The following is a 72,089-nucleotide window of genomic DNA, read 5'->3' as shown; positions in this document are numbered from 1 at the left end:
ACCATGACATCAAACTGTTGTCAGACCAGCAGACATGCCACTGCAGCTCAACTAACATTCAAGAGTCATTCTGTTCTTTATTAGACCACATATTTACTCAACAAGATGCCAAAGCCCTTTTTGGGGTCTTGTTCTTGTTCATGTCATAAACAAATAATCAGAATTCTCTGGCACGTCCATGAGTGATGATTTCATGGAAAAAATGAGGTGTTTCTTTCCATCTGCACGATCTGATTTTCATTCCTTAGGCAGAACAGAGGTTGTTCGTATAATCCCTTAAGGTCTGGTTAAAAGGTAAGATGTGCTCTGTTGTGTGTGTGAACAGGATTGTCTGTGTTAATAAGTCTATTCTCAGTCTTTATTTTTTTTTTTTGACATAAGTAGACCCAGATGGAATCTGACTTTTTTTCCCCTCTGTGATGATTTTATAGGGAAATTCAGTGTAATAAATTTCAACATAGTAAATTGTGTTAAATGGACCTAGAATAAATGGTTGTGATTAGACCCAAATTATATATATATATATATATATATATATATATATATATTACTTTTAATTTTACCTATAATATCTGAAAGGTTAAAGTCTACTGTAGACAAGCTCATGTTTAAATGTGAGATTCTACACCTCTTAATTGTTGAATTGCTTTTGGCCTCTTTTATTCAGTTTTTTGATGAAAGAAAAAATTCTAGATTTTTAAAAATCTAGTTTCATTTGAAGGAATTATAAAACACATTTTAAAATTTTTCTATCCAAATATACTGTAATGTAAATCTAAAGTATATTTCTTTCATATTACTCATAAATGAATGGCTCTATATGTAGTACACATGATTCATTTAGACCCATGCTAAACCATTAATCTTTTATTTTGAATTCTTGTTTGTTTTTAGTCACTTGCAACTCTGCGTTTTCCTTTTATTTTACCTGCAGGGGGAGCCACAAGCCCAGATTTGTGCAGAAGAGCTGTGTGTGTACAGTAAATGTCCTCAAAAATCCAATCGACTTCAGCTGCTTCTTCCAGCTTCTACTGCAATCATGATGTCACGCTGCTCGCAAAGAGGTCGGGTCATCAGGTGTTCTGGTTCGTGGAGGGCAAAGGTCAGAGCCGCAGGTGGGAGGTCAGCCTGCTGCCCGGCACTGTGCCCACCCTCTGCTCCGTAAACTGAAAACATCTGCAGGAATCAACAGAGAAGTGTTACAGGGAGGAGAGGGGGAAAAAGCGATATAAATCTTTAAAGATAAGCAAAACGAGAAGAGAGGCTCCAGTCATCACCATGCTTCTCCACTCGTTTTGTAAGTGGATGGTTAGTGACCTCATTTACTTTGGCTGCAACCGGATCCATTGTGTTTTTAGAGGAAAGGTGCTTGTCTTGAACTGAGGTATCTGTGATTTAGGATACACAGCTGTCAATAAGAGTGATTTGGAGGATTAAATGTGGTGATTGCGGGTTAAAAATTTTGATTACCAGCTATTTATTCATTCTGATCTTGACAAACTATGCCAATAAATTAACCTTGTTCTGTAGGTAGATTCTGCACTGAAAACTGAATCATAATCTCAAGATAATCAAGGTTTGATGCAGTTGAGATTTAGTCAGCCTTTAATTGATGTGGATTTCTGTGTCTGGTCATGTTTTTTTTATCACTTTGTTTGTGTAAAATGATTCAGTGAATCAAGGATTTTGCAAGCTAGGAGTGTTTAAGAGTAAAGTTGGCCTTTTACACCCTGTAGCCGAGGGTTTATTAGCCATTTGTTTATGTTTCCACAGTGAAACCACAGTGTGCGACTCTCAGACTTAGCCATATATCGTTGTATATGGACCATGAGTAACAAACACATTTCAGCTCAGTTTGGCGAGACTGAAATCGTTGAGGTTTGAAGGTCTCCTGAAAAACTCAGTGAAAACCTTTTTAACCTTTTCAAACCCCAGTAAGTGCAGCAATTTATGATTTTTTTTTTTCTGTAATTTATAATAAATCGTGCCACATTTTCAGAACATTCTCTTTGGCTAAAATTCTCACAAGGTTCCCTTAAAGTTATGAACAAACGTTTTTCAAGTAAAATTGATATCTGGTCTTTAATAACATTCTCAAACTTTTTTCTAAAAAAACGTTTTAGTTACCAACTTTTAGTGACTACTTGATTCCGAACATTCCGGGAACATTCAAATTTTCGTTTGTCTTCGGAACACAAATGAAGATATTTTTGATGAAATCTGAGAGATTTCTGCCCCTCCTTAGACAGCTACACTTCAAAAAGTTCAAAAAAGAGACTTGATTGCTTTGATGAACAGATATGATTTAGGCTTGTATTCACGTAAACATTGATCAGCGAATATAAACAGAAGCTCAACTGAACATGATTGATCCGCGAGAACAAACCTCTTCCAAATAAATTTGGAATAAACTTCTCAATTAATATGGATTAGTTTTATGATCTCTTTATAAACTTTTTGAAGTGTCAAAGTGTCAGTTGTGTAGCTGTCAATTGAGGGACAGAAAGCGCTCAGATTTCATCAAAAAGATCTTAATTTGTGTTCCGAAGATGAACGAAAGTCTTACGGGTTTGGAACGACATGAGAGTGAGTAATTAATGACAGAAGTTTCATTTTTTGGTGAACTATCCCTTTAAATACAATTTTTATAACTGGTTCCACTTTATTTTACAGTACGTGCACTTACATATACTTACAGTGTACTTACCTAAGAAAGTACTGTTAATATAAGGTAACTACATGGGTTAGGGTTAGTTTTAGGGGTAGGTTCAGGGTTAGTACCTAGTTACTACCCAGTTATTGCAATTACAATAAAAAGTACACAGTATGTACATAGGGAACAGGACTGTAAAATAAAGTGCTACCTCATAACTTAATGGGAATGTTATCAAAATATTTTTAAATTGTTATTTAGGCTACAGTAAGTAAGTGAAGCGGTCTACACTGAAAGCATCAGTGAAAGTTCTGATTGCATTTGTAGCCTATTGTTGTAAGTAGCAGATGTGGTGCACGTCAGAAACAGAACGGGCATCAATTTACTGTCTTTTTTTTTTTTTGCACGCCACATTATCTTGTCGCGCCATACACGTTGTGATGCTCTCAGTCAAAATTTTGAGCTTTTTTTAATAATGTAGGGCAGTGGTTCCCGAACCTGTCCTGGAGTCCCCTCACTGCACATTTTGTATGTCTCCTTTACCGGACACACCCATCAGGTCTTGTGGCAGAGATTGTCTTATTATGGGGAGATGAGAGGGTCTGTATCTCTTACCATTGGAGAAAGCGTAACAGCTAACTTGGATCATATGCGGCACCTCTCAGCCTATCGTGTAATGGCAGTGACGACAACGCCCGCCATTCAAAGTTTTATGACATTCAGTTATAATTTACTTTAATCAGTTTCTTGCGGATTAGCACACTGGTTTTGAGAATAAATGTTCTATATTTGGTGTTATATATTAGTAAACACAGTAGGACTGCATTGTTTGTGGGATATGCGAATAAAGAGTGTGAATACTTCTATTCGCTGCAAAGTTCACTGCAGGGCGCATTAAACCACATTTAAGAGTAGGCGTAAACGCGTAAACGATTGGCCCTCTGGCTTGTCAATCACTGCCGTGACGTTACTTATGAGAGACGTGCGCGGATTGGCCCTCTGGCTTGTCAATCAGTGCCATGATGTTCCTTGTGAGAGACAAGCGTGGCTGCACGCTCCAGTAACTTTCCACACTCTACAGGCGCCACATGCAATGTTTTTGTCAGGAGACAGGAGTAACAACTGCAGATTATGAGTTACCTGCGGTGAGTCCGACATAATTAATCCAAAAAACACGACACAGTGAATGCCGGTGGTAAACACTCGTGTTCCAGTACTCGTGCACGTGTTTTGGGAGGCGTTCCCTCGAAAGGAGGGGGGTTGTTCTTATGCATGCGCTCATTTCAAAAACTCAGTAACAGTCTTTGGTTTCTCAGTCGACGAAAAGATCCTCTTTAGCACCTTTAACTGTAAATTAATACATATTTAAGTCATTAATTATATATTGTTTTACACAGCAGAGTCATAAATGATTACAACACACAACTAACCTGGCAGCCGTAGAAAGAATACTTGTTTTATTTTCATTAAACAGCATACAATATAACACAATAACTTATTTTCTCTTTATTCATTAAAATGCATAATATCAGTGTCATGTGCATACATGCAGTTATAATTGTCATTACCATTCAAGTCTTATCATAACTGGTAAAACCTGAAAGCCAAAAAAAGAAAACATCTGTATTTTCTACTTTCTTTAGACAATACACAATATCACTCATTACTATTAAATACTACGGTAATGCCGTAAATGAATCCCACCTGTCGCGACATTCCCTACTCTGCCTTCTCTTATAAAATAACATTTTTTCATAGTAAAAATGAATATATTGTTCCCAACAAACATATTTTTTTAGTGTAAAACATGTTGAAGATTGGCAGACAGGCAGTCGATTCATTACATAAGCTATTTCCTTGCAAAAGTGGTTTATTCAGTGTAGTGAAAATACAGCCTCTGGTCTCCTTTCCTGCATACTGGCAGCCACAGCGTTATCATTAGCCGTTACGCTTTTTTGGCTAATGGTTGCAGACTTGTCATCTAGTGGCTTTGCTTGTGGTCTCTACTAATGAACTAATGAGTTGAATCAGGTGTGTTTGATGAGGAAGAAATACAGAATGTGTAGTTTTGGGTGTCCTCCAGGACATGTTTGGGAAACATTCGTGTAGGTTCTTCAACAGGCGGCCTAATCTAATGTAGTGACATTCAGACATTTTAAAGGGATTGTGCACCCAAAAATCTACTCACCTTCATTTTGTTACAAACCTGCATGGCTTCTGCTAAACACAAAAGAAGATATTCTGAAGATTGTTGGTACCCAAAAAGTTTTAAATTTCATGGCATGGACAAAAAAAAAAAAAAACATTTCTCAAAATATCATCTTTTATGTTTCACAGAAGAAAGATATTCATACAGGTTTGAAAGGCATGATTACAAGATGAGATGGGTAAATGATGACAGAATTTTCATTTTTGGATGAATTATGCTTTTATAGGGTTAGTTCACCCAAAAATGAAAATGATGTCATTAATGACTCTCCCTCATGTCGTTCCAAACCCGTAACACCTCCGTTCATCTTCAGAACACAGTTTAAGATATTTTAGATTTAGTCCGAGAGCTTTCTGTCCCTCCATTGAAAGTGTTTGTACGGTAGACTGTCCATGTCCAGAAAGGTAATAAAAACATCATCAAAGTAGTCCATGTGACATCAGTGAGTTAGTTAGAAGTTTTTGAAGCATCGAAAATACATTTTGGTCCAAAAATAACAAAAAATACGACTTTATTCAGCATTGTCTTCTCTTCCGGGTCTGTGTATATCCACAGTGACGCTACTTCTTCTACTTCTACGGCGGTTGGCATCCAGCTTATTGGTGCATTACCGCCCCCTTCTGCTCTGGACAGTGTCGCTGCTGACGTGTTATCCGGTGCGCCCGAGCTTCGTTTACAGTCTGAGGGAGACGCATGCTGTATTCAAGCTATTCTACATTGTTTGTATTTTGGTATTGCTATATTTTTTATAATGGTGCGTAAGTGTGCATGTCACGGATATCCTAATCGCGTCACTGTCTGGAGCAGAAGGGGGCGGTAATGCACCAATAAGCTGGATGCCAACCACCGTAAAACAGGAAAGAAGAAGAAGCAGCAGCGTCACTGTGGAGTGAAAGCAGATATATACAACATACCCGGAAGAGAAGACAATGCTGAATAAAGTCGTAGTTTTAGTTATTTTTGGACCAAAATGTATTTTCTGCTTCAAAAACTTCTAACTAACCCACTGATGTCACATGGACTACTTTGATGATGTTTTTATTACCTTTCTGGACATGGACAGTCTACCGTACAAACACTTTCAATGGAGGGACAGAAAGCTCTCGGACTAAATCTAAAATATTTTAAACTGTGTTCTGAAGATGAACGGAGGTCTTACAGGTTTGGAATGACATGAGGGTGAGTCATTAATGACATCATTTTCATTTTTGGGTGAACTAACCCTTTAAGTGTGACTTAAGTGTCCAAATACATTTGGGGCTACAATACTGCGTATTTAGAAATCTGGGCGTTTAAAAGTCAAATGTAAACCAAAAGTACGAAGAAAGCACCAACAGATGTTAGTTAAACATTTAAAGGGAGCACTCCTCCCTCCTCGCTCATCTGTCTTCTGTGATGTATGGAGCTCTGGCTCTTCTGTGCATTGTTCTGGGGACAGAGATACTAAACAGACTGCTGTGGTTTAGTGAAGTCAGGCCCCCTGACAGACTGAATCTAACTGTGACTAATAATAAATACAGTTCAGTGATGCTCAGTGTGACAGAGAGGATGAAGTCTGAGTGTTATTAATAAATAAGCAGTGAGTGCGGCTCAGTTTGATACAGTGAGACCTGCAGCTAACAGCTGTGTCCTGCTCCCTAAGGGGCAAAACAACCAGTTTATCCTGTGGATTTAGTGTACAAAGACACTGACAGACTCATACTGCAGTGTTCCACTGCTTGAAGCTGCTGATGTCAGGGATCAAAGTCTCCCTCGTCCCTCTTCAAACACACACACATTCTCCCATACTGCTGTTCTCAGATCCCATCATAAGTGACTCTGATGGCATCTGGTCTGTTGTTCTGTTCCCAGAGGCTCTCTGCATTTTCTGCTTTCTGTTTCCTCGTGCTGATTAATTCCAGTGATCTGCGAATGAGACTTGGTCTTTCCTCTGTTCTTCTTTTGAACATTAGCCCTGCTTCAGTGTATCAGGATGGTGAGGAGACCTTTCAGCAGACAGACGAAGATTAATGCGTGTGTGTTTCTGGAGAGTGCAAAAAAGAGAGCATAATAAATGTGTAAGTGTGTTTCAGGATAAATGCAAGGAGTGAAAGTAAAAAGGTGAGATGGAATAGAAAATGGAATAGATAAGGAAAACCGATTTTCATATTCTATATTATCATTATTATTTTTTAAATTAGAACATAAAACACTTGTGTTAATGTTAAGTGATTTTAGGCATCACATTCACAACATACAGTATGAAAAATGTTATTAAATTATTAGTGTTTTTAAAGATTAACTTTAAAGGGGACATCGTGAAAATCTGACTTTTTCCATGTTTAAAGGTGCAATATGTAAATTTTGCAGTAAAATTTCCAAAAACCACTAGACCAGTGTTATATATATTCACTTGAGTACTTACAATATCCCAAATGTTTACAACTATTTGTAAATCATGAGAAAAGTGCAATTTTAACCAAGGCTCCGGGACGTGTGAGTCGCCGCCTGTCAATTGCGTCATACCTGATACCATACCGTCATACCAAAGATGCTTTAATATAATACACGTTTTAATAGAAAAGGGAAACAACTGTTTTTATTTGTAGACAGAAAACAAACTTGTTATATAGCTCAACATGTTTAGTCTTATTGTTTAAATCTAATTTTCTTAATTTTTTTAGAGAGTACCATGCTTTACCATGATTCAGAGAAAAACACTATTTTGTCAAGTAGCTAACATAACATAATAGCTTTATTTTTAGTAACAGTAATAAGTAGAATTTTCTCCATCATACAGTATGTTTTTAAATTAATTGCATGCCATTTATCAACACAAGCCATCCAGCATTTAATATGATATTCTAAAATCTAAAAATTTCTATCTTACTGCAGTGTGCAACATACGGAAGAGGATTAGGGCCAAGCAATAATAAAAAATCTCGAGATTAAAGTTGTTACATTTCGAGAAAAATGTCGAAATAAAATGTTGAGAATAAAGTCATTAAATTACGAGAAAAAAGTTGTTAGATTATGAGAACAAATTAGTTAAATTATGAGAAAAAAAGTCGTTAAATTTCGAGAAAAAAAGTTGAGATAAAATGTTGAGAATAGAGTCATTAAATTACGAGAAAAAAAGTCATTAAATTATGAGAACAAATTCATAATTTAACAAATTTGTTCTCATAATTTAACGACTTTTTTCTCATAATTTAATTAATTTATTCTCAAGAGATAAAATGTTGAGAATAAAGTCATTAAATTACGAGAAAAAAGTCGTTAAATTATAAGAACAAATTTATAATTTAATCTATTTGTTCTCGTAATTTAATAACTTTTTTCCTCATAATTTAATGAGTTTATTCTCAACATTTTATCTTGACTTTTTTCTCGAAATTTAATGACATTTTTCTCATAATTGAACGAATTTGTTCTCGTAATTTAACGACTTTTTTTTTGTAATTTAATGACTTTATTCTCAACATTTTATCTCGACTTTATTCTTGAAATTTAATGTTTTTTCTTGTAATTTAACGAATTTATTCTCAACATTTTATTTCAACTTTTTTCTCAAAATTTAACAACTTTAATCTCGCGATGGTTTTATTTTTTTACTATTGCTTGGCCCTAATCCTCTTCTGTAGCAACAAGTGTCTCACAGCAGCCACCTAGCGAATGCGCAGAGTAACGTTATAACATAATTTTAGACACACTCAAATGTAAATTAACCGGAAAAAATGGAAGCAGCGCCGGCGACTGTGTCATAATAAAAGTTCCGCTGCTTGTGGCGTGTGTTGTGCAATCGCTCCAGCGGCCTCGTTCAGCTCCAACAACACTCGCTCCTGCTCTGCTTCATACTACAGTAACATTAATAATTGCATCCATGAACATGATTTCTGCCAGAGTCCTATCCCAATTGTTTTCCACCGCCTGTGAGGTGAAGACCACATGTCCCAAGATTCGGCGCTTAAACTTGGCGTCATCAAGCTACACCTTTGTTTCGAATAGGCCTCTAGCGACCTCTAGCTGACAGAAAATATACATATTGCACCTTTAAGTGCTATAATCGGGTCCTTGGTGCATCTACCAACCCAGAAAATGTGAAAAAGGATAACCCAGTAACTTTGTGTTAGCAAGCATGTGAAAAAACAAGCCGTTCCCCTATAGTGACATAAGAAGGGATCTTATTATAATATTACTTCCCCTTAAATCTGCACGTTTCCACCATTGGCGCCATTACTGTGCTTTCGTAAGCGAAAACGAGTGAAGCATGCTAACTGTTCTGTCCTTGGCTGCACAGATGAGCACAGAACCCTATTTAGAGTCTTGTTAGCTTGGATAGCCTGCAAGTTGACCCTGGCAAGCTCTATTGCTAAAAAAGGAGCGTTTCTGTCCAAGCAATATTTTGGAAAAAATATTAGATGATTCACAGCATTTGATAGCAATCATAAACGTTAGCCTGGTGTGTATAGCTCTGTTTGCATCCATAAAAAGATTAACATGCACATGCTAGTTGATTAGTTGAATCAACTCCACAGCAATTACATAAATTTATCCACTAAGCATTCAGAAAAGTCCAGTTACATTCTAAAAGTTGTAACTTCTTCCTGAGTCTCTCCATCAGTGTCCGACTCTGGCTTGTCATTTTGGCAGCCTGAGATTCTCCAGCTTTGTTGTTGTTGAACAACAGAAACAGGAGCTGTTAAAACTCCGCCCTCTTTTGGAAAGAAGGCAGGAAGCAGCAGCTCATTTGCATTTAAAGGGACCCACAAAAATTGAATGTTTTTGCTCACACCCATATAGGAGCACATTTGACAAGCTATAATAAATAATCTGTGGGGTATTATTTTTTAGCTGAAACTTCACAGAGACATTCTGGGGACACCAGAGATTTATATTACATCTTGTAAGAGAGGCATTATAGGTCCCCTTTAACAGAGTTGGGAATAGGATGACAGAAAAGGTTGTCGAAAGAGAGAACATGAGAATGAACAATTAAATAATTGATATATATTTGTCAATAATCAATATATAATGCTGATATATTCTGCATAGCTAATTTTAATATGTGATTGTTTTGCATCTTATAATGTCCTGTCGCAAATGGAACCCTAAGCCCTCACAAACTTCCTCTGAGCCCACATTTTCATAGACGTATTGCCGCTTTGAAGTCTGCTATGGGTTTGCGGGCTCGGCAGAAGTGTGCAAAGCTACAAAGTTGGCGCTTGCGAGCACCCTTCTGAAACCCAAAGTGACAAATGGTTCACCCAATGGTTTTGTGGACTTAACGGACACGTGCACGCAGCGTCTATTTCTGCATGCTGTGCCATTTGGAACAGGGCCTAATTACCTCCCCAGTCAGCCAGAACTTAAACCCACATTGAATTCTGGTCAGGAACTGTTTGACTGACATGTTAAGTGACCAATCACAGTCTGTTTTTGTTTTTAAATACAGTAAAATTCTAATAATGTTAGAAACTAGTCAATGGGGGATGAGATCTGTTTGGTTACTGACATTCTTCCAAAAATCTTCCTTTGTGTTCAGCAGAACAAAGACATTTATACAGGTTTGTAACAACCTGAGGGTGAGTAAACGATGACAGAATTTTCATTTTTGGGTGAACTCTCCCTTTAAGCCTTGTCTGTGAAACTGGGGGATAACAATTCAGTAAAAACATGCAAAAATAAATGAACAAATACGCATTCTTATTTCAGTATTTTGTAGAAGTGTGTTTTTTGTTGAAAGAGATGAACTAAGTGAGTTGATCGTGTTAATTAGGACTTCCCAGATCATGAATATGAACTTTTAAAGTAAAAAAAAAACAAAAACTAAGACTTCTTTCAAAGCTTTCAATCGTTTAATCATTCGGTTCAGTCAAGTGTGTCAAATATAGTTGATTGAAAAAAAAAAATCAAGCACTTTAACATGCAGTTCACTTTTCTGTGGCATGCGTTTGATTTCTCTGGGATGTTTGTGGTTATGTGCATCTTATCTGTGTGAATGAGGATTGGGGAGTTTGTGTGCATTTATGCTTGTGTCCGCGTTCATCTGTAGGATGTGGAGTACTCCTCAGAGCTGATCTGAGCTTTAGCGCTCCTATCACTCAGCGAGAGGCCCACTTTAACCCTCCCCTTTATTAATGGCCACCCAACACCGAGCTGCAGTAAGGACATGAGAAACGGCAGAGAGGGGTAATTTGTCGTGAACACGGCCAAAGGTCGAGAAGTTCAGACGAGAGAATCTTCTGGGCGCTCCAGAGAGAGATGGTGGACAAGAGGACGACATGGGGCCAAACTAAACATACTCGGCTGTCTCTCTTTCTCTTGCGCTTCTCGAGGTGGATCTGGCTTAAGGCCAGGACACATTAAGAGAGATGATGACAGACAGAGATAAATAACCAGAACATTAATCATAGAAAGAGAGTGAGGCCAAATGAGTCAGTAGAGAAATGAAAGTAAGAAAAGGTGTGAATGAGGCAGATGACAGATTCTTCCACAGAATAATGGAAATCGGCTCCAACCAAGACAACAGAAGCCGGAAACAACAACAAAATAGTTTTTTTTAAAGGCAATATCTGACAGATTTGAACAATAAACAATTCACAATGCAATGCAAGGAATTTGAGGTAGCGCAGTGAAACTCAACAGAGAAACATAAGACCACCCACAGCTGGTGTTTGGGAGCATTTCCTTAAACCTGCTACCAATTTTGCTTCTAATCTACAGCCCTGACCACCTCTGGCTTTTCTGCTGATGGTGTAATTCATGATTTCAGTGGAACGTGGATTCTGTCTGGCAGAACGCAGTGGCTCACAGTGTGATAACCGCACGGCACGCATTGAGCTGCTTTCAGATATTGCTTCTTTTTTAGAGACACTGTGGTTTTCAGAGGAGCCTGTTGGTCTATGAGTCTATTTCATGAGTTATTTTGAGATACTGAACTGCTATATTGTGGTTCTAAACTCTTGTTCCACAAAAGGGGGAATCCTGGCCACAGTGGTGACTGTGAATCCACAAATCCTGCACAATAAGAAATAATTTGTAATTCAATTGCTGGGTTGGCTGCACCTTCTGCATTGTGTTGATGCAATTTAGAAGTAAAATACTAGGTATTATATGTACCGCCACCACATCGGAAATGATGTATATGTTTTGGTGGAAATTCAATTTTTTACATTTTACTTTTTTTTTCCTGTGCAGGGTACGTGGGACTCCTCTCAGGCCTGCTTTCATGTGGTGTGCTTTAAATCTTGCAATAAGCAGCATTCTTTTCATCACCATCTGTAATTATCCCATGTCAGACCTCATTCCCACAGCAGCTGCGGCCATGTCCAGGATCCCGCTTGGGTTTGAAGTGTCTCTGTTTTGTGTCCTATTGATAGACAGTTTGCATCGGCATGTTCAGGATGAGTAAAGTTTGCTGCAGTCAGACCACATGCCTGCAGACGCATGTCATCTGCCACTTTGACCCAAAATGTCACAGCCACTCAGTGATGAGGTAGGGGCCTTCTTTTGTTTCAGTACCCTAAAGGGATGATGGGAGAACTACAGGCAATTTATGTGAGCCAGTTATAATTGTGGTCGGCCTTATAGCCCAATCACATCTGTGATATTTGAAAAAACAGCATGCTTGTGGGAGTGACACTGCATTTATGAAACAATTCAGTAAACAATACTAAATATCTTACATTTTAGACACAGTGTTGCCAGTATTTTTTGCTGTGCCAATGGAAATAGTAGGCTACCCTTGTTTATAAGCTACACATAGTGGTGTTTTGTTCCTGAATTAATCGGCATTTCCAAATTAATTAGTCTAGTGATTCACTCATAAATAGGCCTACAGTAATCACACGTTTTCTTCCCGAATGAATCAGCGTTTTCAAACAAATCAGATGAATTAACGATTCAATGACTCACTTTTTCATTCCTCAATCAGCAATTTTTAATTAATCAATTGGATCAATGATTAAATGACTCACTCATCTATATCCTGAATGAATCTGGGATTTTTGATCAAATCGGCTGAACAAATGAATCACTGACTATTTTTGCCACCTATGGTGTAGCGATGCAACCTGCACAAAGAGTCACTGAAAAATACCCACCGCTGCTTATACAAATTTTAGAACTGAAACTATTTACAAAGTAAACATGCAACTAAATTGTAAGATGACTTTAATTGCATTCGTTTGATTATACTGACTTGATTAACTTGACCTGTATGAATCCTGTATGGGCCACGCTATAGTGAATGTTGCCTATGTTGTTGTCTCTTTCAAGACTCACCACTGCACAACCTTTTTCTCCCTTTAAATTTTTTTGTGTATTTGCATTACATAAATTTGGTTTCGGCAGCATTCCAATACGATGACCGGGCCACCCTGAAAAGTCCTGGGGCTCCCTAGAATATGACTCTTCTCTTATCTGTACTATCATCATCCTGGTCATTCAATCAACCAAAACCACACAGAGAACCGAGAATTTCATTCTCATGGACTGTTTGAGCCATTCTCAGACTGAGATTTAAAACTTAAAGCGTGCTTGTTTTGGAGGCTTCGTATGTTTTTACTCTCACAAGCACTTGGACAGAAAACACCCCTCCTGCCTTCCACATTTCTATCTGCAGCAATATTCAGAATTTGTAAATCATGACAGAATGGAGCCCCAGAGTTCCCATTAATGGCTGGGGTCTGACTTTAGAGCACTTGATTGAGTGATATTAAGAGTTTCCTGTGAAATGATGTTTGGATCCTTGACTGTTTTTACCCACACGCTCGCAGCTCAGAGGTCTGCATCCATGATAGTTTATCTCTACCATACTGGATTATAATGATCTCCCATCTGTTCTGATGAGAGGTTTGGATGACGACAATCATTCATTTAGAATGTAAGAAAGGTGACAGGTCTCTCAGAGGACATATATAATCTATGATTATTCATGATTTGCTACATTTTTTATTAGGTTGAGTTCAGACATCATTGACTCACATCACGTACACTGTCAGTGGTGACTTCCTTTTTATTTAATCAAGGATGTAGCAATTCTAAGGTTGGGTTTTATCAATCATATGCATGAAGAAGCAAAGTCAGAATCAGAACCCATAATTTAGTTCCTGATTTTCATTGTGACCTGTCAAGACAACAAATAATATATTAGCATGAATGACATCTCAATATATTATGCTGATGTCAAATGGATGACATTATTCAGGAGCTGCATTTTATATAATAATTTCAGCTGCCCCCCTAAGGGAGCTTTTGAACATTGCATTGCTCTTTTGTCAAGAATCTTTTGGATTAAACCAATCTGGTCAGCATGTAGATAAATCCACACTCAGGCCCCAGGAAACCATCCAAAATGCACTGCTAGTGCAATCTGTGAAATGTCTTGAGTTATCAGTTTAAGTTTGGCTTCAGGAAATCTACACATTTCCCATGAAAAGATTTACACCTCAGGAATCATTTCCATGTGTGAATAATGTGATCGAATAATGCTGAAAAATGCTGAAATGTTTTCCTTATCCTGCTACATACCAAAATATTTCTTCAAACCCAGGGAAAAACTCTTTTTGTTTTGAAGAGTGTGTCAAAACACAGGGCTCCACCTCAGGGGAAAGACTTTACCATACGTCTGTACACACAGAACCCATTGGCCAGGTCACTGCTCCAGAAGACCAAGCAATCAATCAAATTACCTGGTAAAATAAAGAATAATAAATAATTTGAAAAGATGTTTTCGTTCACTGCTCACTCGGCTTCTGTGCCAGCAGATCTGTATTTGTTCCGTTGAAAGTGTTTTCTCTCAAACTTTGAAAGCTCAAGTGCAGTCAGCCGGAGGAACGGTTCAGGCTGGGCTGAAAACACAAAGGTCGCAGGTTTGATCTGAGGTAGGGGTGACCGTGAAAGTGGGGAATTACCAGAATCACAGGCTCTCAGGCAGGCAGGTTGTCATTTTGCTATTGTGTATCATTTAGCAAGGCACTTATTCTCATGGTCCCAAGCAACCTAAGTCTGCTGTTTTACTTGTGTCCACATTTTTTAGGACACCCATTTACTGTAATGCATGGAACTTTTAGGAGCCAAATGAGTTTACTTGACAAAAGGTTTTTTTTTATTTTTTTATTTAGTATATATATATATTTTATAATGTGTTTAGCTCCAGCATGTCACCTAAACATAGTTTCCCTTACAGTCGATTGTCTTAAAGTGGGCCTTATATTTTATGGATGTTACCAGTTGTATTGTTGTTGTTGTTATTTATTTTTTTTTTTTATTACAATTTATTACAGTATTAATTTATACAACTCTGTTGTAAATATGTAAGTTATATTTAATTAAGCCTACAAAGTGACAAAAAGTTTTAAAAAGATCTTTTTAGGATGGTCTGTCTGTCTGATACATCGGTCTAACAGAGCTTGTAAAAACGACTGGCCAATCAAATAAAAGAAGGCGTGGCCTGTAGCGTAACCGTCGTTTAGTGCTAGATCTTTTGTGAACAGTGAACACTGAACATTGATAGGTAAGTATCTAAACATTTCATATTTTAGAAATGTTTTACGATAAATATGTAATATCTGACAGTAATATTGAGTGATGCAAACTGCTCGACTTTCTTTGTCAAATTTCCCCGTTTTGAAATGAAAAGGCCTTTTAGTGGTTCGTGTAATTCATAATTGAATGTGACGAGACAAGAAACATCAACGCAGCCGTTTTCGACATGATATTAGCCATATAATGTGGGCGTTTTTTTTAAATAAAATTATTTTCAAATTAATTATTTAAGGTTTGTTCTTTTGCTCTTTCCTTTTCTTTTTCGTTATTGCCTTAAATCCCTTTTAAAAAAAAAAAACTTTAATTATTTATTTCCTTTAAGGTTCCCAGTAAAGTTCCATCAGTAACGACTCTGAGTGGTGACTAACCTTAAAGGGGCTCTATGTAATAATGACACCCAGTGTTCAAAATAGGTACTGCAGTCCAAATTCAAAATATTGTTTGGCCCGCCCCCTCGTTCAAAGACGCGGGTTGCCAGCTTTTACAGCATATGGTTGCCAGCAACAATAGGGAGCGCAATTGACAATGAAAGCTGAGGAGGCTTAAACACTGTAAGCTTAAACACTGTAAGACTTAAACACTGTAATTTATCCGTTTTGATATGCTGTTGTTCATAGAGCTATTTAGATGGATTCAGAGGCTTTTTAGTAGAGATGCACAGATTGCAATTTTCTTGGCCGATTCCGATTTTTTGTTAGTGTGATCGGCCGATCCCTATTTTTTGCTGATTCCGATATTCTTTCTAAGCACTATAAATGACAACATATACAAACAAAAATCTACTTTTCTTCAATGCAGAGTTTTATTTTCATAAAAAAAACAAGTAAAAGTCAGTAATAAAATATAAACAGCTCAAATAAATGCAGTAGAATAAAGAAAGCTATGAAACTAAGTTTTTTGGGTAACTGGGTTTTTATTGGTTACCTTAATTTCTGTAGTCTTTATTGCAAATAATTCTTACCATTAAAGTTATAAAACGTATTCAGTCGAGAGCAGAAAGTGATTTTCTTTGTCTTTTGTTTTTTGATTAACATGACGGACAGCAGCAGGAATATTGGACTGCTGTCCCTTTAAGAGTTTATGAACGGTGTTCAACGGACCCAATACTGTTACACACGACATGGGTTCACTTTCTTAGCTATTTAATGATTCAAAACAGACTGTGTTTATCTGTGTACTCGCCAAGATTGCCTGTGCTGCTGGTTTTGACATATTTTGTATGTATTTGACAGTTTAAGCTCAGTAAGCCACTCATTTTGGTACTTGTGACCCTGTTTTGACTTCTGTCTCTGTTCGTGGCTTGTCCGCTCCACCGCTCAGTGGTGTGCGCGCTTTTGTTGTGACCGCAAAACCTGCGGGGAATCGGGGATGACTAAAATTATGCGCAATACAAGCACTACTTACCGGAGCAAATGAGACGAGAGAGAGAGAGGAGGCGCCTGCGCAGGTGTGTGTCACTTCACCGTGACAGAGAAGAGAGCGAGAACGCGCAGCTGACATTGCCTGATTCTCTGACCCATTTCGTTTGCTGGTTTCCATGGTTGTAATACGCGGTGTTTAACGCCAACTGGCAACCTGTGATGTCGAAATACTATTGGATAAACTGCAGCACGAGGTTTCGCACAGACCAAAACAAAAACAGACCTTCCGACACGGAACACACATTTCCAAAGTAGAATATTTGGCTGCAGCATTGTTTTACTGAGAAACAAGTAGGTGAACTTGGCATGTTTCCTAAATATCTGCAAACATATTGGGGTATTTTCATGCTTTATTAAAGTAAAAATCTTACATAGAGCCCCTTTAATTCGTATGAATTCGTACGAATTACCTAACCCTAACCCCGCCCCTAAACTTTCCCGTCACTGGGGTTTAGACAAATCGTATGAATTAGCCACCTTGAAAAATAGGTACGAATTGGTCGTGAGATAGCGTTGGTTTGTTTAGTACTCATAAAAAAGAAGTGGTTCATAAGAGTTATTTATAATGGAGAATTGCCTTCACTGGGACTTTGATTGACAACCGATCTAACCAATCATAACTCTTAATCCACCATTTTGTCGACAAAGCAGTCAGGAGTTAGTAGATTAACCTTGGTGGACTTGAACTTTAAAAATGGTGTGTTCTGACGTCTTTCCGCGTTTGAAACAACATTCCTTCTCATGTTCATTCATGTTTATTTGATGCTATAGGAAGAAATGATCTGTTCATGAGGCGCTACAATGATCTGTCATGACACATTAAAGAGCCACAAAAAGTTTTTTATTGTTCAAATTTCTTAAAAAATTACTGGTACTTTGTTTAATATCATAAGTAACCTGCTCTGTCTCGTCTTCGACGTGTTGTCAGTGTCCTCTTTGCTCCACAATGTGTTTTTCACTCTGTGTGGTGCGAGAGCGCCATGGCTTGTAGGACAGAGCAACAGTAACTAAGGGGGGGCGGGTCTTTGCGAAGGGTCAATTGTTAACCAAAACCAAACAACAAAAACCAAATGTTTTAATGAACATTCTTACTTGTAAATCTTTTTTCAACCCTAACTTTTAATATAAAAACAGACAAGCCATCTTTATCATCTGAAATGGGTTACATTTTATTAAATAGTATTCTTTATATTATAGATTAAGGCCAGTTTTCAATTCAGAAGTGCTTTGTGAAAAAGTGGAAGGTTGAGGAATCAAATTACATGACTGTTTTGAATGTTTTAGACATTCTGGTGCCATCAACCTGGCAAAGCATTCAGTTGCTCAACAATCACAAGGCTGGAAAGTATCTTTACTGTGAAAAATAACGTGCATTCGTATCTCCCTTCCTTCCCCCTATCACAGAAAACAAACACGCAGGATAATAAACGAGAGAGGAGTTTTGTGTTTAAGTTGGATGGGATGTCTAGCACAAATGGTGGGAAAGGATGCTGGCTGCAGGTTTGTACTCCGAGCAGAGCTGAGGTGAGCAGAGCAGCACAACCGGAGAAATGCTTTACCTAAAGCCAAACCACGAGATAAGATACAAGGGCTTTTCCATGAATTTCTATATACCTTTGGGTGCTTGTTGAGTGATATTTTGTCTTCTGGAGGAGGAAAAACAGGACGAAATAGAAAAAAATATGGAGGTGAAACAACTTAATGTGATTGTAATCAAAGCATCACTTTGTTTACCAGCTTGGCATTCTGTCGCTGATGTGGCACCGTTTCGAAACGTATCATTAAAGCCATTAACTTTAGTAATTTCCCCAATTTTCTTTATTTCAAACACAAACAGTCTCCAGGTTCTATGGCCAAGCACTCTGAGACCTCCTGTTTCACAGGGAGCTATCAGATGAATGCTGGGATATCTTAAGGGCTTTCTGGCTGATCGGAACATATTCTAAATGATCCTGAAAAAGCCCTAATGGCAAACACAGGTGGGAAAAGCATTACGAGCCCATCAGGGCTGCTACCATTCTCACAGAGACAGCTAACGCTAAGAGAAAATTCAAGGCAATCATGATGAAGAGGGAGAGAGATGCAGTGTGAGAGGAGTGTGTACTTTCTTTGTGAAGGAAAGTAGTTGAATTGTACTGTAACAGCTCCTAGAACGGTTAATTAGACGGTAAGTGAACTCTGAAAGCAAAGCGGGCTATTGCTCTAATTCCAAAATTGTTCTGCTAATGAGCCTCGCAAAAACAACCATCAGACTACTTTTCAATTACATAAACCCGATTGAGCTGTAGTTAAAATCTGAACTGTCATTTGTACAGAGCAATATTTATTTATTAGACCAAGAAGGCTCCCCAAAGATTTTTTAAAGATAAAGAAAAAACCATACTGAAAAAAATCCATGAAAAAACACCCAGAAGAATGTTTAACAGGAAAACAGTTTACAATTGGCAGTACCACACACACACACACACACACACACACACACACACACACATATATATATATATATATATATATATATATATATATATATATATATATATATATATACATACATATAAAAAATAAAATGAAAAAAAAAAACCCTATAAAAAAATTATATACTATATATAATTATATATATATATATATATTTACAGAATTACAGTGTTTATTATAAAATATTTATCCATGCACATCCCAACTGTTTTTTTTGTTCAAATGCCCTTGTAGTCTTTAATCAAAAATTTTATCAAAAATAAAGATTACCCCTGCCCCTCGAAGCGATATCTGTTCTCTTCATGACATATGTGACTCTGGACCACAAAACCAGTCATATGGGTCACATTTTTGAAATTTTATTTATACATCATCTGAAAGCCAAATAAATATGCTTTCTATTGATGTATGGTTTGTTAGGTCAATATTTGGTTGAGATACATCAGAAAATCTGGAATCTGAGGGTGCAAAAAAATCTAAATATTAAGAAAATCGCCTTTAAAGTTGTCCAAATGAGGTCCTTAGCAACGCATATTACTTACAGAAATTAATTTTTTGCATATTTTCAGTAGTAAATTTACAAAATATCTTCATGGAACATGATCTTCACTTAATATCCTAATGATTTTTGACATTAAAGAAAAATCGATAATTTTGTCCCATACAATGTATTGTTGGCTATTGCTACAAATATACCCGTGCGACTTATGGCTGGTTTTGTGGTCCAGGGTCACATATGTCTTAGCGGAGGGTGGGACTAAGTATCCCCCACAACTGACTGCAAACTGCCATTCAGATCTGTGTCCATTTAGTTTGCAACGCCCAAATTCCTATTATCCAATCAATAGAGTGGTGCAGGTATGACACATTGTTGTAGGCAAAAACCCGTAAAGGAGTTAGCATTTTAGCACTTCCGGTTCCATCGTTTTGGATAAATTACCTAAATAAGGTCTGTGGTTAACACAAGCTCAACATTTGTGATTTTTTTTTTTAAGGCAGTTGCTAACAAGTGGCTTAATGGGACAACGGAGGCTGTTGGGCACATTAAACGTCATCACGGTGAACAGGTAAGTTCGGTCCGCCTTTATAATTGTGCTCTTATGAACTATTCTAACTCAGACTTTCAAGGAAAACGTTTTTTAGATAAAAACTGAAATAGTTGTCAGAAGCTTAGTGGTGGTGATGTGTACCTTAAGATTTTTACCTCTGGCCATTGCATTTAGAAAAGTTATGCACATCTGTAAAAATGATCTTGATGGACAAAACATGTAAGTATCATAAACCTTTGTTGATCACAGAGCTTATTTTTTGTGGTAATCCAAAAGCCTATGTCAAGGGAAACCAGTGTGATGTTAACTGCCTGTTGGCCTACAAAGTGACGTCAGGATGAAATCAAGTCCCGCCCAACATTTTTTCTTGTTTTTTGTTCCACTTCACTCAGATATACGTCACAATAGTGAAGAAAAGAGTATTGGAGCTTCTGTTTCATGGAGACTTTAAACTGTGCACACATTAACTTATAAGCTTTTTCTTTGTGCGATGATGCTCTAAGACAGATCACAGATCATCGTGCCACAAAACAAAACATTTGTATATTTTGAACACATATGAACAGTGCATATTCAGAATAGAGATTCTACTGTATTTTGCCTTTAATGCATCTTTATTGAATACTGTAATTGAGAATGCCTGCCCACTGATTTTCTGTAAGAGATGTGCAAATCAAATGCAGTGTTAATTATTTCACTTCTAACAGCAGAAAGGTGTAACATTAGAGCAGGATTTAGGCACCATACTGAGATCAGAAATTTTCAAAAACTATGTGCACACAAACGAAGGAGGTTGCATCTGGTCTTAACCAACATGTGAGCATGTGTAGTTTCGAAATCTCTGAAACTGACTACCAGGATTTATTACTAATTCAGGAAAGCATGAGAACTAGAACGTGGAACAGGATAACTGAAGATGAGATTAATTTAAAATATAAATATATAGTTAATTTAAAATATTTAAACACACATTGTTAGTGTTGCAGCAGAACTAAAAATCTGTCAGTTGCAACTGCACAGTTAGCATTTCAAATGCACAAGTGAATATGAATGGCAAAAATAGCTCCCTCCTGTGGATAATAGCATGAGTACATTTTTTTTTTGAGACAGCCTTTCCAAAATACTTGAGTTGTAAGATTTATTTTCTGCCAGATTTGAAATAATAATGGACATGTGATTCAAATTCTCAAGTCTGTAAGATTCAGGTTGTGATGCCCACCATCACTTCACTGATGTCCCACAGTTTCTTGGCCACCTCCTCATCTGTGGCCTTAGTTAACAGCTGTTCCTCAAGACAGTTAGCAAAGCACTTCCCTTGAACGCCCTCCACATCTTCAGAGCAGGCCAGATAGATAGAAGTCTGCGCACCCTCCTCGGGGGACTTGAAAAAGGCCCGTGAAGCCAGGTTAAACAAAGGCTTCAACAGCAGTGGGATGTGGACATGCCTTCCCAGGTTAGTCCTCACAATCCCTGGGGTGAGAGCATTTACTGTCACTCCTGTCTCCTCGAGTCTCTGCGAGAGCTCCAGTGTGAAGAGTAGATTGGCTAGTTTACTCCGTGCATAAGCGAAAGCTTTATCGTAGCTCTGCTCGCTGTTCAGGTCATCAAAGTTTATTTCGCCATACTTGTAGAGTTTGGAGGACACCACAATGATGCGGCTAGGAGCGGAGCGTTTGAGGAGGTCCAACAGGAGGTTAGTGAGCAGGAAGTGACCTAGATGATTGACAGCAAACTGCATCTCGAACCCATCTTCTGATTTGGTGTAAGGACACTGGTAGATTCCCGCATTGTTGATCAGGATGTCAATCCTTGACTCTTCCTGTTTGAGATACAACAGATATACCAAAGTGTAAATGTATGCAGTATTCAGAGCACAAGAATAAGATGAAATAATCAGAACTGTAGGAATCGCAAAAACTTTATTATACACTAATTTAGATACCCTGCTCTCCTTTTATTGTCTGTTCTTCTATTTTTTATACACGATTTTCAAAAATGGACCACAGATAAAACAGAAGGAACAGTGAAAATAATTGAACACAATGAAATAATTTGAACATAAACTCTGACATGGGTCATTAATCAGAGGAATCAGAACATTATTCTGATTCGGTTAAGTAGCAGTGGACGAATTTAGGCCCTGTGGACTGTGTACATGCCATAACAAATATATAGAGGAGATGGTCTAGTTGTACGAGAGTTGAGTGAGTTGTACCAAATGCGTTTTCTCTAGTAGTGATTTTGTACATTAGTTTCATACTCCTAGTGTCAAGCTGTCTTAAAGGGATAGTTCACCCAAAAATTTAAATTATCCCGCAATTTACTCACCCTCAAGCCATCCTAGGGTATATCGTAAACATTTTTTGACATTTTTGTCAAAATTGAGTTCACATATTCTTTTACTGTGACAACTTATCTACATTGTGTTTTTTTATGTTGTGTAAATTTTGGGACTTTTTTTTTTTAGAAAACAAAAAGTTTCTATCTACAAAGGAGTATGGGATGCAAAAACTTCAAAGCTCAATATCTCAAAACTGTTCAGAATGCAGATTGAACCTTACAATTCCAAGGTAGCTTCTTTTTTTAGACAAACACAATCGGAGTTATAATAAAAAAATATCCTCTTAAATAAGCTCTTCCAAGCTTTATAATGGTAGTGAATGGAGCTTGAGATTTTGAAGCCCAAAAAAGTGCATCCATCCATCACAAAAGTAATCATATGGCTCCAGGGAGTTAATAAAGGCCTTCTGAAGTGAAGCGATGGGTTTATGTAAGAAAAATATACATATTTAAAACTTTATAAAAACTGGCTTCCGGCAACGGCAGTATGTGAGTCTAGATCTGACAGAAGATTGACCTCTGACCCGATGCATGTTGTTTTGATGAAAGTTTTAAATATGGATGTTTTTCTTACAAAAACCCATTGCTTTGCTTTTTTTTTTTTTTTTTTTTTTTTTTTTTTGATGCATGGCCGGACCTTTTTGGGCTTCAAAATCTCGAGCCCTATTCACCACCATTATAAAGCTTGGAAGAGCCAGGATATTATTTAATATAACTCTGATTGTGCTCATCTGAACAAAGATATATACACCTAGGATGGCTTGAGGGCAAGTAAATCATGGGATAATTTTCATTTTTGGGTGCACTATCCCTTTAAATTGAATTTAGTGAATTTTGTCTTTTAGGCTATATAAGCATATAAATATTACTATATTTTAAATTAAAAGTGTATCGTTTACAATATTCAATATTTGTTGGCCAAAGCAATTCATTGATAGTTTTGTGCAATACGTGTTTGTAGTTTTATAATTGCTTTACTGTTTAAATTTTCTGAAAAGAGCATGTTCAGTTGTAGTTTCTAATGCCTCTGGGACACGCTGTCACAAAAGTGTGTTCAGTGAACTGCCAAGAACAATACATACAGAGAAACTGACTTTTAAAAAATAACCCTCCCGTAAGAAATTATTCATTATGCCAGGTCTCTACTATATAATTATTTTGATACACAATGTTGCAAAGGATTTTTTTTTTAATCTTGACAATGGCATTAGCAATGCGTTTCATGCGCGCGCAGTCACGTGCACTTCCCAAACTTCTGGAGCGTGCTATCGTTCACATAAAAGCGCGTGGCTCTCGCTTACCTTTTGTCAACAAACAATTAAATCATACCATATTATGCGTTATCTATATGTATATTTACTACACACGAGTAACAAACACTGTGCTTGGTTTGGTACAGTAGCCCACCTTGATTATCTCTTCGCAAAACATACGGACAGATTGAAGCGACGCCAGGTCCAAGAGTTTGATTACTAGCTCCCCTTGCTCTGGTCCGGCCTCCTGCTGGATCTCCTGGGCTGCTTTCTCCGCCCGTTCTCGGTTTCTACATGCCATGATCACCCGGCCCTGACGCCGCAGAAGCTCCGCCGCCGTGGCTGTTCCAATGCCGCTGTTTGCCCCGGTCACGATAATAGTTTTGCCCCGCAGCATATCGACGCATTTATCAAAATGTTTGTAATGGGGAAAATCTGCTTCACTGCTGATCCTTCTGGGGCCATCAACAACGTCCAGTTCATGGACAGGTTTGTAGGCGTAAACAATCACGCATGTGGGAAGTAACTGGAATGTTATTGAACTACATTACCCAGAAGTCATAGCGGGTAAAAACGCATTTAATTTATTTATAAAAAATAAATAATAATAATAAAACTTGCCTTCGTACACAGATGAACATGACTTAAAGCTACGACAGATTATAAATAATAATAAAATAAATAAAAATGACTTTCCATTCAGCTCTATCAAACAACAAAACAAATAAATAAATAAAACAAATCTTAAAATAATTATTTCCAACATGTTTTCCTATGATTTTTCTGTAATCCTTAAAAAGAATTTGTACAATTATGTCAAGTTAAAATGTTTTTTATAATAATTTGAATTTTATGGACTGTAATAGAGACCTTGTGTTTGCCATGTAAATAGCCCTGATGCTAATGTGGCATTAAAAACTTAACCAACCAACCAACCAAACAAAAAAACACTTCATACTACTAACATCTAAACCGTTTATAAGAAACAGAGGTTCAGATTTTAAAACCATGGAATTATTACTTTTCATTAATAGACCTGAAGGTACAGTATAGCCTTTATTATATATTCCAAACTTTTGGACTGTACTGTAAGTGTTATTATGTTCGAAGAGAGAATGACCACTAGTGGATTTTTTTTTTTTTTTTTTTTTTTTTTTTTTTACATTTGTTCAATTTGTCAAGTATGTAAACTCATATCTTTATTGGTAGTTTCTGCATTATTTATATATATATACACACACACACACACACACACATTTTATATATATATATATATATAATACAGTCCAAAAGTTAGGAACCACTAAGATTTTTAATGTTTTTAAAAGAAGTTTCGTCTGCTCACCAAGGCTACATTTATTTAATTAAAAATACAGTAAAAACAGTCATGTGAAATATTGTGAATATTGTGAAATATTATTGCAATTTAAAATAATTTCTATTTGAATATATTTCACAAAGTAATTTATTCCTGTGATGCAAAGCTGAATTTTCAGCATCGTTACTCCAGTCTTCAGTGTCACATGATCCTTCAGAAATCATTCTAATATGCTGATAATAATATATATATTATAAATAAATATATATATATATATATATATATATATATATATATATATATATATATTATTTTTATATATATATTATATATTATTTTTATATATATATTATATATTATTTTTATATATATATTATATATTATTTTTATATATATATTATATATTATTTTTATATATATATATATATATATATATATATATATATATATATTATTATTTTTATATATATATATATATATATATATATATATATATATATATTATTTTTATATATATATATATATATATTATTTTTATATATATATATATATATATATATATATATATATATATATATATATATATATATATATATATATATATATATATATATATATATATATATATATATATATATATATGCCTACCTAGAAACCCATGTTTCTAGTCAAATCCATGTTTTAGAACTACAAACTGAACAGCTCTATTTAGGCACAAAAATAAACCACATACCAAATAAAATCACTCCTTTAATTTATCCAGCATAAACCCAGCATTTATAACCGTGATCAACAATTTTTTTTTGTTTTGTGGACAAATAAAATTAAATATACTTCAGACATTTACACCTTATGGTTAACACAGAGGGGTAATACATTCTATATACAATATGTCGATTGTTTCTCCACATGCTTGTGTTCATTTCATCCTTTACTTCATGTATTATTGTGTCAAGGTCTGTCAGGAACACTGGTGGTGGGCCACACACTGTTACTGAGGGAAACTGCCTGAGGATTGAGTTCAAGTATCGAAGTACAGCAGTAAAGCAGTGAAGTTAAAACAAAACATCTAAATGTAGATAAAATCTGCTAAATTTACGATGAAGAATAAAATCTCACACTATAAATCAAATACAGACAGTTGCAATGATTGTTCCCTGAGGTAGAATAAAATATTCTAAATTAAACTCTTGATTAAACATCATATAAAATTGTAATGATCAAGGCATAATGCCTGGTAAACACATATAATTACACATTATTCTCTTTAAAAAAATAATAAAAAGAAAGGGCTGAAGTTTACTCTCAGAGTTTTGACAGATTAGTACAGTACATAATATACTATGTAGGTCATTTTGAGAACAGCAGCTTCTTTGTATTTATATTTCCAGCAATCCATTTAACTTAAACCATCTGTACAGATCATGATTAAAGATGTTCTCAGAAGCAACCAAAAATAAATAAATAAAATTAATTTGAGGTACCTAAAGTATGGGACTCTGACATTTGCATTTGATAATGATCAAATCATTTCATTTTTTCCTCTGCATCATTTGTTTCTATCCGTTTCCCCTTATGATACTTCTGTCCAATTCCATAGGGCACATGAGCAGCGATTGTCCCGAGCTCCTGGGCACCCTCGATGTGAAACATCTGATCATCAAAGAAGATGTGAGGCCTGATCTTATGAAGGAGAGGCCCCTTAGGAGCCCCAGCCAAAAAGAGGGCCTCATCTATCTCCAAGCCCCAGCTCCGTAGGGTCTTCAGGACGCGGGCCCCGGCGCTGGCGGCACTTCGAGCTGTGACCAAGTAAGTGCGAATAGGGCAGTTGATTCGTTGGTTTTTTGCATAGAACTTGCGTTGGAGTTTCCCCAATGCTTCCAGGAAACATTTCAGGGGGCCCTAGGAGACAAATCAAGGAAGAAGAGGACTTTGCATTCACCAAATATGACAAGATGGAGAAAATGTTAGTATCAGAATCAATAATGAACATTAGTATTTTTTACGGCACCCTGTCTTAGTTTACCTGAGCAAGAGGCTTGTTCTCAAACTCTTTCTCATGCTTAAAAAAGGTGTCCAATCCGTGTTCCTTCACAATAATCTCAGACTCGTCGGAAAACAACACAGCATCTCCGTCGAAGGCTACACGTAGCTGCGTGTCACTGAGCTCGTTCTCACTGTCACAGGTGAACATTGTGGCAGCGGCTATTCCTGTGGAAATTTTCTGTATTGAAATGAAAATGCTCTTTAGATCACAATGCATGCATTAAAAAAAAATAAAAAATACCTTCTTCGATAGCTTCTTGAACCTTCGTTGAATCTTTGGACAGGTAAAGGTTGGTCATGTAGGCCTTTAGGTAACCAATCGGACTCTCTCCACCCGTCATGCAAAATCTTTCTATAGTTAGATCTGGAGAGAGCACAGGAGAGAGAATTCATGTAATTGTTGTTTGTACAGTATGCAGTAAATATGCTTTCATTTTTATCTGTCAGGTGTGCAGCAAACCTTAAAAAACATTATGTAAATCACTTTACATAATGTTTTTCCAGACAGGTCTTTAGTCAAATTGTGGTCTGTGTGACGTTTTTTATTTTTTTCCTGTTGATTTAGGTTTGTGTAGAATAAATGTATTTTAAAGAATACTGATCACGATCAAAGGCTAAATTGTAGGCTAATAAATGTTGTTTGGTTGAATGGTAGCTTTAGGCAATCCTGTATAGGAATTCTGAGTTCTCCCGAGTCTCTATGTCACAGAATTCCACGTTTTCTTTCCATACCATAGTAATTGATGCTGTTGATGAGACGAACTCCGACCTGGGCATGGTTATTAGTCATCAGCACAATATCAAACAGCTCCTCACTGTCTGGGTATAGTTCCCTCAAACGAGCATTTACATTCATTAGAGCCTGTTGATTAGAAAAACACAGTAACTATTAAAGAGTTTGGATGCCTAAGGATATCCACGTTAATCAACACGACTGTGATTTAGGGTTGTTTAGCGTAATATTATGTAATATAAAACCTTAAAGGAAATAATCAATTACACAGAGTTCCTGTGCTCTGTGTTTGAGACCTGCCCTGCAATAAAAAGGACTAAAGTCCCTCCATGAACAGAAGTGATGGCACACATATGTTTTCCAGCATGCTGCTCTACAAGTTTTCCATGTGATTTGCATCAGTGCTATTTTAATCTGTCCTGGAGATATAGTCATGTCTCATAAAAGTTGCAAAATGACCTGCGTCAGGTGTGTACTAGAGTACCTGTCCTAGGAGTTGTCACTTGTCAGTGTTGGCTAGGCCTCATGTAATCTGGATTGCAATGGCAATTAAATATTGCTTTGCTGATTGTGCCATATTTTTTGCTGCCAGGGTCATTGCTAATAAAAATGTATAGACATATATAATGTGTATTCTGGTCAGTGTTGTTTACTAGTTTACTAAGTTGCTAGTCTAATGCCGGGTTCAGACTACGCAATATTTATGTTGGTTACGATAGTCACTGTGACAGATTATGCGATTTTGACTCTTAAATTGTCTGGTCATGGACAAGAAACATGTCAGACAACACGTTGCTCCCCGACCATTCATTTCTTGCCGTCTTTAACGACATGCATGCTTTCATCGAGAAGGTGGGAATATTGACTGACAGAAGTGCCGTGAGCATAAACAAACAACCGAACCGGCTACCGAACGGGGTGTTTTGCTCTTGCTGTCTTGTCAGAAAAGCCAAAAAACAAGAAAGAACCTGACAAAGGACATGTTCCTGGATTTTGCATGAAGAGGATAGTATGGACTGTTAATCCATCAAAGAGAACTTGAGGTAAAATATTTTTTATTTTTCCTCGCTGTAATCCCTCGAGGAAACATCATAAATGCACATCATAAATGCATCATAAATGTTCATTTCCTCCATTGTAAAATTCCACCTAGCACAACCATTGCCATTGTCTTTCTTTAGTTTCAGCATGTTTGAAAGCTGTGTATGGAAGAGCTTCTGTTCTCCTATTGGTCAGTGTCACAAATGTGATGGAACTTGACATGGAGGAAACAAATTAAACATGCTAGTCTTTCTGTCGTAAAGCGCCGCAGACGTGACATCGGTTGTTGTCTACTATGAAACGCTACATGGGATGAAATGAAGGATTCTTGTGTCCCGACATCCATTGTCATTTACGAATCCCCACGACACCCTTCGTCAAACAGATTGTGCCAAAATCAGGCTAAAATCGTGTAGTCTGAACTGGGCATAACTAATTTACTAATGTTTAAAGCTGCAGTACGTAAGATTTGCTTCTTTGTCGCCATCTCTGTTTGAAGCCTGCAATCGCAGTTATTTGCGGAATTATTATCTTTATGTGGGTTGTGCATCGGCACGTCTCCTCCGTGAGGATGAATCTAAAGTTTTGAGGAGAATGTGTGGCTGTCAGTCACTGCACCAGTGGATACTGTACAGGCACTTCGGAATCACAAATTGTAGTCTTGGAAGTATGACCAAATTAAGGATTTTCACCAGAAAATGTAATCTGAACAAGTAACAAATCTGCCACTTTTGTTCTGACCAACTGAGGAAAAAAAAGCATTCTAATAAATCGCGCTAACAATGGTGATTAAATCTAACAATCGCTTAGCTCATATCACATCAAATTATTATTATTATTATTGTTATACTCTGTTCTCAAATTGTTAATGTTAACAACATCAGCATTGCGTGTTTGTGAATTTAGTGTGTATTAGCGTTACCTGTAGATTTCAGTTTCTGTACAGTCTAATCTCTAACGTTGATTTGTCATACCATACAATCCACCATCAAAATAAGTTTAATTTCAGCTGCTGTGAGAAAAGGCTATAAATGATCCGCCACCTGTAGCATCCTCACATGCAATATAGCCTACTATCTAGGACTTCTTTATGTAAACAGATGTGATGTAATGACGCAAAGACTAACGGCTGTATGATCAAATTTCCAGCAAAAGTACCACTCAAATTATAAAACATTATCCCAAGCTTACCATTGTCAAGTCAAGTCACCTTTATTTATATAGCGCTTTTCACAATGCAGATTGTGTCAAAGCAGCTTTACAGTGATAACTGGTATATCATTTTGGCTGCACAGCAGCTCTTAAAGAAAATGTTGTCAATGCAGGCAGATGCAATGCACTGTTGAATATCAAATGTCAAGTGTCCCCAACTAAGCAAGCCAAAGGCGACAGCGGCAAGGAACCCAAACTCCAACAGGTGACATCAGGTGGCAAACAGGTGGCAAATAGGTGTTAAAATGGAGAAAAAAAAAACATTGGGAGAAACCAGGCTTAGTCAGGGGGCCAGTTCTCCTCTGGCGAACAGTGCTTTGTTACAATCAGGTAGCTATCATAAGTCCGATCGCAACATTCAAAGTATTTATTCCAGTTCAGTCCAGTTGAGGATAGTATTCATCACGTTGGTAAGGACGGTTTGTTGATGAACTATGCTACTGGCTGTCGTGTCGATGAGGCCTTCACAGTGGATGAACTAGCTGGCTCAATCTCTGCTGATCTCCAGTTGTGAATCTGGCTAAGGTAAGGAGATAGCTTTGAACACTGGCTGATTATGTACCTATTCAAAAATTAATTTTGGATCTTTTTTTTTTTTTTTTTTTTTACCAAATAAAGTTATGGACTGCAGCTTTAATGCATGGAATGTTGAAAAGAAGCACATTGTGTGAAGCTCTTTGAGTTGTTTAGTAAAGTCCTTTAAGGTATATTATCCTGTTTACAATTTTTGTTATTTTTTGTTATTGAAATAAAGATGTTAGTTAAAAGGTAATCAGATTAGATTTAAATTACTTAAAAGGTGTTATCTACAGTATTAGTCATGTCATTTGTAATCAGTACCAAATTACATTTCTGTAGTAATAGGTGATGTGAACTGAGGTGTGTTGCAAGATGCTGTTATAAAGTGCAGTTCAATTATTAATGACACGGTGAGTGTTATGAATATGACAGTTCTGAAATCTAGAATTGTCATGAGTATGCATTGTGTTCTGTTGTTACCTTAACGAAAGGAAACGAGGCACCTGGGTTAAAAGGCTGATCTTCGAGTTCCAGCTGGTGCGCGACGTACCTCTCCAGCCCCTCATCTTCAAACACCTTCCTTTCCTTCACCATGTTAAACAGCGTGCGCGAGGACACCGCAATGGTTACTGCGTTGCTGGGTTTGGGCTGCAAATCAACGGCAGACAATTGTTTACAACAGCTGTGGACGACAAACAACCTGCTCTATGTGGTCAGATGCGCAGCGCTGCTGTCACTGGCGTAATGACGCACCATCTACACTGCAAGCGAACTACGCGACGCACTAGAACGCGCTCGCTTTCAGTGTAGACAGCTTTCTTTGATTATAGTATACGTGTTTTCTAGTTTGTCGCGTCTCTATCATTGTATATTGGGTATCGGATGCGGGAGACGCTGCTGTCATTCGCAGCTTGTATACACAAATAGTCGCTTACCGGACGGGGCTTCTTCGCTGTTTTCGCGTTGTCAAATAATGCTTTGACAGCTGCCCAGTCTTTTTCTTCACTGTTGTCGGAGTTGGACTGTGCTCCTCTCTCAGTGCCTTCATGTTTGCTCATATTGTTGTTGTGTCAGGGGGACTGAATTGTTGCGTCCGCCGTCCCTTCTCTGCGGTTGTTGAGTTCCTCTCAGCATCAGCACGACGCAGTGACGTCACCAGTCCAGGGCAAGTGTCTCGCATAACGATTCACATTTAATGTTTTTCAGTCAATTTCAGTCATAAAAACAAAAATAAATAGTACAAATAAGAGTCTTTGTAAGTGCACTGCATACTTATTTATTTTTGTTACTATTTAAGCTTAGCACTTGTTTTGTTTCAGTTGTACTGGCATATAACAAAATATCAGTTACACTTTTAAGGTGTTTTTGTTACACTGTAATTATACAGTTAAAGGTGATAAAGAGGATCTTTTCATCGACTGAGAAACCAAAGACTGTTAGTGAGTTTTTGAAATGAGCGCATGCGTAAGAACAACCCCCCTCCTTTCGAGGGAACACCTCCCAAAACTCGTGCACGAGTATTGGAACACGAGTGTTTACCACCGGCATTCGCTGTGTCTTGTTAGTGGATTCATTATGTCGGACTCACCGCAGGTAACTCATAATCTGAAGCTGTTACTCCTGTCTCCTGACAAAAACATTGCATGCCATGCCTATAGCTTTCTGAGCGATTTTTTACATTTTTATGTTTATTTGTTACACTGATGCATATGCTGCGCAGTAAAATGCAACAGCTGTTTTTAGACTTATTGGTTTGATTATTTCACGTGTTGCACGTAGCCTCTGCTGTTATATCTTTGCGCGTGAGAGTTCGTTATTATGCGGTGAGTGGCAATGTGAAGCGGCACCCGAGGCTTCCCGTTTCCAAGACCCGCATGTCAATGCAGTGAAATCCGGTGGGTGCTCGGGCTCCTAACTTTACATTCGTTTTAACCAATAAAAAGTCGTTAGAGAATCAAGAACCTCTGACTGCAGCGCACACAGCTTTCTTCTCGTCATTATAGTTAATTTGAGGCAGTTTCCGTGGCTTTATTTGCTCTCACTCAGATATTGCGTGTGTGGCTGTGCGCGCTCAAACTTTGTTATATGTAAATCAAACATGCTTTTTTCTCTAGAATTGTCTTCTCTCCTGAATTTAATGTTGCTAGAAGCTATTAATCATCAAACTTACATAACTGACTGTTGAAATAACACCTATAAATTGTAAAGAAATTAAGTATCTTTTTATATAATAACTCCATGTACAAATTATATCATTTTCAAACTTAGCCTACTTTAGTCAGCCAGCTATCTAGATATTTTTATTATCTATTTAATATATATATATTTTAAAGTTATATATTTAAAGTTAAGTGCTTATTGTAGCCTGAATGCTTATTGAATTATTATACTGATCATCAAATAGTATAATATCAGCATGAGTGTAATCAAAACGGTTATGAGTCTGGATAATCTGTAGTTTTTAGAATAGAAATAACGGGTTTTCCACGATTCAAAAAGCAAACAAAACAATATAGGGATAATTTACTTTAGGTTATGACAAAACGTTTTATTGTTTAAAATTAATTTATAGATGGTTTATGGTCTGGTCTATGTATCCCTGCCTCTGCTGAATTATTTTTATCCCTGGTGGCAGGATTATTCATAGACGGGATTGTGCGAGTGCCCTGGGGCACCAGCCAATAGGGGGGCACCAAGTGATTGAGATCATAACTAGACTTTAAAATAAAAATAATCATGTTTTGTATATATATTATTTAGCTGGAAAGGTACAGAATTAACAGTTAATGATATACAGAGAGAATATAAAGAGCCCTGCCCCTTTGATCGCGAAAGTGAAAGCGCCCTTTGCGGTCCCATCGCGGTGAGACCTGCACTCCCGGATCCGCGGGAAACAACGCAAAAGAGTGCGGGTGGTAAGACACTACTCGCGTGCGAGTTGCGGGAGAATCAAATGATTCCTGCAGGAAGCGGGCGCGGGACTGAAAAATCCGTCCCATCCGATGTAGGTCTCTATATCGCGGTGCCCCCGCGTTCCCATTTCTCCTCCCCCAGAACGCGATTTCGCCCCTGTCCTCGCGGAGGTCTGTGCATGCCTCTGCTGAATTATTTTTAACCTCGGTGGGGATAAAAAAAAAAAAATCCCGCTCCCCCGGGTGATGCTACTCCACAAACCACCAACAGAGCATATCAAATACCAAAAATAATTTTTTTTTTTTTTTTAAAACATCGCCAAGTAGAAAACGCTGCGTTTAGAACTGTCCCTTTACCACCACAACAAACGGGACACTTTTCAGACGCGCATTCCGACTTCGCCTCAGCGCCAAGTGCCAGTCAAACGAGGGCGGAAAAGGTAGCTTCAGTTGAACAACAGTGAACTGCGGTCAGATGAGATGTTGTCAGGCTATGTCGGTAAAACTCAGAAAAATGAACACGACTGTCCAATCAGCCGTTATACTGTGCTCGTGGCGCTCAAGAACTGCATACGCAAATGCACCGGCGCGCGCTGCATAATTACTTTATTATAGCTTAAATAAAGCGCAGAAGAAACTACAAGCATGCGCCATCGTTGTTCTGTTGTAAATTAAGTCATGAAATTACCAAACATGCGATTAAAGCTGCTCAAAACTGTGCATGCATGTATTTGTTGACATGGTTTTAAATTATCCAGTTTGTTGGCCTTAAAACGTCTTAAAAATGCACATATGTACACCAGGGAAATCTAAATTTTCTCCCATACCCCCCTAGCAAACAACATTTTCTGACCTCGGTCATTATGAAACCCTGCCTAAATATTCTAACGAATGATATCTGAGGTAAACATGTATTTCTCCAAAGTGCGCACTTTTGGACTAAAAGTTTGTATGTGCATGCATGCACTGTGATCAAAAATAAATGGGAGCAAACGCGATTGAATGTAGAGGTTTGTGTCTCGTTATTCTATTAATAACTACCGATTGATTTTGCATTTCTATCAGAAATTAAGAATTATCAGTGTCATTGTACATAGTGGTGCAAATATTTAAGCTAATACTTAATCAGAAGATTTTTTGTAAAAATGTTTCTGTAACAGCTGCCAAAAAAAAAAAAAAAAATAGTATATAGCTCCACTGTGGTTTTTAACAAATTAAAAAATAAAATCAATCAATCAATCAATCAATAGGATCAAAACATCCCTCCTCTGTTTTTTTTTTTTTACGAAGTGCACCCATATATGAAAATGGTTATGTGCAACTTTTTACCTAGGAAACTTCTTGGTAAAAAATACATAAACATAAATAAACATTATCCTGAGAACAGTGTTTAGTTTAGGTTACATGCTTAGGATAAAATATACCTTCATTACATAGCTGACACATATCTGAATGTATCCCAGTGTGGTTTTATTGTGTTTGTTAAAATGCTATTCTCAAATGACATGGTAGGGGTATAACAATACCCTCATCATTTAGACAAATATGCTTGCACTCTGTCACTGACATATGTAAAATAATGTAGGTCACTTTTTACAGGTAACAGAAGACATTTGGCATTATTATGCATTATATTCAATATTATGTAGTAGTTCAATGTACTGACACTAAAACACTGTAAACTTGAATTTTTTTTCTCACACAGACACAGTAATTTTTCATTGTGGGTGAACTATACACAACACATATTGTCACTATCCACGATACATATGTTGCATTTTTGTATTGCCATATATTGTGATCGATATATTATTGGTATGCACAGCATAAATGAGTACACCCCCTCTGAAGCTTCTGAAAGTCAGCAATTACTCAATTACTTAGAAGACATGTTAGGGTTCTTTAGAGATATGATGTTCCAGCAAGTCTGCTTAATCAATTACCAAAGAAGCATGTCAAAATTATTCAGGAAAATAATATTTTCTTATCAAGCAAAAATGAGTACACCCTCCTAAAAGTTACAAAATAAAATGAAATAAAAAATTTCTGGTGTAAGTTTAAGGCAATGTTTGATCAACAGGTAAGTATGTTGAACCAAAATCAACACAGACAGAAGTCATTTATTGACAATTAAAAGTGTTATATAGCCCACTGAATCATTCTCAGACTTAATGCTGACAACAATGACTTATTTCTTAGCACAAAAGAGGACAGTGGTACAAGAGGAATACCAAATCATTGGTATAATACCACCCCATTAAAGCGCATTTAAGGAGCTCATCATCCAGGAGTTAAACAGGACAGATGTGACAATTTGTCATGAACTTGTACACTCCGTGCCAAGAAGGGTCAGAGCAGTATATTCAAAATTATGGAGGGGCATACTAAGTGCTAGAATATTTGTTGAATTAAATCAAAGTCCCTTTAAGACGAGTCATTTCACTCCGTGGCCATCGTTGAAATGCCTCTCGGGCATTCAAGTGCATCTCCTATCTCTTTGAATGGGGGAACATCAAATTCTCCAAAGCTGTTTGCCAAGCTTTCGATTAAATTTCATTCATATTTTTTTCAATCATAAATGAAATCTGACAACTGTCTCATAAATTTTGTTTCTAAACTCTCGAATCATGACAAAAAAAGGCATTTTTCAGGCCAGATCAAACTAATACGCATGCGCAGTCCTATCTGCGCGTCTCTGCAGGATGCGCACGTCTGACTGTTTCTAAAGAAACCGGAGCTGCCGCTGCAGTGACACAATGACTTTACCAAATGGCAATTGGCTCTTATTTAGAAGGTGGGACTTATTCCACAATATTGTGAGTTGCACTTTCTCCCATTCAAAACAATAGGAGTGACGCCTCTTGTGTTATTCTATCCATTTCTATTTCCACGGGGCACTACTGTCAAAAAGAACGTGGGTACAACTTCCGGTGGGGTGGCGGAAATAGCATACCAATAGTATTTTGTGTGTTAATTAGCGAAGAGGCTAAGTGTTTTTTTTTTTTTTATCATTGTTTACTTTGTCAATGCAAAATTTTCAAATCTTTATGAGATATGTCGTTACGGCACTCAGGGACAACATTTCAGTTTAGTACATATTAGTTAATAGAGCTTGGCAAACTGTGTCACTGCGTGTTGCATTCTGGGTAGTTGCTGCCATGTTTTAGGTCACGCTCAGGAGCTTACAATAACAACAAATACAAATCACCAGATGAAAAAATGACTATTTACGTCTGCTTGCACTTGCTTACAATAAATGGACTAATATTTGGATCTCTTGTGTTCATTCAATCACTCAGTCGTGTGGCCAGGACAAGATATACACATGCATAGAAATCCTACTGCTGCCTTCTATCGTACAACATGCATGATTGATGTGTACTCCTGACATAAATTAATAAATTACTGTTACTGTAACATTTTTTATTGTAATACAATATTGATGCTGGAAAATATTTACTTTCCCGCTTTTGACAAAAAGCCTCATGGGGCGTAGGAAACTTGTGGATAGTCTTTAATTAAATCTAGGGTGTACTCATTTCTGCAATCCTTAATTTAAACAAAATTGGCTAATTTACTTATTTTATGGCTATTAATTACATATATTTCTTAGTTTTTATTATGTATATGTTAAATACATTTTAGTTTTTCCATCCATGAATTGTATTAGTGATCATAAAGAAAATACATCTTTTGTATTTGTTCAGAGGGGGTGTATTCATTTATGCTGTGCACTGTAGTTGTTACACCCCTAGCATATGGTAGTGTTTAGTTTCGGTTTGGAGGACAATAATGATAACGAAGTAGATGTTTGAAACCTTTAAAAAAATAAAATAGTAAGCATTCATTTAATTGTATTTTGAAACTTATTTACTGAGAAATCCTTGTGACAATAGCCTACAGTCGAACCTTAAACACAGGAAGGTGTTATCTGGATAAATCAGGAGGTATTAATATTATTTTTATTATGAAGTGATTTTTTGCAAATAGTGTGGAAGTATTAGTAAGCATTTTTTCCCCCACATCATTGTACTTGAGGGCATCTACACATCAAACCTAGCGATAGGTTTTATTGGTGGCATTGGTTTGACGCTGATGTGTTATTTGGTAATATTTGGGATTTGGTAAAAAGAGACAATTTGGTGTGTCTTCATGTTCTCTGTTTAATAATATCAATACCTGGCATTGTATGTATAAAACTTCTTAACGATCTTCTTAACAAAGCTCTTAAAAATGACTCAAGTGTCAAAAAAAATCTTAGTAGAGTAGAACTTGTAGGAACTATTTAACTTAAAGCAACTTTCATCAAAGTCTAAGACTGACTCTCAAGTGTTGTTAACTGAGGACTACAGTGATGTCAACCCAAAAATCTAAGGGTGGTCATTGCAGCATGACACCAATTATTTAAAGGGTTAGTTCACCCAAAAATGAAAATGCTGTCATTTATTACTTACCCTCATGCCGTTCCACACCCGTAAGACCTTTGTTAATCTTTGGAACACAAACCACAGTACAGTGGTTCAACCCTTATGCAACCTTATGGACATTTTTGTCCATTTCAGTTTTGTTTGTTATAAGTGAGCCTTTGTTAATGCCAACTACATGAATTTTGGCTCAGGTGTTTATTTTTATTAGAATTTAATATTTTACCCTAAATTCCTTCAAAAAATCAATTTTACCCTCCGTACAAAAAATACTCACACTCAGCACCTCTTGGACAAAAATGTCCACATTGAAACCCATTAAAACTGCAATTTTTTAACCCAGGGCCATTTGACTATAAAATGATACAATATTTGCAAATAGGCATTCATTCTATCGGCAAGGCTTCAAATTTTACATTTTTACCATTTTTTACTAGATTGTGCCATATTTTCAAATTTGGCATGTAAAAGAATTACTTGCTTTATTTGTGTTTTCTGCTTATGCATATTATAGTCTATTATAGAGTCAATTTGAAAAATAATGCAGCTATAATTGTGTGGGTATGTTGGTAAGGATGTCAGAGTGTAGTTTGCATGTGTTTACTGGAAATTTAATGTGTGTAATGGTAATCAAAAATCCCACTTCATGTATGAGTCACACCTTTGGCAGGGTCATAGGGCCCTGTGAAAACTATGAAAAAGGTCAAAGAAGGCTTTGAGGTTTTTCTTTTTTGACCAAACATGCATCTTAACCCTTAATTGCACTTTTTTTTCACTTGTTATTGTTTTTGTACGGAGATAAAAGGTACGCTTGAATTTGAAGTAGAAGTTCAGAAGCCCCTAAACACATTGTTTTAGTTTTCACCACAAGAAAATGATTTTTTTAGTCTGGTAGATTTTACACAAAGTTTGAGTTCACACAGGTGTCCTCACAGCCAAACCTATAAATATGTGGTGCTTGAGGGGTTGATCATTTCATTGTTTGAAGAGACGTTACTCAGCAGAGGAAGCTCTGAAGCTAGTGTTGCCCACTGACAGTGAGCACACAGGTGCATTAGAAGCCGAGGATGTAAAGAAACCGATTTGTGAAGCGTTAAAATTCTGAAAATTTTTGGTAATTATGAATAGAAGAGATGCTGATAAAAACAAACAGTCAAGGAAAGTGTAAAAAAAAAAAATATATATATATATATATATATATATATATAATATTTCTATGACAGTTTTTTGGCATGGACATTTTTGTCCATTATGGACCTAAGTGTTAGTTTTTGTAAAAAAATCTGACACTACATAAAAAATATAAATGCCTCAAAATTAATGTTGTTGTTCTTCATTGACCCACCCAAGAATCTAATAAGCAAAGAAAAAAAAATCTGCTTAGCATTTAGTTTATGAAAATAAACTACTATTTTTAATTTTTTCATAAAAAACACCTATGGCATTATGTAAACAAACCAGCATTTAAAGGGTTAAAGTTCTTAAAATTAATGAATGTTTGGTATCTATGGATAGAACAGATGCTGGATAAAAATTGACATCAATGAAAGTGGAAGAAAATATTAATAAATCATATTTCTATGACAGTTTTTTGGCATGGACATTTTTGTCCATTTTGCAGCTATGTGTAACTTTTTTTTTAATGCACAAGGGTTAATATAATACATTATTTAGTTGGGACATTTATATTAATATTTAAATTTGTTTAAAAATGTGATATGCATTGTGCAAAATTATCACAAATAACATGACCGAAGCAAACATTTAGTCTTTACTTAAAGACTTAAGATCAATGTTTTACAATAAAAATTGTTACAGTGACAGTAATTTATTACTTAGTCTCAGAAGTGCACATCAATCATGCTGAATCAAACTTTTTTTTATCGACTGCCACAAAAGGCATTTTGTACCATTCCAATGAAGTAGTGATTTTTAAAAATTCAATATTTTTTTTCTGTCTAAAATGACCGAACAACACCAGAGGGTTAACACCGAACCTTTATTAATTACACTTATTCTTAGGACTAGGAATACGATTAAAATTACATCATTCTTTGAATTTTGACACACTCAAGACTAAAATTTTAAGTGGCTTAATATATTTGGCCCCAGAACAAAGAAATAGCCATTTAGGTAATTATTTATTAAAATCAGCTTTTGCCTTAATTTCATTTACACTTTAAACCTTAAAAAACAAAATCATAAATAATCACCAAATTTAGCTGTCTTGACATTATAAATCACATTATAGAAGACATTATTGTGCTACACCACCTGCAGGGCAGTGCATGTCACAACTTTAATCAAATCAGGTTTAATTCTCACTCATTTCTCACACCATAAGGTACATGAGCACCAATAACCCCATTTTGAAGGGCTCCATCAACGTGTGGGATCTGGTCATCAAAGAAAATGTGAGGTTTGATTGCTTTCAGCACTGGCCCTTTATGGGCACCACTCAGAAAGAATGCCTCATTTATCTCCAGCTTTTCCTTCTGAAGAGTCTTCAGGGCTCTTATTCCAGGACTTGATGTGCCGCGTGATGTTACCAAGTAGGTATGAATTGGACAATTTTTATTGAACTTCTGCTGGAAATGCACCAATGCTTGAAAAAACTTACTTAGTGTGCCCTGCAAAATAATTCCACACAAACACATTATTAGCACTTTTTTAGAAAGACTTAATTAATTATTACATTAAATTGTAGTGTGTTGAATGAAAGAAATAAATGTTTCAACCTAATATTCATACATAGCATTTGTTGCTTGAACTCTCAACTGACATTATGTACATTGGAATTGCTTTCAATGTCAACAAACTTTCAGTAGAAAGTTCCTTTAAATATCATTTTAAATAACAAGGCTGTGTGATGTGTACCTTATGAATGTGAAGTATAACAAGGTTTAACTGAGCCATCTGAGATTCAGCAGCGCTAACATGTTTCGGACCAACATTCTTACCCGTTTCAAAGGTTCGTCCTCCTTATTACGTTCATTATCATAGAAACTTTGTAGCCCTTTCTCTTTGTAGACTCTCTCAGACTCATCTGAAAACAGGACTCCATCGCCATCGAAGGCCACACGTAACACTTCATCACTGGGCTCGTGGTAATCTCTCTGGAACATTGTGGCTGCTCCATATCCTGATAAACAATGCCACCATCATTTAAAAGTTATAGAAGTAACACTTGTGTTGTGTTTTATACTATTAGTACTACATGCAGGCAAAAGCCTTCTTTCTCACTGCAGCACTGGATTTATGTAATAGTATTTCTCTCTTTTGCCTCATTCCACAGATTTCCCCCCAAAATGAGCTTAGATGCAGAAAAATCTTGCAGTGTTGGGGTAATGCTATGTAATCAGATTACTTTTTATGCATTGCTTTTAAATTTACTACAAAATATCTTTTTCAAATAAGTAATACATATTACTTGCATTCACAATTATTAACTGACACCTGTACTGTAACTCATTACGTTTAACTTTAACTTTTAACTTTCCCCAACACTGGTTACAAGTACTTGAAAAAATGGCCATGAAAAGTGAAGACATTGTTTTGAGGAAATTCTTTAATATTGCAGCGATGTAACATAAATAGAGAGAATTTTTTTTTTTTTTTGATGCATCACCTGCAATGATGGCCTCTCTCACATTCTGTGGGTTTGTGGACAGGTAGAGAACAGGCTTGATCTCATTAAGTTGAACAAGGAGGGGTTTTCCACCAGTAATCTCACAGACTGGGTCAATTTTCAGCCCTGTACAGACAGCATCTCAACATTGTGTTTAGTAGAATAACATGACATCTTATTTTATGTATGTTTACATTGAAATTAGGTGCTTTAGGGTCTGCAGTAAGGGATAGTTCACAAAAAATAACATTCTGTCATCATTTACGCAACTTCCAAATCCATGCAACGTCATTCCAATGTCACAAAGTTATTCCAATTCCATACAAGTTTTTTTTTTTTTTTTTTGACCACATTTTTGCAGTTTTGCAGAAGGTTAACTCTGTTCCATGTTATGAAAGCAGGCAGGTAGTCAATACAACTGTTGCTTCACTATACAGTAATTGTTATAAGCAGCTATGTGATGTGAATAGCAGGCTGACATGTTGTTTCTATAGTCACTGCATGCATTTACTGTATGGGAAAGAACATTCTTTAGAATTATAATAATACAGAAAGGAAAATCACTCCTCTACTCTTACCGTATTTTTTTATGTTCTTGTTCAGGTGATCAATGTCCTGACCATCAGAAGGTATCAGCACAATTACAAACCGCTCTTCAGTGGCTTGGTTCAGCTCAGTCAAACGTTGATTCACCATTGTAAGAGCCTAGAGCAGAGTGATCAAAAAACACTAAATACTAACACCTATATCAAATTAAACAAATTAGTTGACTTAATCTTTGGGGATTCTTGCTAGTTATAACCATGTAACAGTACTGAATTCTCAGTGAAAATAGATGCACATGATACGAAAAACTTCCTCTCTGCTAAATGTTTAATATTAGTACTAGTGAATTACAAATGACCTTTGAAATGAACTGGGTTTACAGGTAAAAGTAAATGTGTTCTTGATTAACACAGAGAATAAGCTGCATGTTAATACATTTTCACTGAAATTCTGTTACCTTGACAAATGGAAAAGCAGCTCCTTTAAAATAGTTATCCCCTGTCTCTTGTCTGAATAATGCACATGATGACACTGCAATGGTGGATGATGTCACTGAAAACAAATGTACAGAGTATTTAAGGAAGAAAAATATTTAATTAAAGCATAAGTGTGAAATAATAGATTTTAGACAAGGAGAGAAAACCATATATTTTTCACAGATGTTAGGAAACTTGAACATACTTGTTGTTGTTGTTTTTGCAGTTTTGTGTTTTCTGCTTTCAGTGCCTGACGGATGGTTTCTCTGTGTGAGCAACAAAACAATTATTCCATGCTCTAAATTAGTGGTTATTTCATAAAGGTTTTACTTTTGATAGGTCAGAACTATTCATATAAGCCTTGATTAGTTTAAGGATATGTTACTGATTTTTCTCAAACTAAAGCATAAACATTGATCTTGTACAAGAAATAGACATGAACACTGAAAGCACACAAATAAATAAGTAAAACACAAATGTGACATTTGAGTGACAGACATTAGAAAAGCTTACCTTTAAATTGCTCATAATATCTGGTGTTTAACTGACACATCTACAGTATTTATAGACAATGGAACAATGCTTCTGAGTCTTCAAACAGTAGGCGTTTCATTAAAATAATTTAGTCATTGGTTGGTTTAGTTAATCTTGTTTTACAGGATTGCATTACTTGCATTTGTCCTTCAATTGTGCTGCTATAAATATTCTTACTGCTTGCAGTTTTTATTAACTCATCATTTCTTTTGCATTTTACTCTTTTTAGTAAAAAGACATTGGTAACACTTTATGATTTCATTAGTTAACAGATAACTGCTTTAGTTAACATGAACTATAATGAACAATACTTCTACAACATTTATTCATCTGGTTAATGTTCATTTCAACAGTAACTAAAAGTTGTGTTTGTTAACATTAGTTAATGCACTGTGAACATGAACAATGAATGACTGTATTTTGTTTTTAGTAACTAACATTGCTATTGCTAGTTCATGTTAGTAAATACATTAAAGTGTTAGTTCACCCAAAAATGAAATTTCTGTCATTAAGTACTTGTGTCGCTCCAAACCCATAAGACCTTCGTTCATCTTCTGAACACAAATTAAGATATTTTTGATAAAATCCAGTTTTTTTTTAATCCCCCATAGAAAACAATGTAATATCCGTCATGTAAAGTCCAGAAAAGTAGTAAAGACATAGTCAACGCAGCCAATACTGAGCCATTCTAATGTAGAAGTCATTATTTTTGTTTTGTTTTTGCGCACAAAAAGTATCCTCGTCGCTATATCTTAATTTGTGTTCCAAAGATGAACAAAGGTCTTACGGGTTTGGAACGTGCGGTAGATTTTTCCCTACACACCTGACTTAGTTAAACTAGGTGTCCCAAACACCAATAAATCTATAAATTTATACTCTTCTAAGTGTACTAATATATACCTGTTCAAGTCGGCCAACGTCTTGGCCTGTTTTGGGGCACTATCACCTGATACTAAGATCTTTAGTGCTCCTCACCTCCACTAAACACTATCACTATAGTATAGAAGTAAGATCTCTAGTGCTTAGTTTGCTGCAGCCTAAAAACCAAACAGATTCCAGACTATGCCTCAGAATATGCTTTAATCACGGCCGGGAGAGTTCTCATCAATTCCAGAGAATCTCTCTCCGAACAAAGGAATACAACAGGTTTTATAGGGTACACTTCACAGTCAGTATGGCATGATCTATTACTCATTATCATCAGTCTTAATACGATTGGTTTAGATTAAAAAAAAAACATCTCAGTTCCTCTGTCCTGCATAAATTTAGATTTAGAACAACTGAATCACAAGATCATCAAAAACATTTCTCAGGGTTAATAGTTCAGATTACTCAATAGGTTAAAACAATTCCTCAAAGACTATTTTTTTATCCTCAAAAGGATGCTGTCTAGCCAGCACAGCAGAATGTTTCTGAATCACAACACTCAGTCCTAGTGACTATTTCTCTATTTCAATAGTTAGATTATTATTATTAGGCCTGTAGAAGAAAAGAAATGTTAGTTCATTATTAATTAGTTAAATTCCATCACAAACGAGATGAGGGTGACTTAATGGCAGAAATTTTTGGGTGAACTAACCCTTTAACTAATGTTAACAAATGAGACCTTATTGTAAAGTGTTACCAAAACACATTGAACTCATGTGAGCTTGAAGCCATCCAGCCTGGCACTTCAACATCACAGTTCAGCTATATGTGCATGACTTCATGAAGTAATGTTAAAAATGTATAACTTGATTTTGCTTTAAGCTGCTTTAGAATATATAGCCTAAATGTAAATCATATTCTTCTTTTCTGAGCATGCTGTGAATGTCCAAAATTTTTCTGGTCAGAAGTTTTAATTTGAAATATTATTTGATGATAATTGTTTTGCCACAACAGCAGTTGATGCTTTAAATACACACCTGTGCTTGAGGGCTGTAGAATGGTATGCAGAAAACTGTAAACGCACACCAAGGTGTAAATGATGGATTTTTCTCCTTATTGTTAGAAAGGTATCTATGGGTGTGTATGAAAGTACTAGTAGTGCGTCAGATTGAATGTTTGTGTGATTGCTTTGTTAGATCTTTGTTAGATCTCTAATTTGATAATGAGATCTAGTTTTAAAACTTGTTAGATCTGCTGGCAGCTGATAATAAGTTCTAATTTGATAATGAGATCTAGTTTTAAAACTTGTTAATCTGGCATGTTGTATAACACTGAATGTTTGCATGCTTAGTAGGGTTGGGTAAAAAATATTGATTTCTCGATTTTAATTGATTCTCATTTTTATGAACCGATATCGATTCTTAAATCCAAAGAATCAATTAGTCTAGTCTATTTTCAGTTGATGAATGAACAGAACATGTAGCACGCCTCCCATCCAATAAATTGCAATAATTTATGTGCTTTGTTTCTTTGAATACTAAGCAAAGTCTCAGATTTCAAATGACTCCCGTCTTATTATGAGATTAAAAAAATAAATACCGTTTTGGCGCTGTTTAATGTGGCGTGACAGATCGCTGTAGCGCTTTAGTTAAAGAGAAGCGGAGCATGGAGCACATGTGAATATCCTCTCCTCCGCTTTAATACCAGTTAAAGCGTGAAATAAACATGAATGAACATCTGAAGGTATGTTAAAAGACACAACTTACCTAAATCCATATTATGTCTTGTGTAATAGCGCAATCAGTGTTTTTCATCAAGTTTTTGCTTATGTCTGGGCCTCAGTTTAAAAAAAAAAAAAAAGGAAGAAAAGGGAAAAAAAAAGAAATTTGTATCCATAAACTGAAACAGAAACTCTTTTTTTAAGTTTTTCAAATCTTCTATTAACAGCATATGTGACATGCTACAGTATATCATATTTTATATCTGGAAAATTGTACAAAATATAGGCGTGTTGTTTGGTAAACCAACTGTTTAATGTAATGTAATTTGTGATTCAAAAAAATGCCAGTGTAATGTATAATAAAGGAGGTGTGCCTAATTTTCCACATTGAGTGTGGAAATCCTTGTTTAATGTGGTGATAACGAGGCACATTCTTCACAATGTCTGTTGTATAGATTTCATTAGTTGCCAGCTGATACTGAGAAAATTTTGTAAGACTAGTCTGTTTAAACTGGTTTGCACATGTACTATATATTGTGTACTACACATCTTTTACATTGTTCTTAGTGGTAAAACAAGCATTATTGATTTGTCAGATAAAAAATGCCTGATGGTCATTATGATTATTTTTTACCATGATCATTGGGGGAACTCAGTTTGGTGAATTTATAGCACTAGCTGGGCAATATTCCTGAAGAAAAATTTAACATTGAAAATTAATTGACTAATTTCAATAAAAACATAAAAAAAAAATCAATAGAAAAAAAAATCATCAGTAGCCTTCACTGTAAAAAATGACCGTGATTTTAACAGTAAAAGACTGTAAAAATGCTGCGGTGAAAAACTGTTGATTGGTTTACAGAAAGTTTCCGTACTATATACGGTGAATAACTGTAATAGATCTAATGGTACATTTAATGTAATTTTACAGTAAAATACCGTTAAATTCACAGTTTTTGGAAGTGAAAAATAACAATTCATTGTAAAATTTACAGTGAAAAACCGTAAATTGACATTCCCACAATTCCCTGCATGACACTTCACATTTGATATATTTTCGTTGAAATAACTCTGTTTCTTCTTAGTTTTTCTCATTTTTTTCTAATCAGTTATGTACATTAGGGTTTTATGTTACATCTAATGTTGTTAAATTAATGTTTATTGCATTTTTAAAATTTCATGCATGTTACCATAATTCACATGTAACTCCGTGAGTATGTTTACGGTTTGATGTCATTTTTACAGTATTGTTCTGGTAACCACAGCTGCCGGTATTTTTCCATAGAAACAACGGGATTTTTTTTACAGTGTTTTTCTACTTAAGCAGACTAGAAGGGGTTAGTCTGATCATATTAAAGATAGATAAAGCACTTTATTGGCTCTTGATGGCCAACCAAAACATTTAGCAGTCACTCTGGACCCCAGTGCTGGTGCCTTTCTTGTCAAAAAAAAAAGTACCAGTTTCTGTGTGTATGTATGTGCACATTTGGAGAGTTATTATATGTTGTTAATGAACTTAAAGTTCCAGTAAACTCACATCTGGGTAATACCGTCAGAACATGTAAGACTGAATTGCATCTTTAGCTTTTGATATTGAGTGTGTACTTACTGTAAGTGCTTTTCCACACAAAACCATATGCTTTCTTAGAGGGGATTTAAGCTGTACTCTGTGTTAAAAATGAGAGCTCTCACCTCACTGCTTTCTCAGACTCAGAACAATGATGTAATTACCCATGATCCTGTGGGGTGTCTCTCACTTCACACACACTAGCACTCTATTACACATTGAGGCACACCTGGGACTCTCTTACACATAAATGGGGGGCGATTTCTGTCATCAGTCCTGATTCTGTTTCCCGCTACATAACACCCTCTGTGGTGCAGCAAGCAGCTGCCGTTTATTTAACTTGTGACTAAGGCCACAGAAATGAAGTTTTGTATTGGATGCAGAGAGTAAAGGGCTGTTCTACAAGTTGACTTAGGAATGAGGCTGAGAAAGACTTTTGTTTTTATTAACCGAGGATAATTAAGATGAAACCTGATTGTCACACAGTATGGCATTTGGAGGGAACGTTTTAACATTTTCTTAGTATGATCTTGAGACAAAAAACTTTTCGAAAGACTTGTACAGTATTCATGTGTTTAGAGCAGGAGTTTTTAATAATGGAGTCCGGGGACCCTGGGGGGAGTTTGTGATGATTTTGCTGTTAAAGTTCACTAGAAAATTGCTGTGTGCAATATTCATTGTGAAGCCTACTGTACTATACAAGAAAATTTGAATTGAAATGATTAATTTTTAGTCATATGAGACCCTATGGTAAATTGTTACCAAAACTCATGTGAGCCTAAAGCCATTCAGCCTGGCACTTCAACACATCAGTTCAGCTACGTATATGCTTGACATGACTTCATGAAGTAATGTTAAAAATGTATAACTTGATTTTGATTCAAGCTGATTTAGATACATGCATACATGTAAATCAAATTCTTTTTTTCTGAGCATTTTTTTCTGGTCATAAGTTTTAATTTGAAAAATTATTTGATGATAATTGTTTTGCCACAACAGCAGTTGATGTTTTAAATTCACACTTGTGCTTGAGGGCTATGGAATCTATGGAAATGATGGTATAGTAGTGCGTCAGATTGCATGTTTGTGTGAGTGCTTTGTTTGATCTGCTGGCAGCTGACAATGAGATCCAGTTTTAAAACTCATGTTGTATAACACTGTTTGTATGCATGCTTATTAATGAATGAATCACTTTCATTTTGCATACCTAGGGGAGACAAGGGATGGTTGAAACATCCTTTTGCTTTAATGTCTGGGCCTTAGTTTAAAAAAAAAAAAAAAAAACTATATTGTATCCCTAAACTGGTTAAAAAATCCCTAAACCTTTAAAGTTCTGTCTAATCTTCAATTAACAGTATATGCGACATATTATACAGTATTTTACATCTGGAAAATTGTACAGTTTTTGGTAAACCATGCAACAGTTTAATGTTATTAATGTAATTTGTGATTCAAACAATGCTACTGTAATGTATAATAAACAAGGTGTGCCTTATTTTTCCACATTGAAGTTGGAAATCCTTTAATGTGGTGACAACGAGGCACATTCTTCACCATGTCTTTTGTATAGTTTATATAAAACTACTATACAAAAGACATGGTGAAGAGATAATTTTTACCATGATCAATGGGTGAACTTTCTTCTTCTTCTTCTTCTTTTTTTTTTTTTTTAGAAGACAGGCTCTACCCCTGGTGGCTTTTTTGATAGATGAATGGATGGATATTCGAATTCCATTTTTGAAAGACACGTATATTATGGTGTCAAGGTGGTAATCCTCTTTTAATTGTGCAGTTAAATTGTTCTTCTTTTCAAAATTACTTTTCTCAGAGTCATGGTGGCCACAGAAATGAAGGTTTGTATTGGATGCAAAGAGAAAAGGGCTGTTCTACAAGTTGCGTTATGAATGAGGCTGAGTATGAATTTTGTTTTTTATTAACACAGGGTAATTAAGATGGAACATGATTGTCACAGAGGATGGCATTTGGAGGGAATGTTTTAATATCTACTTAGTATGATCATGTGGCAAAGAGTCTTTGTGTGCTTCATGTGTTAAACACATGAAGCAAGGGTACTGTACAAGCCTTTCGAACTGTCTAAAGCCAGGGTTTTTAAAAATGGTCCCTGCAAGAGTGTTTCTAGGGGTCTGTGAAGAATTTGACAGAAGGCTTTTAAAGTTCACTGGAATTCACTGGATTGCTGTGGTACTATATTTATTGTGAAACCTACTGTACTATAAGAAAATTTTAATTTAAATTATTTCTTTTTAGTCGTATACATCTACAGTAACCAGTTTCATTGCTAAAACTAATAACAATAATTTGTTATTTGAAATAAAGCTGATATGAAATTTAAATATTAGATTAAAAAAATATATTAGAAATGAGAAAAATTAGAAATTTTGCCTTGGCAAATACATAGTTCTGTCATGAAACTCTGATGGAGCAGGCTGATGGGTCTTAACGCAAGCTGATGATAATTAAACCGTTAACTACTGAAACAAGCTGATTGGTCCATGTTACATCTGCAGCCAATGAGCTTGTTGCTCACACATTTAAATGTCTGGTTACATTCACTACAGCAGCATGCTGTGTGCTTCAGAGTTCCTCTAAAACCCCCACCTTCCCCAGCTCCGTTATTGATATATGCTATTTGTGCAGCAGCTCTATGTCTTACTTGCAGCAGCGTATCTGTGTATTTATTGGCAATCGCAAGTTCCTGTACTTGCTCTGCAGCAGCAGCAGCAATAATCTACAACAGAAATAATCTACAGCAGCAGCAATTCAGCAGCAGCGTAGCAAATCTATTCCACCAAGAGAAAATATATTAACATATATTGTCATATCTATTACCATGCTAACAGTCTTCCAAGAGTTGTCATGATAGATTTAATTGAAATACAGTACTGTAATTTGAGGTAACTAAACAATAAAACTGAAATACAAATACATTTCATCTTAATAGAAAAAACAAAAATAACAAAATAATACAGTAACATTATATAGGCTGTTAATTAGTGGCCAAGCACCAAAGGTGCGTAGCGTAGGCACCTATTGTATCCGTTGGCGTTCTTATTATTCTGCTTCTTCTGCTCTTGAAGTCTTTGGCAGCCCATAGAACCGTATGGTAAAAAGTTGTGAAATTTGGCACACAGTTAGAGGACAGTCTGACCTTTGTCCATAGCAAATTTGGAGTCTCTAACACAATCCCTCTAGCGCCACCAGCTGTCCAAAGTTGCACTTATGTTTATGCTAATAACCTTTGAACCGTAAGGGCTAGAAACAAAATTTTTCCACTGATTCCTTGGGTCAAGCCGATTTGAATGCACCCTATGATGTCATTTTCCATCATGAAAATTTTTCTGCCATTTTGAATTTTCTGAAAAATGTACTTTTTCAAACTCCTCCTAGGCCGTTACTCCGATTTTCATGAAACTTAAACCAGATCATCTTCAGACCATGCCGACAAAAAGTTATGGAATTCAAGTTGATTTCTCAAACCACTTTCGAAAAACACGCGATCAAATTGTGCGTAGTGCTTGTGAAAATAGACATAAGGCTGTATCTCCGCAACGCTTTATCGTATTCAGACCAAACTTCGTACATGTCATCACAAGCATGACCTGAGGCATCATGCAGTGTTTCGGCACAGCGCCATATACTGGTGCGGAAATATGAAAAATTTATATTTTTGCTTATAACTTCTGATGGGTTTGTCCAAAAATCATAAATTGGTCTCATTGGTTTTGGGGCATCATGCCGAGCCGAATGATAACCAATTTTCCCATATCAGACATTTTGGCCGTCGGCCATTTTGAATTTTGTGCTAAAATGCTGTATTTTACGAACGCATTAGCGTATCTTTACAAAACTCGGTATGGGTCATCAGGACAATGCCCTAAAGGAGCCTGAGAAGTTTCAGACCAGCGCCACCTTGTGGTCAAAAGTAATAACAAAATTTACAAAAATGCTAATAACTTTTGACTATTTTAACTGATTGTAATGAAAGTGGTCTCAGTTGATTCCTTGGGTTATGCCGAGAACACAGATATCAAATTTGCCATAATCGGCTGAACTTCCTGTCTGCCATATTGTTTTTCTTTAAAAACCTACTTTTTCGAACTCCTCCTAGACCGTTGCTCCGATTTTCACCAAAATCGAACCGTATCATCTTCAGACTATGCTGACAAAAAGTTATGGATTTCAAGTGAATATGTCAAACTGTTTTCGTATACCGGAGCAACGAATTTGAGGCATGATGCAAAACCCAGTCTTGAAGCTGTATCTCTGCAATGCTTTGACATATTGACACCAAACTTTGCAAGTGTCATTGTCACCTCACTCTGACCATACCACATTAATTTGGTCACAGTGCCACCTATTGTTCGAAAGTGATGAACCAGTAAATCCTCATTTTTGATAATTTTTCAGCTCTTTTGCCTAAAATTACCTTAATAGGTCTTTAATTGCTCACTGCTGCTGTTGGTCTGATGCTCCCAGCCATGTTGGCTGGCTTCTTGTGCCGTTTTTGTGCTTGGCCCCGTAATTACTGCTTGCAGCTATATTTCATTTTGTAAACGTTGTCTTTATCACATTTTTTTTTTTTTTGTCACACAGTATAAATAGAATAATATATATAATGTATATTATATATAGTTGTCTTGAAGGGTAATAATTTTGATATTTGGCATCAAAAATGCTAAAACCACTGGTAGAGAGTAAATAAGATGGTTAGGATAGTAGGGCCAGCTTTTGAGTCATTTTTGGGAAGGTCAAAGGACACATTAAATCTAAACTCTCATCTTCTTAGAATAAGTGGAGTTGGCAACTTACTGCATTAACCGGCCAATAGAAGTTGATATATCAGCCAAAATCACTAATGTCTTTATTCTTTTACAGTGTGTAAGATTTCAAAATCCCATCCAAGTCACAAGCGGCTGCCTTTGAAATCATATTCAGAGCATGTAGCTGGTCTTCATCAGAATTTGTGGAAAACCTTTGTAGTGTTTTCACCCTTCATCATCTTAGAACTCATTTGTGATAAGTTTGATCGACTGAACTGAAAATTCATAACATTTAAAGAACCACCTTGAAATCTGGATGATTCTCACGATCCGCCCAATGTTCTCCCATGAGGATGAAGAACCCGAATACGTAAAACAGTTAGAAGTCGGTTTGTCATGTAGCTAATAAAAACCAGCTTTAGCTGAGTTAACAAATGGGCTGGTTGACTGAAGTGGTCATGGACTGTCAGTGACTCTGGCCGGAGCTGAGCTGTGATTAATGATGGTGTTTGGTGGTTTTCTAACCCTCTCCTCACTTCTTGTTCTTCTATTTAACTTCTCAGGGTGAAGAGTGCTGGTCTGGCATCTGAGTTTTCAGTTTGTGTTCTGACAAACATAATCACATAGACAACTGGGAGCTGATTCTAGATCCAGAGCGGATGCTTGACACATATGAGCACAGTACTGATGAGGATCAGCAGTGACCCTGTTAGCACTCTGTCCTCTGTTGTCTTTAATGTCCACTGGAGACTGTAGGCCTAGTGTTGATTGTTGAATGGTTTATAGTACTGGTGAAATGCCCCCTTACAAAATCAACCTTTTTGAAGGCCTGGAGTTGGTAAGCTAGTTTTGGAGTGCATGTATGGACAGAATAAGAAAATTTAACATTGTGAAATTATTACATTATATGCATAATGTTCCCTTATGTATTTACTTTTTATAAAATGGTAAGTTCCTTTCTTTGATTCTGATTGGTCAATAGCTGTGTTTTATTCACGATAAAACATGGCTATGACCGCTTCACCTAACGGTTCTGTGTATCACTACACAACACCCTTAGCAACCACCCTAAGCAACCACTGTTAAGGCAGGAACACACCAAGCCGACGGTTGGCTGTCGGGCAGTTTTTGTTTGTCGGCCGACTAAGTTTTCTCAGTGTGTTCTGCACCATTGGCTGAAGTTGGTCCTCGTCTGCTTTTTGTTGGCCGATTCGACTTGTTGAATCGGCATCGGAGCTTGTCGGTTCGTCGGGCCATCTGATCATTCTGATTGGTTGTTCAGCTACTGCCACCTGCTGGTTCAGAAAGGCATTTCTTCTTACGCAGGCACAGAACGGACGTGCCAATTGGCTGTCGGCTGTCGAGCGTTGGTTGGTGTGTCAGGCCAACTTTGGACCCAGACCCTGCTGACGTGAGCCAACCCCGCAGTCTGCTTTCGTCGCCACTTGTTCATCGGTGTCATCTTGGTGTGTTCCTGCCTTTAGCAACGTAAACTGTATGTTCTCAATTGATATTGTTCATTGAAGCTTACTGTATTATGTAGAAGAGTATTGTGAGAAAGAGATTGAGTGAGCAAGTTTATTACCTGCATTCAGATTTAGCACTTTCTTTCAGATCAGTCGTATGTTCATGATAAAAAAAAAAAAAAAAAACTGTTTAAATGTCCGATGTATTATCTTGTCCTTTTAACAGTTAAGGGGTTTTCCCATGACTGACAGCTAGTTAAAGCATTTGTCAGTTGTGTCTTGTTCCGTGTTCACAACAATTCAGTCTTTTCAATGTAAAAGTCTTCGCTACTGACTGACACACTCATAAAGACAGTCTTTGCCGCCATCTAATGGCGTAATAATGTATCTTCTGTTGCTGTTCATGGTCAGGGACTATTTTTTTCCGGCGCGTCGTGCCTAACAATGCCCTTCAGTTCATGATACAGCACAGCCTCTCGTACCTTATTGCTTACGTATACAGTTGACAGTGTATCTTTTTTCTATCCACCTTAAACATTTTCAATTCAAATTTTTACAGAAAATTGTACCTAAGATAAAAACATTTTTATCACTGTGTACAGTATATGCAGAAAAATGCAGTTGTTTTTATTTCTTTCAGTTTAGAACCAAAGCTGTCGATAGAATAATTGCTTTTACATGGTTTCGAAAGAACAATAAGCACAAAGAGTAAAAATATTGAATATGTTAAATGTTTAGTTTACATTTAAATAATTGTTTAAATAAACAACTTAACTTCAAGACTCTGATACCAGCCATTTAATGAGCTCATGAGCCTGTGGTGCATGTGTCAGTGAGTGCTTGTGGGGGGCCTTGGGGAATCTCCGCTCAGTGTTTCATGGTCTGTTCTGCTGATTGCCCCTTGGCTTCTGTACTGAGAAGATGCTGCCAGGAGCTCATCAGCTTCCATGGGACTCAGAGGCCATAGCAACAACCTATTTCAGTGTGTGTGTGTTTACATCATGGGAAGATGATCATATCTGCAGATGGAATATGTACAGGTGACCATGCAGAACTGCACTGCTTTTCCTGAAAGCAGGGAGGTCTGGAGGAAAGAAGTGGAAAAAAATGTTCATCCATTCAGAAGTGAACCTATGTTTTAAGATAGTGTTCCTGCTCTAAATTGTCTCATGATTGAACTCTTATTTAAAGGAAAGATTTCACACCATAGTGATTCTGGTGATTTTATGGGACACTATATCTATACCAGCTATGTTGTGTTTTGTATATTGGTGTCCCCATCAGGCTTTTTAACTAGCACATCTGGTCACATCTGGTCTAAAGGGTTTTTTTCCAGCAAGGAAAACCCAGTGTAGGGAATGATCAAAAACAGGATTTAGAGTCAAAAACTCAAATAACATCATGTGCAAGACATTGAAAAGAACTGGTGTATGATGTGAATACCCAACTGTAATAGAAGTCCTATAAAAAGCTCTCTAAAAGTTTGGAAATGCTTATACAATATCTGTATAAATCCTTATCGCTTTGGAATAACTTTGCATAGATGTGGGATAACACAAACAATTACCTTTTAGAAGAGAAAATTGACATTCTTTAAAGGTGTGCTGTACCAATAATCAATAATAAAAAAAGAAAGATCAGACATCACAGCTGCCAAATGGGCTTGTCTGACTGTGATATCTGTATATTGCCATTATTATGAACATTATTATAAAAATCATTATTGCTTGTCTTCATTGGCGATTTCAAGTTGCATTAATGCATTTATGCCAAGAAATTATAAAGATTTATACTGATATTGTCCATAACCTCAATTTGAAACCTAGCATATTTCCAAGTGTTTGGAGGGTAGTTACGTTTCTTTCTTGAAACCAACAGTGGAAGGATCACATTTGACAGTAAAAAATTGAGGGATTCCGGTGTGTGTAAGTCAAATGTGGAAAAGGAGTGTGTGTGTTTGACTGTGCGAATGTGTGAATGAGTAATTGTGGGAAAAAGAATCTCATCTCAATCACATGCTTCTGCTTCTCTCATTTTTCTGTATTTCTGACATAATGCTACACCTGCACACTCTGCTCTCTTCCTCGCTCTCCAACATCAACATCCCTCTATTTTTCCAGCTTTAGTGGGTTTAATAGATGATCCAAGCGGAGCAGCGCTGGGGAACTTGACGTAGCAGTACTGAATCTGATTCTCGCTCATCTTATTTCACTCCACGCAGTCCAGATTTCGTCTGTTTATTTCCCCTCTCTGGCAACAGGGCTTGAGGTAACGAGTTTGGTGTTCCTTACTCTAACTGTTTGTGTTGAAGAATGAGGGAGAGAACAAGAGAAAGAGAGATGGATTTAAGCAGGCATGATGTAGCCACATTCTCACCATCCCATGATCCCCCACTGTGTAAGCTACAGCCAAAACAGTGATGTAAGCAATCTGAGCAGCTACGTAAGTTAGAAGGGAAACATTTATGCCCTACAACCCTACATCCAAAAAGCTTTCTGGCAAAACTAGTTGGGTATCTATTGTCTTTATCCTCAGAATTTGCTGGAAAATGTTGTATTTATACTCGCTGTGTTAAGCATATCTAGCAGATCTCTTCTTATCAAAGACATTGGGGAGGAAAAAAGTTCCCGTTAGGTGTACATGAACCTTCTGGTGGCTGGTAATTCTTAAATTTGGCCACAGAGGGGCGACAAACTCTACATTTGTGTTAGTATTCACAAAGTAGCAGGAAAATGGGGGGAAAATGTCTTTAGACAGAGTAACAACTTTACTAAGGAGACCATTTTAGACCAGCATGAAGTTCCATGATGGTTCTGTTAGGTTTATGCTGGTTTGATGCTGGTCTTTCTGTTGGACTGATATACCAGTAAAACTGAACTGTCAAAGCTTGTCAACCAACATAATTTTTTCAATGTAGACATAAGACATCGCAGTGGGCTGTGTTTACACAAATCTCGCGTCATAAAAGCATTCTGAGCTGAAGTGTAAGTATATTTAACCACTTACATGACTCGGCCGAACGCACAATCGCTGCCCAGCACTCTTCTTCGTGAGCATTTGAGTGTGCGGTTAAAATCTAGCCTACATCTGCTGTTAAAACTAAGCTCAGAATCAAATTGAGAGAGAAACGATCAGGATCCATCCAGATTCATGGTATCGCAAATCGATGTATTGTCCCAGCCCAACAAAAAACAGTAAATCTGATCTGAACAGCAGGAAAACAAAATCATGGGTGACATGATTTAATATAAAAATGAAGGTTTAATTAATGTCTGGCTCTGCTGTAGGAAATCTGCTAGTTGTTAGAAGGTCTATCAACTTTAGAGCGTCATTTCCTCTGTAAGCACTTGCTCAGTGGCTTGTTGATCAAGATTAACCTGTACGTCATCACTGTGCTATTTGGTTATGGAGTGAGATGAAGTATAGTTTTTATTATTGTGCTAGCATGTGTAAAGGTACATGTGCATGATGAAAGATCACAGATCTGCTGAGGTCAAAAGCTCAATTGAGTACAGGAGCGTTATAATAAGAGATTCACGTCAGTAGGGTACAGCGGAGGCTTAGAGGTCAGAGGTCAGAAATAAGACATTGCTTTACACCATCTGTCTCTCGACAGACATTTCACAGATTGTTTGCTTCTTTCTTTCTGCTCTTTTTTTTTTTTTCCAGATTGGTCTCTCACACACATATATACAGTGGGCTTCAAAATCTGAGACCACTTTGAACATCTGGGATTAAAAAATATAATTTAAACCTGATAATAAACAAAATTTTGAAACGTTTCACATTTTGAGTTTGAATTGATTTTGATTGAAATTCAGCTTTGAAAAGTTGTAAACAAAGTGACCATGACCATGTGAACTCCACATTCTCACACCATGCTGTGAAACATGATCATCAGGTTTTACATAAACATCAGCTTGATGCTGTTGTGAAAGCAAACAAATTTAAATATTAAAAACAAATTTTAATATAAATGTTTCAATAATGAACTTTAAATAATTTAAAAACAGAAGTATTTACATGTAATCAAATTGAAATGCTGAACTTGTTAAATACATTTTTTAAGAGCATTTTCCCTAGAGCACTCATACTTTTGGACCCTACTGTATATTTATCTTCACCTTTGCTCATACACTATATATTTTAATACTGCAAACTGAGCGTTTTCTCTTTTGTTGTCAATCCTCACATCTTTTATCTTGCCCTCTCGTCTTTTCCCTCTCTCCAGCTCTCCATCTCTCTTCTCATAATAAACACTAAATGTTTTATCTTTAGCCTTCTCCCCCTGCCCCATCTGCAGCTGCGTGTGTGTCTTCGAGGAGCATGGGAGGTGGTAATGTTGGTGAATGAGTGCAGGATTGTTGTGTTCTCCTGGTATGGCACAGCACCTGGATTATATTTGAAACGGGAAACACTGAAGTAGATGTTTCGAGGATGTGTACGAACCAAACTAAACATTCAGTTATACAGGAGACACGTGGAGGCCTGTCAGCCAACGAACCCAAACCACTGCACACCCACAACAGAAATGACATGCATACCTTACATGTTTAAAAAAACATGACTCTTTCATTCACCAGTGACGACAGACAAACACAAACATCATAGATGAATAATAGATAAGATACGTTCAGTAGATGATGTGGACAGAAAGATCTATTTAGGGAACCAGTTTTCCCTGTGGAATTTGGGAAACATTTATTTATAGTGTTATTATGTGATTTAACATTTATTTAACAATAGGGTTAGAAGCATTAACTTTAAAGTCAGCATGAAATTAAAAATATTTGTATTATAAATAAATTATATATATTTTCTAAATGCATGTTATTGATCTTATTGCAAATTATTCATTCATGCATAAAGTTTGCTTCATTTTCTTTTTAAATTTAAAATATTATAACTCAATATTCCAGTAAAATGACTGACTTTTCTCTGGTGATGTATGCTGGACTTCTCCGATCACTTATTTTGCTTAAATCGGCCCCTTTCTTAAAACTGACTGCGAGCTTTCATTCTGATCTGCCTCTATCCAAACATATCGATGGGTAGATGGTACCCGCCCTATTTTTTTTCTTTTTCAATTATTCATTTCACTTGGATCACTCACATTGTTTTCTCATTTACCAACTACAAAAAAATGACTTTGGAGCTCTTCAGACCTAAGGCATCCGCCAGTCTCGGCAGACTATGGATCACTTCGGATGAGGGTCACCGGGGCAGCGTCAGTTGAGACTCGAAATTCTCTGCCGCTGAACTCTGAGGCAGGTTGGATAGTTTGGCTTCTGGCCTTCCTCTATAGCTGCTTTGACTCAGACTGCTGATTAAAAGTCTCCTTGAAGTTGGAGAGGCCTTTCAGCACGGTCTGTCTGAGGCGGTACAGTAGCTTCCCAAGAATCTGGGTCGTTTCTGAAAGCCTTGAGATCTCTTTTGCAAACGTCTTTGTACCTCAGGTGGGGTCTGCCTGTTTGTCACGTTCCTTGTTACAGCTTGCCATACAGGAGATTGTTCGGAATGTGCCCTTCATTAATTCGGGACAACATGAACATGCATCTCTGATTGAGAAAGGTGAGCATGAAAGAGATCCCTGCTCTCTTAAGGACGGTTCAGTTGAGAATATTGTCCTGCTATGTAATGCACAGGATGCGACAGAGGCCAAAGCTAGTGGAAAGCCTTTAGCCTACTTTCTTGTTGAGCGTGCAGGGTCCATGACAGTGTTAATTTCATTGACAAATAATTTGTGTCATAATTTTCGCTAACGAAAACGAGACGACATATGTTGTCATACACTTGCTGCATGTCACATAAAACGTTCAAAAATGTAAACGTCTGGGGAAAAAGAGTGTGATGACGCGAGAATTAAGTCCAAAAAGCTGCCTCTCAGACGTCTCTTTTGCATCTTTTTGCGCTTGAACGGACAAATACACACTGAATTATTTTCAAAATGTCCATTTTGGTGAGTATTTACACAAACACAGTCGGTTAAAAGTGAAGTTAAGTGAATGTAAACAGTTGGGAGAATATCAGATGTGTATCAGTGTATTGGATCTGTGCATTCAGCCTTAAAGTGACATCATTCTAATAACCTGGTGCTGTCCATCATTAATGTTATTCAAATAACAAAAGAAAAAGAGAAAATCACTCAACGTTCTTGACTAAATTACTTTTAACAGCTTTAATATGGATTTCCTCATTTAATTTATACAAATAAATATGTCTGCTTGAAAGAATAAATGATGTTGTATGCAAATTGTTATAAAGAGTGCATATATCATTAAGTAAATAGAAGGTCATGTTCTACTTTTTTATGAAGAGGGGCTTTATGTAATTTTAAGATAAATAAAGACATGTTACAGGAGTTAGACTAAATCTGTGTCTGTATTGCATGTTCAAACCTTAATATCATTCATATTAAAGGTGCTAAAGAGGATGTTTTGTTTTATACATTTTTGCAATATTACTTGAAACTGTCTTTACTAACTGATAAAAGACTATTTATTAGGTGCACTGAAAGGAATAATATTAATATACATCATCTGTGCACGAGGTAGGGCCTTAAAAACATCAGCCAATCTGATTGGCCCTCTGGCTTGTTAATCACTGCCGTGATGTTCCTTGTGAGAGACGAGCGGCTGCGCTCTCCAGTAACTTTCCACACTCCACAGGCGCCGCATGCAATGTTTTTGTCAGGAGACAGGAGTAACAACTGCAGATTATGAGTTACCTGCGGTGAGTCCGACATAATGAATCCAAAAAACACGACACAGCGAATGCCGGTGGTAAACACTCGTGTTCCAGTACTCGTGCACGAGTTTTGGGAGGCGTTCCTTTGAAATGAGCTGTGAAGGAGGGGGGTTGTTCTTATGCATGCGCTCATTTCAAAAACTCACTAACAGTCTTTGGATTCTCAGTCGACGAAAAAATCCTCTTTAGCACCTTTAATAGATTAATAGATGTTTTCTCTAAAAGTTTGAAAATTTTAGAGAAATGCTTAATTGATGCATTACAATTTAACTAAACCCATTAGATTTTAGTCTACAAAATCGACTGTAGATTTAGTCAACTAAAATCATATATTTATTCAACTAATACTAGACTAAAACTAAAACAATTCAGAACTACTAAAATATGACTAAAACTAAATGGCATTTTAGTCAAAAGTCTATGACTAAAACTAAATCAAAATTTGCTTTCAAAATTAACACTAGTCCATGACTCGTACTGTATACTCACCACACAAGCCTTGTAGACCTGGATTGGTGTTCTTTGTCACCTTGTCACTGGTCCATACTCTCCATCAATCTGGACATGACTGTGATAGCCTGATCTTAGCTCAATATTAATAATATAGTATTTTATTACTGCAATGTTCGTCATGTTGCTTTGCTGATTTTTTTTTTCTTAGCAGAAGCCTACTATATGTAAAGCTCACAGCATGAAATTACAGACGTCCTATGTTAATAATTGTAACTTGAATGTCATGTGGACATCAAATCCCATTGAATAAAGCAAAATACTCTCTGTAATACTGTCTTACAAAGACATTTTTTAAAATAATGTTTTCTGTTAGGTATACATGAAGTCAACCTGCATATACAAATATCATACCAGCAATAAAATCTTTCATAACAACGAGTATGGCTGGACAAACAGAAATAACCTTTTTTCCTCTACACAGTTCTGTGATTCATCCATGTCAAATACAGCTGCCATACCCTAGTATTTCCTGTTTAAGACCGACCGACCCCCTCCTCACAGAGCACTCTCCCTGTCAGCTTCAAAAAACTGCATCTGAAACATTACAAATACGCAGAAAATGGCTAAAACTGAGCAGTACATGTTTATCCGTCTAGCATATACAGTATGCTCTTTTACTAGGCATTCCAGTGATTGAAAGTGTGGCACAAACTACATATGCCACGGCTTCGTGAGGCGGGGAAAAGTACTGGCGGTCAGGCCCGGTGATCTTGGTAGTAATGTGTCAGATTAGCAAATGGAAATTCCAACGGAAAGTGTGAGATCAAGTAGGAGAGAGAATTGACAAGGTTAGTTGATGAAATAGGAAAGACGAGCCAACGAGTAACCAAACCTTCCATAATCCTGTCCTGCTGCTGGCAGGCCGTGAGACTTGGGGTTTTCCTGTTGGGTTTTGCTTCTCTTAACCCCATGGCCTTCAACGGGCCCCAAGCACCTATCACTGCCTTTTATGAGATCTAATTGATTACATGTGACCACACCATTTATTTTTATGTCTGACTTCTGACCGGCGAGTTGCTTTTTTTAAAGAAAACAGTATTTGTTAAACGGCTTGTGGATGAAGCAAATACGATGTTGGTGGTGGTTTCTGTGGTTAAATTATGTAATTGACAGTGTGATGCAGTGCAGTACAGCTTACCTCAGAATTTCATTAAAGGATTTCCTTTGGAAAGACCGGATCAGATCCATGCCATTGGGCTCCGTTGGGTTATATCGTATTTGCATATAAGAGCTCAGTTACAGTATTCCGGAAAACCATTTATAAATTGATATTAGTCTTCATATTTAATATTTGGTCAAGAATTGAACTCTAAATGGTTGTATTAAGTAACATTTTAAGCCCCTGTGATGGACAGGTGGTCAACTAGGTGCCCAACCTGTATACAGAGTTAGTTTGTGCCATGTCTTCATGAGATTTTTGGGTAGACGCCCAGGCTCAGAGGATTTCTGAGGTGAAATATGCAGACATGGATATTTCCCCTCCTCTATATTGCTGTGAGTAGATTCACCTTGCTGTGCATTTGTTTTCTTTGGAGCGGGACCCGTGCATTTAACCCTGACAGATGCTCATTCACGTTCCATGTCATTCTGCTTGCCAAACTTTTAGAGGAATTAAGTACATGGTTTAATGGCGCAAAGTCTAAAACAACCATTTTGGGACTGTTTATTCAGTCCGAGTTGTTGTACAGGTGTTACACTGATGTGTTTGGTCAACTGAAGACATACAGAGAGTGTAGAAGTAGAGTATAAAACCACAGGGCGTGTTCAGAAGCGCATTGCTTGGTAGCTTTTGGGCAGAATGTTCCAGAATTAAATTTTTATGCAGGATGGTGGTGAATTCTATTTGATTGGGTATGCTGTAAGCCAGTAGTTCTCAAATTTTGTCACCCTCTTAATCGGTATTATTGTCGAATATTAAATGAAGGAATACATCATTTTTATTTATTATTCGCAAATGTCTTTGCTTGCATTTTTTATTTTACATTGCTTTAGACAATTTAACAATTTAAGTAATGTTAAATCTTTTTATTTATAAAGCTGTGATTTTTTTTTTTTTTTCCTTCTTCATTTGGCTTTGTTTTTCCCTGAATAAAGGTGTTTTAGGGTGACAATGAAAACTGTGTATGTTCCATTAGTTTTTTTGAGGCCAGGGGAGAGTGGTTAACTCCCACAGCTCTTACTAGCTGGCCTCTGTTATACTCACCCCCCTAAACCTCACTCCCGTCTGGGTCACGGCACCAATGTAACCCCTCTGATTCTACTGACACTGCTCCTAGCTTGATTCGAACCATCGTTTCAGGCATTGACGGTAGGCGCAATAACAAAGACGCTAAAGACAGCACCTCTTGATGCCAGGGGAGTGAGGTTTACTCGCACAGCTCTTACTAGCTGGTCTTTGCTACAAATGCATAAATAAAATGTATTGTCATTTGAATATGAGAATGTGACTTAAAAGCTAGGTCATCCCACACTTTAAGAACCTCTGCCTTTGGCTCATTACACCTTAGAATCTCAGGTGAAGCTGACAAGGACCTGGCAGTGGTCTTTTCCAATTATTTATTGTTCTGTTGTGATTGCAGATAGAAAATGACCATATGTAGAAACAGTATCATGAATCCAGGAGCTTAATTTTTTGCTTTCCTCTTATCATTGAATACGAAAGGATTGAGCTGCAGCATCAAATTTGTGCTTGTCTGGGCTTTATTTAAAAGATTCAAGAGAAACCTACTGCAAAGTAAGTAAAAAAAGGACTTTACATTACTGCCCCCTAGAGGGGACAATGTCATAGACACACAGAATAAAGTATTCTGAGAGTGTGTAAATTCTGTGGGGTCTTCCTGTAGCCATTAACTAAAACTCATTAACAAAAAACATTGCACAATCTTTTCAGCAGTGGGTGGTTGGTGAACCGTACCTTTAATCTAAACTTGATAAAAATGTACCATGAACTGCTCTGGCGTCCGCCGTTTCCTCATAACCAGCTTTCACATTATTACTGCTGCAGTTTACAGAAATTTTATGATTAGTCATGGATTCATGCTTACTTCTTCTCAATGAAAAGAAATCCCACCCGGCAGTCTGTGAAATGTACTCTGAGAAGCAGTGGATAGATCTTTATCTGTTCACCCTTGTGGTTACCACCCTGAAATTATCAGAGCTGATCTTATTTTCCATAGTTTTTCTTAGCCTTGTGTGGTGGAAAGGTAATTAAACCGAAAACTTCACTGTTATGAGTAAAAAAAAAAAAAAGGTTTGTACAAACTTTATTTAGTTTCTGCTTCTGCATCACCTAGACATTTTTGTGTATGTGTGGCAGAGAGTAAATGACTAAAAAGAGCTCTGAAACTTGACTACATTTTTCAGTAGCATGACAGTAGGTTACACTTTTGCCAAATGAGGAGCAGTGTATCCCAAAATGCTACATCAGCTGTCATTAGTTACTTATTTTACAGTTGTTTTGTTTTTTTATTACATCAGTCATAATTCTTCATAAGATTGTAGTTATGACATCTGACACCTGATACCTTTGTCTTGGTCTTTACGTATACGTTTTTGCTTAAAATCATAGTTTGTAGTGTTGTGATTCAGAGTTGTCTGGAATGGTTCATGACTTTAAATATCCTCAATAAAGAGTTCTTTGAAGATGTTTAAAAATTCTTAGAAGAAAATGAATGGGGAAAAATACTTCCAGAATGTATATGTGTAGCATTAGGAAGTCCGATTAATTTTAGTGAACTGGTGTGTTTGGATAGTTCTTCTAAATGAACTTGTTCAAAAAAATGATTCACAGATAACCCTGAGGCAACAGAGTCCCTGAAGCATTTACATCATCATTTTAAAGGTGGAGCCGAAATGCTTCTATTCATAATGTTTTCAATTCAGAAATTGGAGTGTTTTTATTAGTTTATCTATTTAATTCTGTCATCCTAATGGAGGTCATCATTGCTTTTGTACCAAATCACTGTCTTTAATCACTTTAATCCCTTAGAATTTCTGTAAACTTTGCCTAAAAAAGGCATGCCCAAAGGACATTGCATGCTGTTCTTGAACCATTTGGATTATATACATGGTTTTGGTCTCTTTTGAAAGGTATGTGTACTGTGGGCAGTACAGTTGAATGCTAACAGTTTAAAGGTGCCCTAGATTCAAAAATTGAATTTATCTCGGCATAGTTAAATAACAAGAGTTCAGTACATGGAAATGACATACAGTGATTTTCAAACTCCATTGTTTTCTCCTTCTTATATAAATCTCATTTGTTTAAAAGACCTCCGAAGAACAGGCGAATCTCAACATAACACTGACTGTTACATAACAGTCGGGATCATTAATATGTACACCCCCAATATTTGCATATGCCAGCCCATGTTACCAACATAATGAAAGGCATTAGACAAGGGCAGCCAGTATTAACGTCTGGATCTGTGCACAGCTGAATCATCAGACTAGGTAAGCAAGCAAGGACAATAGCAAAAAATGGCAGATGGAACAATAATAACTGACATGATTCATGATAACATGATATTTTTAGTGATATTTGTAAATTGTCTTTCTAAATGTTTCGTTAGCATGTTGCTAATGTACTGTTAAATGTGGTTAAAGTTACCATCGTTTCTTACTGTATTCACGGAGACAAAAGCCTTCGCTATTTTCATTATTAAACACTTGCAGTCTGTATAATGCATAAACACAACTTCATTCTTTATAAATCTCTCCAACAGTGTAGCATTAGCCGTTAGCCACGGAGCACAGCCTCAAACTCATTCAGAATCAAATGTAAACATCAAAATAAACAGTGTACTTGCGCGATTAGACATGCTGCATGACGAACACTTTGTAAAGATCCATTTTGAGGGTTATATTAGCTGTTTGAACTTTTTTTTATGTTGTTTAAGGCAAGCGCGAGCTCTTGGGGCGTGGAGCACCAGATTTAAAGTCCCACAAACCCTGAATCGGCTCATTTCTAATTATGCCCCAAAATAGGCAGTTAAAAAAATGAATTAAAAAAAATCTATGGGGTATTTTGAGCTGAAACTTCACAGACACATTCAGGGGACACCTTAGACTTATATTACATCTTTAAAAAAAAAAAGTTCTAGGGCACCTTTAATGTCTGCAATTACAGCAGCTAGTTTTAGTTAACTCTCAACTGGTACTTTTAATCCTTTTTTTAAAAGAGTAATAGTATTTTTAGCTATAAAGGTGGCTAGTGATTGCTCTGCAAACTGATAGAGATGTCCAAATACATCATAGTGAGGAAGCTCTTTGTTTGATAAAGCCGGACATGACGCAGCTCTGGTCGGCAGAGCGTGCAGCCCATCTTAATCAAAACCCGTCTCGCTCGTGAAAGTGTGCTGTAAACGGTAGAAACACAGACCATCCATCCGCTAGTTGAAGAACACACCTGCTTACAGAGTCTCTCTCATAAACCTCCAACCGCAGGGATAGTTTACGCTCCAGTCCTCTTTTGCTTTATCCTCTTTTCCGGTGTCCCCACAAACACGCATCTCTGTTATCCGATCCCCACTGCACGCATGCAGCGAGGGTTCAAAAAACGCCCGTGTCCGCCTGGTGGTTGATGTGGATGTGTATGTGTGTGCCAGGTTTAGGGAAACAGTGGAGAAGAACACACAGGATCTGGCTTTGATCTGATGCAGATGGTCCTTCTGGCCCACTGCAGAGGAGTTTTACTGCTCAGACATCTCACACACACTCAATGTTTCCTTCCTGCATTTCCGGAGCTATTGCTTTTCTTTAAGTGATGAGCAAAGATGTGACATGTCATCACCGCCGTCACCAAGGCGACCGAGGCATCCACAAGGGCAACCTGCTCAGAAAATGGAAACATTTAAAATGATAAATCACACTTGTTTAAGGAACAACGGGATCAATTTGGACTGTTTGTTTTTGGTGGGGGCCGAGGTTCTGGAAAGTCCTCCTGAAGTACTCAGATTTTTTGTGAACTGGGTAATACAACTCAACAAAATGGCATTTGAACAAACCCGACTGAAGCATATAATGTGTTTTCCTTTTTCCCCACCTAAATAGCTTGAGAACCTGTAAAGATGTTTGTTCTGAAAACACAGAGGTGGAATGCATCGTTAAAACAACAGCATTCGCGAGCCTCTGCGTCACTTTTCGTATTTGGTTTTCAGTGTAACATGACAGAGGGTTGTTATCGAGTCTGTAAATCCCTTTGAAATATGTTTGGGAGACGTAAGGTCTTGCAGGGGGGCTAAACACCATACACACAGACAGCGGGAGTCACTGCCAAATAAGCATTGCTACCTCACACTGATATATGGCCCTCCATTTCAAATCTATCCCAAAATAGACTTAAAAAGAGATTATTGCGTATTAAGGCATGCACGACCGCAAGAGTCGGAGGCAAAATTGAGCAAATGATGAAAATACACCACATTCCATTCTTTCACAAACCCATCGGTCTGTTTGAACGGTTTCACACAATTACAGACGTATTAGAGATATTTCGGAGCCGAGAGTCGTGTAATGGTTTTCCCTGCGGTTGTGATTAAAGGTAAAGAGGCCAGGCAGAGGTCGGCCATTTTGAGACATAATGTGGGGTTGAAAGTTGACCTTTGACAGCGATGGCGTAGTTTATGTTTGGTTCAGCCGCTCTCTGATTGAGACCCAGTTCATAGAGAGTGCACCAGTTTTTATTGTCGTAGCTCGTTTGATGAACGATAACAAAAAAAAAAAAAGAGAGAACAAAAAGAGAAGTGAATATTATAAGTTGAAAAAAGCAAAAGGCCACATGAAGGGGAAAGTGCATAAGATTTTACCTACAACCTGTTCATTTATAAAGCAATTTATGTTCATTAATTTACTTGCAGCGTCATGATGTAAATGATGTAAAGCATGAAAGCTTGTTTCCACTTCAAAATGAACAAATATAAAGGTAACTGAATTTATATCTCATGTTTCCATCCAGAGTTACGAATTTAACTTATGCGCAAAATTGGAATATCACTTAAAACGTTTGTGAATAAAGCAGTGTTTCCATTCCATGTGTTTAAGAGAGCAAAATTGTCACTTCCTGGGAAACAAAGCAAAATATCTGTAATAAAAATGAAAGTTGCTGAAATCAGGGAAGCACCTGTATCTCAGAGCATGCAAACGAAACACAATAAATGCTGTTATCTTGCGGATGCCTGATGTTTTCAATACGATCATGTGAGACACCTCTGGGGAGGTCATTATACCAAATAAATAAGACAGACTTTGGCTTGGGCAGTTCAGAATAAATAAAACAACATTTGAGATGTTACAATTATCCACCTCAATTGAGCACATAAGTTTTTTTTATGCACTTTTTTTTTCTTCCGAATTTATGTGCATCTTGGCATTTCCCTGCAGCGTTTTTCATGTGATATCCTAAAATTCGCATAAAAATTGGTGAATGGAAACATAGCTACTGTGAGTATTTCTTATTCTAAACATGTAAACAATTACGTATGTCAATTATTTGTTATTTAATACTGTTGTTACTTATACATCACAGTGTGACTTTATATTTCACATTTGAATAACTTTGAAATTTGTCTCACATTTACCTTATTTTTACATTTATGTATAATAATTGTGACTTTATATCTTCAAATGTGAAGTTATTATAAACTATCTCACAGTTACTCGTTTTGTTAATTTGAGTTTTTTTTTTTTTTTAAATCCTTGAGCAAGACATTTTTAAATAACGTATTGCACACTATGGGTCTGTAAGATATTTTTATTCTTAGAAATTTGAACTCTTATTCAGCAAGAAGGAATTAAACTGATCAAATGTGATAGTAAAGACATTTAAAATGTATTTATTTTTGAACTTTTGAATAAAAATATATATCACTATTTCTACAAAAATATATTAGACATATTAGAATTTCTGAAGGATCATGTGACATTTGAGTAATGGCTGCATCACAGGAATAACTTACATTTTAAAATATTTTAATTTGTATTACTGTTTTGACTTTACTCTCGCTCAAATAAATGTAGCCTTAATGGACAAAAGAGACTTCTTTCAAAAACACACAATCTTACTGACCCCAAACATTTGAATTGTAGTGTTCAAAACAAAACGTCTGCAAAATGAAATAAGGTCATTTTCTTTCACACCCCCTTCATGTTTAATAATGTTCATATTTTAATCTAAGCAGTTTTCACGTATTACTCCATAGTTTTCAAATTCTCATTTTTAGTTTTGCTTGGATCTCCTTTTCTATTTCAGATTCTGAATTCCATTCTGTACTACACAGCAGATGTTATGATTCTGATGAAGAATAAAGTAATAAAGAAATGGAAAAACGCTTTCTCTCTTCCACACACACATACACAGATGCTTACCCAGGCAGCTGTGTTGCGCCTGATGCTGTGTTGTTTGATTTCTTCCGCCTCCCTGATGCGGAGACTGGGAGGTCACCAGCTGCAGACCACACCAAGGTGCATTCACACTGACTCCATTTGCCTTTGAGTTACTACCTCAAACAAGTGTCACTAGCAAAAACTAAACAGTAAGACTGGTCGTAGCCTCCAAGGGTCAGAACTCTAATGAACGTGTCCGTTTCCTCCTATTAACACGCAGACAAAGGCAGGACCTAACAAATCACATCTGTATCAAATACACATGCTCTCTTTTCCTCTATATTAGTTCTGTCTTTTCTTCCTCTGCCAGTTGGACAGTCCTCAGCATACAGAAAGCTTTTACTTATTTGAGTTGCTTGTGAGGGTTTTCCAACTCTTAAAGCTGGAGCTGCATACACATAGCATCTGCTAGAATGTCCTCAACTTCTACCCATCTGTCCCATGAGCAGTTTATCATCAGGAGTGCCTCGTACAAGTTGTATCTCACTTTCTTTTATTAAATCTGTGATTATTTTCTTCTCTTAGGAGGTTCTTGAGCAGTTAGGCCCTCAGAAAATGAACTCCTACTATGGAAAGCTTGTCCTGTTCTTCAAATCAGGCCTTATTTTTTCTCATTTTAAATTTAATATATGTGTCTTTTTTGTACTTTGATTTAGATGTCTGTACATCTATGAAATTATTTGTCCAGAAAGTAGCAAACTTTCTGGAAATTGCCCATAGTTGTGCCATTTATATATATATATATATATATATATATATATATATATATAATATAATATATATATATAAACACACACACACAAATGCTTCATGTTATACCTCTTTATATATAATATTTAATACTGATGAACGGATAAAAAGTGACAGTGAAGACATTAATAATGTTACAAAAGAGAATCATGTGACTTGAGTAATAGCTACAGGATTATATCACATTTTAAATATATATTTGAACAGAAGTGTTATTTTAAATTGTAATACTATTTCTCAGTATTACTGTATTTTTACTGTATTTTTTAATCAAATAAATGCAGCCTTGGTGAACATAAAAGAGACTTCTCAAATCATATTAATCCCAAACTTTTAAACAGTGGTGTAGATATTTTTCACTTCCAATTTGGTTTGTCTCTTCCTTACACTGCCTCTGATATGTCTCTGTGCATTAGCAAACCTTCAAGACTTATTTTCCTCCCAAACAACATTATTATTATTATTTTTTGAGTTTGTTGCCATATCTTCAAGGACACTGCAGAATACAAAAGGCATTGTGTGTGTAACACACTATCTGCCATTTTGTTTTTGCCTGGTAGGAACAGAAAAGAGAAGCTGAAGCAAACAATCCTGCCGTGGCACTCTGGGTGAACTCATCACGACCGTTCCTGAACGGGATCTGACAGGCTGTGGCTCGGCTCTCAGATTCTTCTTTTCCATCTCCCCATCATGACAGCCAAGCAGGGAGGCCCTCTGTTCGCCTCCTTCACACGATGACTCATTCTAACCTTGATACTCTGGGCCAATTCCCCAGACTCTGGGCTTTCCCCTGATGGGACAAGCCAGCGGTGTGATCCGTAGATTCTGTGGGTTCTGCCAGAATGGCGAAGATCCTTTTGGGTTTTGGAACCGAAACGATGAATCTGGTTATGTAAGAGTGCTAGAAGTGATATAGTTGTTTTGGTCCCTTTGAGTAGTTCACCGATGTAGCCTGAACAAGAGTGTCATCTAAACATAAATAAAGCGCTCTGACCCTGAACTTTGAACCTGAAGGCGACTCCTTTTTCTCTCCACTAAAAATATACAGAGCGTTTGAAGTGCCTGGCGGGAAACTTGATAAGAAATTGGCTTAAGGAGCGGGAGTGTGTGGGAGTGTGTGAAAGCACGTTGAGGCTGAATGCATCCACTTCAGACCAAACAACTACCACTAGCCATTAGACCTGAGATGTCTGAAGTGTTAGAGAAAATCTCGACTGCTGGTCATCCATCCAGAGGTGTAGGACAGACGGAGGCCATCTGGTTCATAACCGGGGCTACTCGTCCCTATAATAATGTCCTGTGTGTTTAGATGAATGAATGTGAGATGGAGTGCTCAGTATACATTAACTGTTGACATGAACTATCTGTTCTTAGGAAAAGTAAGCAGGGAGTTTGCATAGACAGTCGAAGCAGTTCTATGGCATATTATATATATAGTATAGTTCTATGGCATATTTTATAATATATATCATTTTCCAGAAGGGCTTTTCTAAGTATTTCAGCAACTGCTGATCAACTGGGGTTTTCATGCACAACCGTCACTAGGATTTGCATGAAATGCTCTGAAAAAGAAAAAAAATGAAACTGAAAGAAAGGCAACAGTAACTCAAATATCCACTCGTTACAACCGAGTTATGCAGAAGAGTATCTCTGAACACACAACATGTCAAACCTTGAAGCAGATGGGCTACAGCAGCAGAAGAACACACCGGATGCCACTCCTGTCAGCTCAGAATAGGAAGCTGAGGCTTTAATTCACATGTGCTAACCAAATCTTTGACAATAGAAGATTGGAAAAACATAACCTGGTCTCGAATCTTGATTTCTGCTGCGACATTCAGATGGTAATGTCGCAATTTTGTGTAAACAACATTGATCCATCCTGCCTTGTATCCTCTGTTCAGTCTGGTGGTGTAATGGTATGTGGGATATTTTTTTGGCACACTTTGGGCCCGTTAGTACCAATTGAGCATCGTTTAA

At 36.8% G+C, this 72,089-nt stretch overlaps 2 protein-coding genes across 4 annotated transcripts; both read right to left on the bottom strand.

Annotated features, from left to right (window-relative positions):
• Positions 1–20,939: 20,939 nt before the first annotated feature.
• rdh14a (retinol dehydrogenase 14a) lies at positions 20,940–24,436 on the bottom strand. The gene is made up of 2 exons (XM_067386510.1): positions 24,085–24,436; positions 20,940–22,156 (listed from the first exon to the last, which is right to left on the bottom strand). The coding sequence occupies exons 1-2, from the start codon at positions 24,325–24,327 to the stop codon at positions 21,539–21,541; spliced, it is 861 nt and encodes a 286-aa protein (XP_067242611.1). The 5' UTR covers positions 24,328–24,436; the 3' UTR covers positions 20,940–21,538.
• A 1,561-nt stretch (positions 24,437–25,997) lies between these two features.
• Positions 25,998–32,813, bottom strand: nt5c1ba (5'-nucleotidase, cytosolic IB a). 3 transcript variants are annotated; one of them, XM_067386508.1, is made up of 6 exons: positions 31,735–32,813; positions 31,280–31,447; positions 28,027–28,156; positions 27,558–27,658; positions 27,275–27,472; positions 25,998–27,150 (listed from the first exon to the last, which is right to left on the bottom strand). In XM_067386508.1, the coding sequence occupies exons 1-6, from the start codon at positions 31,855–31,857 to the stop codon at positions 26,776–26,778; spliced, it is 1,095 nt and encodes a 364-aa protein (XP_067242609.1). In that variant the 5' UTR covers positions 31,858–32,813; the 3' UTR covers positions 25,998–26,775. The 3 variants fall into 3 exon arrangements, with proteins under 3 accessions (XP_067242609.1, XP_067242608.1, XP_067242610.1); XM_067386507.1 differs by having other exon boundaries at positions 27,275–27,459; positions 27,536–27,658; positions 31,735–32,809; XM_067386509.1 differs by lacking the exon at positions 31,280–31,447 and having other exon boundaries at positions 27,275–27,459; positions 27,536–27,658; positions 31,735–32,811.
• Positions 32,814–72,089: the final 39,276 nt, after the last annotated feature.

Source organism: Chanodichthys erythropterus, chromosome 5, assembly GCF_024489055.1.
Source record: "Chanodichthys erythropterus isolate Z2021 chromosome 5, ASM2448905v1, whole genome shotgun sequence".
In the NCBI taxonomy this organism is placed as follows: Eukaryota; Metazoa; Chordata; class Actinopteri; order Cypriniformes; family Xenocyprididae; genus Chanodichthys; species Chanodichthys erythropterus.
Note: the sequence above shows the minus strand (reverse complement) of the source record. Positions and strands in the feature narration are given on the sequence as shown.

Coding starts and splice junctions, on each gene's coding strand:
- rdh14a (XM_067386510.1), bottom strand. CDS start 24,327: ATGCTGCGGGGCAAAACTATTATCGTGACCGGGGCAAACAGCGGCATT. Junction 22,157..24,084: donor TTTGCGAAGAGATAATCAAG/GTGGGCTACTGT, acceptor TATCTCAAACAG/GAAGAGTCAAGGATTGACAT.
- nt5c1ba (XM_067386507.1), bottom strand. CDS start 31,857: ATGAGCAAACATGAAGGCACTGAGAGAGGAGCACAGTCCAACTCCGAC. Junction 31,448..31,734: donor CAGCGAAGAAGCCCCGTCCG/GTAAGCGACTAT, acceptor GTTGATTTGCAG/CCCAAACCCAGCAACGCAGT. Junction 28,157..31,279: donor CCTCGTTTCCTTTCGTTAAG/GTAACAACAGAA, acceptor TCTAATCAACAG/GCTCTAATGAATGTAAATGC.